We start from the raw sequence: 72,089 nt of genomic DNA, 5'->3' as shown, positions 1-72,089 counted from the left end.
GTGCAGGGGGCAGGGATTCAGGTTCCTGGACCATTGGGACCTCTTTAGGGGCAGGGGTGATCTGTATACAAAAAACGTGTGGAACTTGAATCACACGGGGACCAATATCCTGGCCGATAGGTTGGCTAAGGCTACTGGGGAGAATTTAAACTAGATAGGTTTGGGGGAGGGGAGCTAGAAGAGTTGACTAGGATCAAGGAACTAATTGATGGGGGGGGCGGAGGATGCAGGGGTAAGGGGAATTACAAAATTAATGGTAGAGGAGTGGGTGCAAGTGAATGAAGGCGGTAATTTAGATAAGGGAGTAGAGGGAGAGGGTGTTCGCGACTCATCAAAGCGGGTCCAGATAAAAGCTGGAATAAGGACACTTTGCCTGAATGCACGAAGCATTCGGAACAAGGTAAATGAGTTGATGGTGCAAATCAGCACAAGTGGGTACGATCTAGTGGCCATTACAGAAACGTGGCTGAAAGGTGACCAGGACTGGGAGATGAATATCCAGGGGTATCAGGCGTTTAGGAAGAATAGACAGGAAGGAAAAGGTGGTGGGGTCGCGCTATTAATAAGAGATAATATCAGGGTAGTACTGAGGGATGACATAGGCTCTGAGGAACAAAACGTGGAATCATTATGGGTAGAGATGAGGAATAGTAGAGGGAGAAAGACACTAGTAGGTGTGGTATATAGGCCCCCAAATAATAATGTTGAGGGAGGGAGGGCTATAAACAAGCAGATAAGGGATGCGTGTAAAAACGGAACGGCAATAATCATGGGGGACTTCAACATGCACATTGACTGGCAGACTCAAGTCGGTAAGGGTGGAATGGAGGAAGAGTTCTTAGAATGCTGTCGGGATAGTTTCCTTGAACAGCATGTTACGGAACTGACGAGGGAACGAGCTATTTTGGATCTGGTATTGTATAACGAGGTAGGTAGAATTAAGGATCTTATTGTGAAGGACCCTCTTGGGTCTAGTGACCACAATATGGTCGAATTTCTGATTCAGATGGAAGAGGAGAAAGTTTGGTCCCAAACCAGTGTCCTCTGTTTGAACAGAGGGAAATATGATAGGATGAGGGATGAATTGGCTAAGGTAGACTGGGAGAGCAGGCTGGCAGGTAGGATAGCTGAGGAACAGTGGAGGATTTTTAAGGAGATCCTTTTCAGTTCTCAGCAAAAATATATTCCAGCAAAAAACAAGGATTGTAAGAAAAGGGAGAACCAGCCGTGGATAACGAAGGAAATAAAGGAGAGTATTAAAATAAAAACAGCTGCGTACAGAGTGGCCAAAAATAGTGGAGAAACAAGTGATTGGGAAAAATTTAAGAAACAACAAAGAGAGACTAAGAAAGCGATAAAGAAAGGAAGGAAAGACTATGAAGCTAGGCTAGCAATTAATATAAAAAATGATAGTAAAAGTTTTTATAAATATATAAAAAGGAATAGAGTGGCTAGAGTGAATGTTGGACCCTTGGAGGACGAGAGGGGGGAGTTAATAGTGGGAAATGAGGATATGGCTGAGTCTTTAAATAAGTTTTTTGTGTCGGTCTTCACGGTGGAGGACACAAATAGTTTGCCAAATATTAACGATAGAGGGTTGGCAGCAGGAGAAATACTTAATACAATTAATGTTACCAGAGAGGCAGTGCTGGGTAGACTAATGGGACTGAAGGTGGACAAGTCCCCGGGTCCGGATGGAATGCATCCCAGGGTATTGAAAGAAATGTCAGAGGTAATAGTGGATGCGTTAGTGATTATTTATCAAAACTCGTTGCATTCTGGGGTAGTGCCGGTTGATTGGAAAATGACTAATGTTACGCCGCTGTTTAAAAAAGGAAGGAGACAAAAGGCGGGTAACTATAGGCCGGTCAGCTTAACGTCTGTAGTAGGGAAAATGCTGGAATCCATTATTAAAGAGGAGATAGCAGGGCATCTGGATAGAAATGGTTCGATCAATCAGACACAGCATGGATTCATGAGGGGAAAGTCGTGCTTGACGAACATGTTGGATTTTTATGAGGATGTGACTAGGGCGGTTGATGGAGGAGAACCGGTGGATGCGGTGTTTTTGGATTTCCAAAAGGCGTTTGATAAGGTGCCCCATAAAAGGCTGCTGAAGAAGATTAGAGCGCACGGAGTTGGGGGTAGTGTGTTAAAGTCGATTGGGGACTGGCTATCCGACAGGAAGCAAAGAGTCGGAATAAATGGGTGTTTTTCCGGTTGGAGGAAGGTAACTAGTGGCGTGCCGCAGGGATCGGTACTCGGGTCGCAACTATTTACCATTTATATAGATGATCTGGAGGAGGGGACGGAGTGTAGGGTAACGAAGTTTGCGGACGACACAAAGATAAGTGGAAAAGTGAATCGTGTGGAGGACGGAGAAGATCTGCAGAGAGATTTGGACAGGCTGAGTGAGTGGGCGAGGATATGGCAAATGGAGTATAACGTTGAGAAATGCGAGGTTATGCACTTTGGAGGAAATAATAACAAATGGGATTACTATCTCAATGGAAACAAATTAAAACATGCTACCGTGCAAAGGGACCTGGGGGTCCTTGTGCATGAGACGCAAAAGCCCAGTCTGCAGGTACAACAGGTGATCAAGAAGGCAAATGGGATGTTGGCCGATATCGCGAGGGGGATAGAATATAAAAGCAGGGATGTCTTGATGCACCTGTGCAGGGCATTGGTGAGGCCGCAGCTGGAATACTGTGTGCAGTATTGGTCCCCTTATATGAGGAAGGATATATTGGCATTGGAGGGAGTGCAGAGAAGGTTCACCAGGTTGATACCGGAGATGAGGGGTTTGGATTATGAGGAGAGGCTGAGGAGATTGGGTTTGTACTCGTTGGAGTTTAGAAGGATGAGGGGGGATCTTATGGAGACTTATAAGATAATGCGGGGGCTGGATAGGGTGGAGGCGGAGAGATTCTTTCCACTTAGTAAGGAAGTTAAAACTAGAGGACACAGCCTCAAAATAAAGGGAGGTCGGTTTCAGACAGAGTTGAGGAGGAACTTCTTCTCCCAGAGGGTGGTGAATCTCTGGAATTCTCTGCCCACTGAGGTGGTGGAGGCTACCTCGCTGAATATGTTTAAAGCGCGGATGGATGGATTCCTGATCGGTAAGGGAATTAAGGGTTATGGGGATCAGGCGGGTAAGTGGTACGGATCCACGTCAGATCAGCCATGATCTTATTGAATGGCGGGGCAGGCTCGAGGGGCTAGATGGCCTACTCCTGCTCCTATTTCTTATGTTCTTATGTAATTACACCCTTCCTGCAGTGTGATGACCAGAGCTGTACACAATACTCTTGCTCTGGTCTAATCAGCACTTTATACACTTCCTGTGACCTAAGGCTTTCTTCCTCAATATTTACCACACCACCATCTTTTCATTTCATCTACGAACTTATTGATCATACCTCACACATTCATGTTTCGATCTTCAATGTGCACTTCAAACAGCAACGGACCCTGTGGAACCCCACTGGACTCAGGCTTGCAATCACAAAAGCAACCTTCGATCATTACACTCTGCCCCCTGCCACTCAGCCAATTTTGAATGTAATTTACCAAATTGCCCTGGATCCTATCGGCTGTTAGTTTCTTGTTCACTCTCCCCTTTGGAATTAGTCAAAAGCTTCTCTGAAGTCCATGCAGGCGACATCGACTGCACTTCACTCATCCACTCAACCTGTCACGTCCTCAATACATTCCAGCAAATTGTTGGACGTGCTCTCCCCCTGACAAAGTCATGCTGACTATTGTTCATAAATCCTTACCTCTCGAAGTGGAGATTAATTCTGTCCCTCAGATAGTTTTCCGATCATTTCCTTACCACGGATATGGTGATGATGGTGTCTTGGGTGTGATCTTGGATGTCTCCAGGACATCTTGTAGGGTGGCAGTATGGCACAGTGGTTAGCATCGCTGCCTCACAGGGACCCTGGTTCAATCCCGGGGATTCCATCATCACGTGCAATGTTTATTTTTACTTTCAAACCAGCTCCATTCTCACATATTGCCTGTTGGGATTGCTCCTGTTACAAGAACGTGTGGTGTTTCTCTGGAAAGGATCCATTTTGAGTAAGTCCAGTTTCTCGCAGCTCTCCAGTGTCCATATTGAGCCTTGTAAATTCATTCTTAATCACAGCAGTCCCGTGTACATCATCAACCAATAACGTAATTGGTAAGGCCAGGGCACATCGTGCTGATGTTCCAGCTTGAGATCTGAAAGACTGATTTGATTTGATTTGATTTGATTTATTATGTTCACATGCATTACTATACGGTGAAAAATATTGTTCCTTGAGTGCTACACCGACAAAGCATACCGTGCTTGGAGATGGAGAGAGTGCAGAATGTCATGTCGCAATCATAGCTAGGGTGTAGAAAAAGATCATCTTGATGCGATGTAGGTCCATTCAAACTTCTGATGGCAGCAGAGAGAAACTGTTCTTGGGTTGGCAGCATGGTGGCACAATGGTTAGCACTGCTGTCTCACAGGGAGTTGAGTTCGATACCCGGCTTGGATCACTGTCTGTGCGGAATTTGTACATTCTTCATAGGTCTGCGTGGGTTTCCTCTGGATGATCTGGTTTCCACCAATCGTCCAAATATGTGCAGGTTAGGTTGATGGGCCATGCTAAATTGCCCATTAGGGTCCCGGGATATGTATGTTAGAGGAATTAGCAGGGTACATATGTGGGACGTAGGAGATAGGAAATGGGTGGTAAAGTTGTTGGTGCAGAGCCAATGGGCCGAATGGCCTTCTTCTGCCCTGTAATGTTTCTATGATTCTGTGAGTCAGTTGGTACATGTCCTCAGACATTTTCATATTTTTTTCCGACGGAACAAGTTGGAAGAGTTTAGCTCCGTGGTGCACGGGGTCCTTAATTAGTCTGGCTGCTTTTCCGAGGCTGTGGGCACTGTGAAGAGTTGGTGGTTTGAGTGATGGACTGGGTTCCATTCATGAAGCTTTGAAGATTCTTGCGGTCTTGAACAGAGCAGGAGCCATACCAAGCTGCGGTACAATCAGAAAAAATGTTTTCTATGGTGCATCTCTAAACGTTGGTCAGAATCATAGCTGACATGCCAATTGACCTTCGACCTCTAAGAAAGTGGAGGCGTTGGTAGGCGTTCTTAATTATATGATCGTCGTGGAGGGACCAGGACAGGTTGCTGGTGATCTGGACCCATGAAAACGTGATGCTCTCGACCATTTCAACTTCATCCCATTGATGTAGACAGGGGCAAGTACTCCATTCTGCTTCCTGAACTCGATGACTATCTCATTTGCTTTGTTGACATTGGGGAAGAGATTATTGTGGTCGCAGCAGTTCACCAGATTCTCTATCTCTTCCCTGTTCTCGGTCTCATTGTTGTTTGAGATCGGACCGACTGCAGTGGCGTCATCAGCAAACTTTGAAATCGAGTTGGAGGGGAATTTGGCCACACAGTCATCGGCTTATAAGGAACATAGTAAGGAGCTGAGGACACAGCCTTGTGGGGAACCACTGTTGAGGATGATTGTGGAGGATGTGTCGTTGACTGTCCTTATTTATTGCTGTCTGCTCGTCAGGAAGTTCAGGATCAAATTGCATGGGTAGGAGCCGAACCCCAGGACACCGATTTTGGAAATGAGTTTTGGAGGAATAATGGTGTTGAAGGCTGAGCTGTAGTCGATAAACAGAAGTCGGTGTTAAAGGGTTGACTGTAGGTCCAGGGAGATGGTGTCCATGGACTTGTTGTGGAGGTAGGAGAACTGCAGTGGATCCAGGCATTCTGGGAGGCTGGAATTGATTCATGACATGATTAACCTTTTGATGCATTTCATAATATTGAATGTCAGAGTCACCGGACGATAGTTATTAAGGCAGGCTGGTTGGCCTTTCTTCGGTACCGGCCTCGGGTTCAGTTTTTCTTACCTCGTGGATAGATTAGCAACTTTCCTACTGAGAGAGGACGCACTAATTTTCAGTGGTCCTGTAGGCCATAGTGGGAGAGCAGCAAACGCACTGGCACTATGGACGGCAGCTGTTCACTGAACCCTGAAGCTTTCTCCCACTGTTTAAAGCAAACCCTGGGACGTGTGTTCTCTGCCAATCGAGTGTGAGATTACTGATTCTTCCTGTCTTTTGCGAATGGTGGCCACAATGCTATGATCTCCTCTCCAGGGTACTGTCCTTTGTAAGTATAATAGAGTCGGTACTGTGGAGGCATCAGGATCTCCCTCTGCCAACTGTTAGTATTGTCCAGATGAAAGGGTGAAACCAGAAGTGTTTGGTACCAACTCTGCTGCAGGGGTTGTCGTCAAGCTGTCTGAAAGGCGACAGCTTACCACCTACAGGACTCCACTCCGGATTTTCTGACAGCGTTTACTCCCTCAGCCTTCTTAACCTCCAAATCCTCCACAAGGTAGAGGGGCTATTCACCTGTAGCTGAGTGAGGGTCAATGTTGTGGACTCACCGGAAAACTATGACTGAACTGTATACCATTGTGTCGCTACCATGGAGCAGCATGGTCACTCAGGGGCGAGCACTGTTGACTCTCAGCATCAGGGACCTCGGTTCTGTTCCAGGCTTGTATCACTGTCTGCGTGGAGTTTGGATCTTCTCCCCGTGTCTACATGGGTTTCTTCTGGATGCTCCACTTTCCTCTCACACTGCAAAAGACGTGCTGGATTTAAAAACAATAGATTGAATTCTTCTGTGTATGTGTACATTTTTAAAATTTTACCCCGTCCTCAGTCTAAATAGCAATTTCTTCCCCTGAGACATATCTAACTTTATTCTTTATTTCCCTTCCTGACAGTGAACATAATCACAATTGTGACACTGACGAGCAGAAACTGTGGCCTATCCAAATGTGTCACTCGTTACCTGGTGGCCATGTCAGTGGGGGATCTGCTGGTCGTTATCCTCGACCTGATATTGAGACAAATTCCCATTATTTATCGGGAACAGTTTTATTTCGTGCGCACGGTCCCCGTGTGTAACATCCACGCCGTCCTGCTTTATGCAGCCACTGACTGTTCTGTCTGGTTCACCGTCACTTTCACCTTTGATCGATTTGTGGCCATTTGCTGCCCCAAGCTGAAAAGTAAATATTGCAATGAGAATTCAGCGGCTGTGGTTCTGGGAACAGTGACGGTGCTGAGCTGTTGAAAGAACATTTTCTGGTATTTTATGTTCTTAAATGGATATTGGCTGAGGAACAACGCCTGGTTTTGTGCTGTCACAATGGATATTGTGGAATCTTCGGTCTGGGGAACAATTGAGTTCCTCCACTACATTCTAACCCCGTGTGTCCCATTCGTCCTGATTCTGCTGCTCAATGCTTTCACCGTCAGACACATTTTATTGAGCAGCAGAGCCCGCAGGAGACTCCGGGCTCACAGCAGTGGGGAAAATCCCAGCGACCCAGAGATGGAGAGTCGAAGGAAGTCCCTCATTTTACTATTTGTTATCTCAGCCAATTTCATCCTCTTATGGTCGACATTCTTGGTATATTCAATATGGGGTCGGATGTATGATTTGGGCTATCGGTCAGTAACATTAGGTCTTTTTGTTATGGAATTGGGCTTCATGCTGCAACTCACAAGTTGCTGCACAAACACTGCCATTTATGCTGTGACACAGACTCACTTCAGGCAGCAGCTTAGAAATCTACTGAAATATCCGCTTATTTCAATTCTTCCACTCAATAAACCCTGAGAGGAAACTACAACCACAAGAGCCCTGACTCTACCTATTGGACATTCAAACTACACATAACAATCAGCGTCACAGAGACATAAAAGAGTGACAGATAGCGAGAGAGAGAGAGAGAGAGAGAGCCGTGTTAGCAACAGTGAAAGTGATAGAAAGACAGAGATTGACAGAGAGAAAGACAGAAAGAAAGACAGAGAAAGACTTTCACAGCGCGAGAGAGACAGGGATAGAGAGTGGGGAAAATGGCGAGGGAGATATACAGGGAATGAGAAAGGGAGACAGAGAAAGACAGATTGGAGGTTGTAATACGAGAGGGAGAGGGAGACAAAGGGGAAACCGGAGACAAAAAGTGAGGCAGAGGGAAATAGCCAGAGAGAAACAGAGATATACAGACAGAGAGCGCGAACGAATGGGAAAGTGTGAGACTGAAAGAGTACAATGGACACAGCAAGAGCAAAAGACAGATCAAGGCAGAGAGAGAGATAGAGAGAGATAAGTGAAAGGGGGACAGGGACAGAGCGGCAGAAGGAGAGTGAGACTGAGAGGGGGCAGGAGCGACAGAGGAAGAGGGAAGAGAGAGGGAGACTGGGGGAGAGGCGGAGAGACAGAAAGAAACAGAGACATCGAGAGAGACAGAGGCACAGAGAGACACAGAGAAAGAGTGACAGAGAGAGAGACACACAGAAACACAGAAAGAGATAGAAATATATTTAATAACCTTGATGATAACAATCAGGTGGAGTTATTGGAATATGAGCTCCCTGATTGAGGCAGTTAATGCGTCCAATCCGGGAGCCCTGCAAACGTATATAATATGTTGTGTCTCGGTTACCAGAACTCAGGGTGTGCACACTCAGGGTGTGGATGTGATGGACAGCTGGTTTTATCATTAGACTATTAGGACAGAAACTCAGCTAATGTTCTGGGCACCAGGGTTCCAATCCCGTCACGGCAAAAGGTGGATTTTGAATAAATATATCTGGCGTTTAGAATCCGCTGGTGACCATCAAAACATTGTCGATTTTCGGAAAACCCTATCTCGCTCACCAATGTCCCAGGGAAAGAAATCTGTCGTCCTCGCGTGGTCAGGTTTAAAGGTGACTCCAGGGCCACAGCAATGTGGTTGACACTTAATTGCACTCTGAACATGGGCAACGAGGAGGCCAAGCCGCGAAGGCAGATGCCTTGAGCTGGCTACAATTAACAGACACTTGTCGTATCCCCAATGGAAGAGACGGTAATCATGAACTTTTTCAAAACACTCCCAGTGGCAGCCAATAATATTCGGCTGTGGACGCGAAATTACCCAGTCCTGAATAAACTGAAGCAGCTAGTGCTGATGGGGGAAACCAAAAGGCCGTTACCGCCTGAATTGCACCCATATTGGAGTGGCAGAGAGCAGCTGACTGTGGAAGATGACACACGCCTATGGGGTTCAAGAGTGTCATCCTGAGCCAGGTTCACCATCCTGAAGGCCGATGTGTCATGCCATTTAACCCCAACCTCCGGTGCGGGTTGATGACGTAGCTCGGGTTGGCATGCAGCCAAAGCTGTGACGTAGCCTGGTAACCGGATGTGACGATTCACCGGAATCGGATATGACGTATCCTGGCTGAACTTTATCATGGCCACCCAGAAGTGACAAACTGAAGATCCTCCAAATTGCGATGTTTGGTGGCCAGGTATGGATACAGACATTTGCTCCTGGGCCTGTGCTGGCAATATCAACAAGGACAGAACTATCACCAGTCATTAGTCTTCACAAATGGGAATGGCTGGGACGGTCGTAGACGTGGCTGCACATGGACAGTGCCGGACCGTTCATGGGGTCTATGTTCATGATTATGGTAGATGCTGATTCAAAATGGATGGCCGTACACAGGTTGAGTTAATCAAACACAAGGACAAGAGTGGAGAAAATTCACGCCTCTTCCTTGACACCCGGGATCCCGCAAGTGTTGGTTACTGAAAATGGACCACCCTTCATCAGTCAGGAATTTGTGCATTGCATGAAATTGAACAGAATTTGACACGTTAGGACAGTGTCTATATTACCCATCATCCAACGGCCTGGCAGAAATAGCGGCCAAACAGTAAAACAGTTTCAAAAAACCATCCCACAGCCTCCTTGGACACCAGCCATCCAGATTCATCTTCAATTACAGGACAACACCCTCCCCGCCCCCCCCAACCACGCCCCCCCCACCCCCCTTCAACAACTGCAATAACCCAAGCAGAGTGCTCATGGGAAGTTCACTACGCCCAAAGTTAAACCTGATTTTCCGAGGGCGGGAGTTGACATCCAATGCCATTCCCACCAAACGGGAGAGGGACTTAAAGGCAGTTGTTAGGTTATTAGTAAATAATTATGGCAGTGGATCCGCGTGGTTAGAAGGCACGTTCAAATCTGGAATAGGACCAGTTTCCTATCAAGTTCGCTTGGGAGACACCATTCGATGGGAATACTTCAATCATCTACAAGCAATTGAACCCCAAGTCATGCAGGAAAAATCAATTCCCAGCACACTTGGAACTTTGCAAAGAATTTCAGGCACTCCGGCTACTGCACTCCAGCTCCGCCAATGGGAACCTCGGAGTCTGAAATGGACACAGCAGGCTTCGCCTCTCGACCACATTGTCACCCGATAAAGGGAACTCGGGCCACAACGCTCATGACCGAAGAGGCGAGCTCCGGTCTGCTGAACCCCACTCACTTCCGAGGCTGAGCAGGAGGAACTGGACCCAGCATTGAAACTCCAAAAAAGTCTTCCAAGGCGGTCAGCCCTCGGCGGTTCCTCAGACCTGGAGGGGGAGGGGTGCAATGAGTTCAAACAGGGTCATAGTTGGACATACGCAAATATAAACTACCGAACTGAGGCCTGTGAAGTCTGCCCACTCAGGGAGCTCCACAGGCAGCTCCAAGCTGCAAAGAGTGAAGCACTGAGAGTTGGGGTAGGTGTGGGAGTTTAGGGAAGTGGATGGAGTGGTGTTGCTGTGTCTTGTTTCGTTTACTACCCGGTCCCTTACGACCAGGTCCAGTGCGGGCAGATGTCCCCCAGACATTACAGTTCAGAAAGTGATGTGAGCAGATGGGTTTATTGAGACTTTCAGAAGGCTTTCGACAAGGTCTCACAAAACTAACTACCATGTAACATGAAAAGGCATGGGATTGCAGGCAATGTTTTGAGATTGATAGAAAGCTAGTAAGCAGACAGAAAGCAAAGAGTTGGCAATAAATGGGCCTTTTTCTGATTGGAAACATAGAAAAACATAGAAAACCTACTGCACAAAACAGGCCCTTCGGCCCCACAATTGTGCCGAACATATCCCTACCTTCTCGGCCTACCATCCTATTAAGTCCCATGTACTCATCCAGGAGTCTCTTAAAAGACCCGATTGAGTTTGCCTCCACCACCACTGACGACAGCCGATTCCACTCGCCCACCACCCTCTGTGTGAAAAACGTCCCCCGAACATTTCCCCTGTACCTACCCCCCAGCACCTTAAACCTGTGTCCTCTCGTAGCAGCCATTTCCACCCTGGGAAAAAGTGTCAGAGTGTTCACCCGATCTATGCCTCGCAACAACTTATATACCTCTATTAGGTCTGCTCTCATCCTACGTCTCGCCAAGGAGAAAAGACCCAGCTCCCTCAGCCTATCCCCGTAAGGCATGCCACTCAATCCAGGCAACATCCTCGTAAATATCCCCTTTCAATCTTTTCCACATCCTTCCTGGAATGAGGCGACCAGAACTGAGCACAGCACTCCAAGTGGGGTCTGACGAGGGTCTTATGTAGCTGCATCATTATCCCCGGACTCCTAAACTCAATCCCTCGATTGATAAAGGCCAGCACACCATACGCCTTCTGAACCACCTCCTCCACCTGTGGGGCCGATTTTAGAGTTCTATGGACCCGGACCACAAGATCCTTGTGATCCTCTACAGTACTAAGAGTCTTTCCCTTTATATTGTACTCCTTCATCCCACTTAACCTGCCAAAATGGACCACTATGCATTTATCTGGTTGGAAGTCCATCTGGCACTTCTCCGCCCAGTCTTGCATCCTATCTATGTCCCTCTGTAACTTCTGACATCCCTCCAGACTATCCACAACCCCACCAACCTTCGTGTCGTCGGCAAACGTAACAACCCATCCCTCCGCTTCTTCATCCAGGTCATTTATGAAAATGACAAACAGCAAGGGTCCCAGAACCCTGGGGCACACCACTGGTGACCGACCTCCAACTAGAAAAAGACCCATCTTTACCCACTCTCTGCCCCCCTTGGGCGAGCCAAATCTCGATCCACAGGGCAGCAGCCCCTTGGATCCCATGCCCTCTCACTTTTTTCTGGAAGCCTTGCATGGGGGAGCTTATCGAACGCCTTGCTAAAATCCATATAAACCACATCTACCGCTTTCGCTTCGTCAGTGTGTTCTCGCACATTTTCGAAGAACTCCACCAGGCTCGTAAGGTACAATCTGCCTTTGACAAAGCAATGCTGAGTATTCTTGAGCATACTAAACCTCTCTAAATGCTAATAAATCTTGTCGCTCAGGATCTTCTCCATCAGCTTACCAACCACTGAGGTTAGAATCACCGGTCGGTAATTTCCTGGGCAATCCCTATTCCCCTTCTTGAAAATAGGAACCACATCCCCAATCCTCCAATCCTCCGGCACCTCTCCCATCTCCATCGACGACGCAAAGATGCTCTGCAATCTCTTCCCCCGCCTCCAACAGTAACCTGGGGTACATCCCATCCGTACCCGGCGATTTATCTAACTTGATGCCAGTCAAAGATTCCAGCACAACCTCTCTCTTAAAGTCCACATACTCCATCTTTTCAGTCAGTGTCTCGTGGGGTGCTGCAGGCATCTGTGCACGGACCCCAATTGTTCACATTGTATGTTAATTGTTCTGAAAATGGGACTAAATGTATTATCTCCAAATTTGCAGATGATAAAAGTAGTTGTTGTCATGGGGGACTTTAACTTTCCAAATATTGATTGGAACCTTTGTAGGTCAAGTAGTTCGGAGGGACAGTTTTTGTACAGTGTGTGCAGGAGGGTTTCCTAACACAATATGTGGATAGGCCGACAGGTGGTGAGGCCACATTGGATTTGGTACTGGGAAATAAACCGGGCCAAGTGTTAGATTTGGTTGTGGGGAAGCACTTTGGAGATAGTGACCACAATTCAGTGTCTTTTGTTTTGCAATGGAGAGGGATAGGGCCGTACGGCAGTGCAAGGTTTACAATTGGGGAAGAGGTAAATATGATGCGATTAGGCAAGACTGAGGGGGCATAAGATGGGAACAGAAACTGTCAGGGAAAGGCACTAATGAAAAGTGGAACTTTTTCAAGGAACAAATAGTGGGTGTCCTTGATAGGTATGCCCCTGCCAGGCAGGGAGGAAATGGCCGAGCGAGGGAACCATGGTTCACGAAAGAGGTGGAATGTCTTGTGAAAAGGAAGAGGGAAGCTTATGTAGGGATGAGGAAACAAGGTTCGGGTGGCTCGATTGAGGGTTACAAGTTAGCAAGGAATGAGCTGAAAAGGGGGCTTAGGAGAGCTAGGAGGGGACATGATATGTCCTTGGCGGGTCGGATCAAGGAAATCCCCAAGGCTTTTTGCTCTGATGTGAGGAATAAAAGAATGACCAGGGTGAGGTTCGGGCCGGTCAAGGACAGTGGTGGGAACTTGTGTATGGAGTCAGTAGAGATAGGCGAGGTGATGAATGAATACTTTTCTCCAGTGTTCACCAAGGAGAGGGGCCATGTTTTTGAGGAAGAGAAGGTGTTACAGGCTAATAGGCTGGAGGAAATAGATTTTCGGAGGGAGGATGTACTGGCAGTTTTGAATAAACTGAAGGTCGATAAGTCCCCTGGGCCTGATGAAATATACCCTAGGATTCTTTGGGTGGCAAGGGGTGAGATTGCAGAGCCTTTGGCTTTGATCTTTGGGTCCTCACTGTCCACGGGGATGGTGCCAGAGGACTGGAGAGTGGCGAATGTTGTTCCTCTGTTTAAGAAAGGGAATAGAAATGACCCTGGTAATTATAGACCGGTTAGTCTTTCTTCGGTGGTTGGTAAATTGATAGAAAAGGTCCTTAGGGATTGGATTTACGACCATTTAGAAATATGCGGATTAATCTGGGATAGTCAGCATGGATTCGTGAAGGGCAAGTCGTGCCTCACAAATTTGATTGAATTTTCTGAAGAGGTAACTAAGTGTGTTGATGAAGGTAGGGCAGTTGATGTCATATACATGGATTTTAGTAAGGCGTTTGATAAGGTCCCCCATGGTCGGCTTATGATGAAAGTAAGGAGGAGTGGGATAGAGGGAAAGTTGGCCGATTGGATAGGTAACTGGCTAACTGATCGAAGACAGAGGGTGGTCGTGGATGGAAAATTTTCCGGCTGGAGGCAGGTTGCTAGCGGAGTGCCACAGGGATCAGTGCTTGGTCCTCTGCTCTTTGTGATTTTTATTAATGACTTAGAGGAGGGGGCTGAAGGGTGGATCAGTAAATTTGCTGATGACACCAAGATTGGTGGAGTAGTGGATGAGGTGGAGTGCTGTTGTAGGCTGCAAAGAGACATAGATAGGATGCAAAGCTGGGCTGAAAAATGGCAGATGGAGTTCAACCCTGATAATGTGAGGTGATTCATTTTGGTTGGACAAATATGTGGATTACAGGGTCAAAGGTAGGGTTCTGAAGACTGTGGAGGAACAGGGAGTTCTTGGGGTCCATATCCACAGATCTCTAAAGATTGCCACTGAAGTGGATAGAGCTGTGAAGAAGGCCTATAGTGTGTTAGCTTTTATTAGCAGGGGGTTGGAGTTCAAGAGCCGTGGGGTTATGCTGCAACTGTACAGGACCTTGGTGAGACCAGATTTGGAATATTGTGTGCAGTTCTGGTCACCTCACTATAAGAAGGATGTGGAAGCGCTGGAAAGAGTGCAGAGGAGATTTACCAGGATGCTGCTTGGTTTGCAGGGTAGGTCTTATGAGGAAAGGTTGAGGGAGCTCGGGCTGTTCTCTCTGGAGCGGAGGAGGCTGACGGGAGACTTAATAGAGGTTTATAAAATGATGAAGGGGATAGATAGAGTAAACGTTCAAAGACTATTTCCTCGGGTGGATGGAGCTATTACAAGGGGGCATAACTATAGGGTTCGTGGTGGGAGATATAGGAAGGATATCAGAGGTAGGTTCTTTACGCAGAGAGAGGTTGGGGTGTGCAATGGACTGCCTGCATTGATAGTGGAGTCAGAGACTTTAGGAACATTTAAGCGGTTATTGGATAGGCACATGGAGCACCCCAGGATGATAGGAATTGGGATAGCTTGATCTTGATTTCAGATAAAGCTCGGCACAACATCGTGGGCCGAAGGGCCTGTTCTGTGCTGTACTGTTCTATGTTCTATGTTCTATAAAAGGTGGGTGAGTGTGAGCTGTGACAAACATGCAGGCAAGTTGCAGTGAGATTTCAACAGGCTCAATGTGTGGGCATTTGCAAAGTAGTTGCAGTATAATGTGGGTAAATGTGAGGTTATATATTTTGGCACCAATACCAGGAAGACAGTTTGATATTTGAATGGGTGTAAATTGAGAGAGGTGGATACTCAGCGGGACCTTGGTGTCCGCGTGCACCAGTAACTGAAAGTAAGCGCGCATGTACAACAGGCAGTACAAAAAGACCAATGGTATGCTGGCCTTCAGAGGTAGAAGATTTGCGTCCAGGAATAGGTATGTGTTGCTGCAGTTGCTGGATGAAAGTTTACCAAATAAATCTGTCGGACTTAAACCTGGTGTTGTTCAAACTCTTACAATGTTTACCCTTGTCCAACGCCGGCATCTCCACATCATCACTGCAGCTGTAAAGGAAATTGCTGAGTCCACACTTCGAGTAGTGCAGTTTTGGTGTCCATATCTGAGGAAGGATGTCCTTGCTATAGCGGGAGTACAGCGAATGTTTACCAGGCTGATTCCTGGGATGGCAATCTGTGATATGAAGAGAGACTAAGTCGTTAGGGCTTTGTTCATTGGAGTTTATTCGGGTGAAACATATAATATTGGAACAGGTTTAAACAGCGGAGATTCAGAAAGAATGTTCCCGATGCTCAGGAAGTTGAGGACAAGGGCTCATGGTTTGGGGATAAGCATCAAACTTTTAGAACAGAGATGAGGAGAAATTTCTCCACCCAGATAATCTTTGGACTTCACTCCCACAGAAAGTTGTTGAGGCCAAAACCTTTCGTGATTTCAGGAAGAAATTATATATTGCTCGTGGGGCTAAATTGATCACGGAATATGGGAGGAAGGGGTGATCAGGATATTGAAGTTGATGATCAGCTATGATCAAACTGAATGGCGGAGCAGGCTCGAAAGGCCGAATGGCCTACTCCTGCTTTTACCATATTTCAATGTTTCTGTAATTGTGAAGCGAGGTGAATCTGTACATGGTCTGAGTCCGAGCCTTCTGTAACTCTGAGCCTCTTCTGAGTCCGAACGATGCGTGAATCCGAACCGCTCCTCTGTCTGAACCTGAGTGGGTCTAAACCCGGTGCGGGCCCGAGCCTGGTGCGGGCCTGAGCCTGGTGCGGGCCTGAGCCTGGTGCGGGCCTGACCCTGGTATGGACCCTCTCGACACGAATGCCAGCATTCCATTTGCCTTTCTAACTGCCGACTGAACCTTCAGGTTAACCTTTAGAGAATGTTGAACAAGGACTCCCAAATTCCTTCGTGGATCTGATTTTTTTAAGTTATTCAACGTTTCGAAAATAGTCTCTGCCTCCATTCCTCCTTGCAAAGTGGAATAATCCCACACTTTTCCTCATTGTATTCCATCTGCCACTTCTTTGCCCACTCTCTAACCTGTCCAATTCCTTCTTCAGCCCACCCTCCCCCCGACTTCCTCAATATTCCCTGTCCTTCTGCGTATCTTTGTATCATGTGCCAACGAAGCAACAGTGCCTTCATTTCGTTCTTCCAAATCGGTAATGCATATTGTGAAAAGTTGTGTTCCCAGCACCGACCCCTGAGGCACACCACTAGTCACTGGCTGCCATCCTGAAAAAAGATCCCTTCATCCCCACTCTCTGCCTTCTGCCAGTCAGCCAATCCTCTATCCATGCCAGGATCTTGCCCTCAACACCATTGGCACTTAACTTATTTAACAGTCTCCTGTGCAGCGCCTTCTCAATGGCCTTTTGGAAATCGAAATAAATCAGGTCCATTGGTTCTCCCTATCTAACTTCCTTGTTACCTCCTCAAAGAACTCTAACAGATTCGTCAGACATGAGCTCCACTTGACAAAGCCGTCCTGACTCAGTCCCATTTTATCATGCACTTCTGCGATCTCATCTCTAAGAATGAACTCTAAAATCGGACAGACGTCAGGCTAACTGGCCTGTAATTTCATGTCTGCTGCCTCCCTCCCTTCTTAAACAGCAGTGTTATATTAGCTACATTCCGGTCCTCTGGTACCGTCCCTGTTTCCAGTGATTCCTGAAAGATCACCACCAATGCCTCCACAATTTCCTCAGCTATCTATTTTAGAACCCTGGGGTGTAGTCCATTTCTCCCATGCGATTTATCCACCTTCAGACCTTTCAGTTTCGCCAGAACCTTCTCCTTAGTGATGGCCACTTCACTGACCTGTGCCCCCCGACTCTGCTGGAGCTCTGGCATCCCACTGGTGTCTTCAACCGTGAAGATTGATGCAAAGTAACTATTCAGGTCCTCTGCCATTTCTTTGTTTCCTATTATTCCTTCTCCAGCCTCATTATCCAGTGGTCCAATGGCTATTTTTGCCTCTCTCTTACGTTTTTATATATTGAAAAAAAAACCTCTTCCCATCTTCTTTTATATTACAAGCTAGCTTGCACTCATATTTCATCTTCTCCCCCCTTATTGCTTTTTCAGTTGTCCTCTGCTCGCTTTTAAAGGTTTCCCAATCCTCTGACTTCCCAAAAATCCTTGCCACTTTGTGTGCTTTTTCTTTTGTGTTTATGCTGTCCTTGACTTCCTCGTCAGCCATGAATGCATCATCCTCCCTCTGGCATGTTTCCTCCTCACTGGGTTGAATTTCTGTTGTGCCTCCCGAATAACTCTCAAAAACTCCTGCCGTTGCTGTTCCACAGTCTTCCCTGCTGGACTCCCTTACCAAACAACTCTGGCCAGCTCCTCCCTCATGTCATTGTAGTTGCCTTTATTTAATTCGAACACCTTTACACCTGATTCCGGCTTCTTCCTCTCAAACTGCAGGGTAAATTCCATAATTTGTGGTCACTGCTCCATCACCTTAAACTCCCCAATCAATTGTGCCTCACTACACATCACCAAATCCAGAATTGTCTGTTCCCAAGTCCGCTCTGTCACAAGCTGCTTCAGAAATCCATCTCTTCGACATTCCACAAATTCCTTTTCTTGGGATCCACTACCGACCTGATTTTCCCAGTCCACCTGCATCTTGAAGTCCCACATGATTATTGTAACATTGCCTTTTGTATTGGCCTTTTCTATCTCCTGATTTATTTTCTGCCCCTCATTCTGTCACAATCCTCATCACTACCCTCACACTGTACTTTGCCCTTTACCTCCGCCAATCATTCCCGACGTTTACGTTTGAAGGCCAGTTTCCGATGTTCAAAGTCTCTCAATTTTTACTTCTCTCTTCCCCTTGTCTCCTTTTTTCCTTTTGCCTGCAATTCAGATCGTTTTAATTATTTTGCATGCTGTTCCTCCCTTTCCTTTCGCCTGTAATTCAAAGAGTTTCAATTATTTTTCATATTTCAGTCAGTTTCATTTGTAAATGAATTCCCGCCATTTCCAACGATTCTGATTGTGCTTCTGACAATTCCAAATGCGTTCGCCACAATTATCTTTCCTTTCCGTACTCTGTCAGGCAATGTCAACTGCAATGTATTTCCTAATTCCAAAATCTTTGCCTTACTCACTTTCTGTAAGGTAACTTGCTGACTTCCTCCAGCTGCAGAAATTTCTGAGCCTCTGAAAGAGCCATTAATCCAAACCGCACTCGCTATTTAAACTTGAATACAACATCTGAAAATAAAACACAAATCTGCGCACCACGCACTGTCTTTGAGTTCACTCATCCCAAATCAATCAAGAAATACAGATTTCAATCCCGGAGCCCCCAATTCTTATCAGTAAGGTTGGATACTTCCAGGTGTTCCATGAAGCTCGACTGACCTGTTACGCTTTACCTTGAATTTGGCTGGAAGGAGCACGAGAGGTTTCACTTCAGGTGTCAGTCACCTGACCCACGAGAAAATTTTATTCAAAACAAAGTTTAATTGAGATTATTGTTGACATGTATAGTAAGACAATTAGCAAGAACTTTTAACAATTACAAACAAGAAACACAACAACCACGATAATGTACAACTCCGAAGGAACTATCTCTCGTGTGTTCTAACCAAAGCCAACATCCAATCCACAAAACCCTCCAAATCACCACAATACAGTGGAGGTTAATGCCTACTTATTGCACGTGACCAGCCTCCTGGGTTGAATGCTCATAATCCCTTGAGAAGAAACGCTGAATAGGTTGTAATCGAATCTGCTTGTCAAAACACAGCTTTTTAAAAAGAGAAGGACAGGGAGAGGGAGAGAGAGATTGCTTCTTGGCTTGCTGCTAAACAGCTTCCCAAAACAAAACTAAATGACCAAAAGGAAAAATAAAACTATCACCTGATTGCCACAGCTTCACTCCACCTCCATATAAGCGGCATGATGTAAAATAATTCTTAAAGGTACACTCACATGACAACATTAACACTCACGCTTTCAACTGAACACTCCCCGTTACCGCAACACTCTCCCTCTCACATCAACACTATCCTGTCACTTCAACACACACCCTCATCACAACACCCCCCCCCCGCTCACCTCAATACTCCCCTCCCCTCTAACAATCTCTATCACACAGACATCACATCCTTTTTCCACAACGCTATCTGTCTCAACTCAACACTATCCATCTCACATCGAAATTCTCCCCCTCACATCCGAATTCACCACCTGCGATCCACATCTCCCTTATCTCAAAACCCACCCCTTCTGATGTCAGCGACCACTCTTTTCGAAACACACACCACTCTGCTTAATACTCCCCCTCATACATCAACACAGCCCTCTCACATGAACATTTCTCCTCTCAGCTCGAAATGCCGCCTTATATGAACACTGCCATGCTTCAATGGAACCATGTCCGTCTGATGTCAAAACTCCCCTTCTCACCTCAACACACCCACCCATCAAAAATACTTCCCCTCAACTCAGCACTCTCCACCACCTCAACACACTTTCCCAAACCTCAACACACATTCCCCTCACTGCAACGCAACCTCTCTCATCGCAACAGGCCAACGCTCATCTCAGCACACAACTTCTCAAATCTACATTCTCCCACTCAGGTCAACATCACCCCTCTCACCAGAACACCCCCTATCAGCTCAACACTCCCCCACTCAACACAACCCACCCCCTCCCAACGTAATATCCTTAAACCTCACATCAGTCCTCCCTGTTCACATCTACATTGCCCCACGCACCACAACTCTACCCATCTCATCTCCACACTCTCCATCCAGCTTTGCACTCTCACCTCAGATCCCCAAGAGCTAAATCTCCCGTCCCACAACACATGGGAGTTGGAGCGGGCGGGCACAGACCATGCAAAGATCCCATTAATTCTGGCGGGATGATCTGATTTTGGGGTGAGCGCGGAGGACAACTCGAGCCCTGCCTCAACTCAACATTCTCCCTTCTCATGTCAGCTCTCGCTTCTCATCTCAGCCCTCTGCCTCACCGCAGCTCCCACCATCTTACCTCAACTTTCCCTCTCTCAATTCAACAATCCACTCTCATCTCATCACTCTCCCTCTCACTTCTACACGCCCCTTTCCCTTCAACAATCTCCCTCTCTCACATCAAACAATTTCCTTTCATCTTTACATTCCCCCGTCAGGTCGACGGTCTCACTCTCAAATCCATACTCCCCCTCGAAGCTCAATAATCTCCGTCTCGCCTCAACACTCCCGTAATCACCCCAACACTGTCTATCTCTGATCCACTCTCCTCCTTCAGACCTCAAAAATCTAGCAACTCATCTCAACTGTCTCCTCACATCTCAACACTGACCCACTTCTCAGCATTTTTCACCCTCACCTAATCATTCCCATTTCACTCAACATATCCCCTCCTCATAATGCTCCCCCTCTCATCAACATTCTCCCTCCAACCTCAGCACAATTCCTGGCCTCAACAGCCCCCTTTCCCTCTCACCTCAACATCCCCCTTTCCCTCTCCCTCAGCATCTCTCTTTCCCTCTCACCTCAACACCCTCCTTTCCATCTCACCTCAACATCCCCCTTTCCATCCCACCTCAACATCCCCCTTTCCCTCTCACCTCAATATCCCCCTTTCCCTCTCACCTCAGCATCTCCCTTTCCCTCTCACATCGACATCCTTCTTTCCCTCTCACATGACGACTCCACCGCTGCACACCCCTCTCACACTCACACTCCAACCCCTACACACCTCCCCCTCTCGCAAACGATGCAGAGTGAAGGTACATGGGGACAATGAAAACATTTGTTAAGTAGTGAATAGCTCGTATCTGAAATGCAGTGTCTGATCATGAGCCGTAAGCACATTAAATCAAGAATTTCAAGAGGAAATGGGAAGCTGAAGGGTAACTATTTTCAGAATTACGAGATGAGAGACAAATCAAATGAGCCAAGATCTTATCAACTGGATGACCAGTCTCGAGGGGCTTAATGTTTTCCTACAGTGAGGTAGGCTTGTCCTCCACTCCCGCCCCCCCCCCCCTCCGCCCACCCCCACGACTGTACTTCCAAAAGAATGCTTGATGGATAAGTGCAGGGGCAGAGTCCTGTGTCTAATTGGTGCTGTATCTGACCTGAGAGAGATGCATAAACACAATGTAGAGTGAGGTGGCATCTGTATGCAATCGCTCATTCGACACAAACTCTCACCAGCTCCCAAACCTCAACACCAATCTTCTCATCACTACCTACTCAATTACATCACTAAATTCCTTTTATTATCAATAAATACCCAGGTGGATGCCTGACCTCAGTACTACTGCCATTACCCTCCAGGTACATCACCGACTTCATTTTTAATATCCACAGACAAACAAATGCAACACTCACCTCATTCTCACTGCTTAGTCCTTGGAACCTCCACATTACAACATCGATTAAGGACAACACAGCAAAAGTGTTACACAAACTGTCTCAAACACTTTTAAGAATTCCTTCAATGTTTCTGATTCTCGGCTCATATGAACAACATAAAGATTGAATTCAGGACTAAGTCTCTTCCTCACGAATACACTTGGTTTACCTAATTGCTGAAGAGAGCATCTATTTCAGGTCAAGCAGAGGTGGCAGTGTGGGAGCATGAATATCAGAATTTATGCTCCCACAAATAAATATCAGAATTATCTGTATCAATATCTGACTTCTCCATAACGCTTGCTACGTTGTTTTTGGCCAATTATTAGCAGTCGGTCCAAACTGAGATAGCTGATTCCAGCTCCGGAAAGAGGTCAGAAATTATGTGGAGGGAAAGGAGATCTTTGGATCATTTATTTGGATAGAAACAATGGAATATCCCCCATTAACAGCGACTTTGCATGTCAGCGTTAAACAAGAGGGCTTACATTCCCAGACCTGCTCAAAACTCTAACATCACTCAGTGACCGAAAGCATCATTCAGTTGCTGGGGATTGGTTTGCTGAATTCAGCGGAATATATATCTGTGGAAATCATAAAGCTGCATTTTGTGACCTTAGACAACTTAATGGAAAAAAATATTTCTAAAGCTGCTTCTTCTACTCACTGGAAGGAAAAGAAGGGCCACAAATACTGAGATCTCAAGGTGAAGAACATTAATTCCAGTCACTGAACGGCAGCATTAACTCTTTTAGAATCCAAATCTTTTTATACACGTTGACACGCATCTAATATCTTTATTTTAAATCTCGTCATGTACTTGTCATCACATGACAAAGGTTTAAGGTGTGTGGGGAAAAGTTTAGAGGAGATGCACGATGCACGTTTTTTACACAGAGGATGGTGAATGTCTGGAACGCGCTGCCCGGGGAGGTGGTGGGAGCAGGTACAATAGCGGCATTTAAGGAGCAACTAGACAAGTACATGGATAGGATGGGAATGAAAGGATAAGGACTCTGTGAGTGCATACGGTTTTAGTTTAGGCAGGTATCATGTTCGGTGCAGGCTTGGAGGGCCGAAGGGCCTGTTCCTGTGCTGTACTGTCCTTTGTTCTTTGAAGGCTGAGTTGTACTCAATAAATAGGAGTCTGGCACAGTTGTCCTTGTTACCTGGCTGTTCCAGGGTTGAGCGCAGGGCCAGGGAGATGGTGTCTGTTGTGGACTGGTTGTGGTGGTAGGCTAACCAGAATGGATCCAGGCAATCTGGGAGGCTAGAACTGATTTGTGCCATGAATAACCTTTCAAAACACTTCATAATGATTTTGAATTGATTTGGTTTGATTTGTTATTGTCACATACATTTGCATACAGTGAAAAGTATTGTTTCTTGCGCGCTGTACAGACAAAGCATACCGTTCATAGAGAAGGAAAGTGAGAGAGTGCAGAATGTAGTGTTACAGTCATAGCTAGGGTGTAGAGAAAGACCAACTTAATGCAAGTTCTTCAATTCAAAAGTCTGACGGCAGCAGGGAAGCAACTGATCTTGAGTCGGTTGGTACCTGAGCTCAGACTTATGTGTATTTTTCCTGAGGGAAGAAGGTGGAAGAGAGAATATCCGAGGTGCGTGGGGTCCTGAATTATGCTGGATGCTTTGCTGAGGCAGCGGGAAGTGTAGACAGAGTCAATGGATGAGAGGCTGGTTTGAGTGACGGATTGGGCTACATTCACGACATTTTGTAGTTCCTTGCGGCTTTGGGCAGAGCAGGAGCCATCGCAAGCTGTGATACAACCAGAAAGAATGCTACCTATGGTGCATCTGTAAACGTTGATGAGAGTCGTAGCTGACATTCCAAATTTCCTTCGTCTTCTGAAAACGTAGAGGCGTTGGTGGGGGTTTCTTAACTCTCGTGTTGGCATGGGGGGACCAGGACAGGTTGTTAGTGATCTGGACACCTAAAACATGAAGGTCTCGACCCTTTCGACTTTGATGGATGGATGTCAGAGCCAGTGGAAGATCGTCATTAAGGCACGCTGCTTGTTTTATCTTTGCTACTGGGATAATTGCCGTCTTCTTGAAGCAGATAGGGATCTCAGATTGTTGCAAAGAAAGTTTGAAGATGACGGTGAATACCCCCGCCAGCTGATCCACGCAGGGTGTGACTGTTCATCTGTGTCCGGCATCCGGGCCAGTCACTTTCCATGGGTTGACTTTCGAGTGCGCTGTTCTGACATCTGCAATGGCGATCTCAGATGCAGTTTGATCCGAGGCTTCTGGGGTGGAGAGCATGCTCTTACTGACCTCATGCTTAACACGGGCAGAGAACGCATTGAGCTTATTAGAAATGGGTGTGTTGAAGCCAGCGATTTTACTTGCCTTCATCTTGTAGCCTGCTATGTCTTGCAGACCTTGGCATAGTCGATGGGGGTCTGTGTGGCTAGCATGGGACACTAGCTTGGTCCGGTGTTGGCTTTTGGCATCTTTGATGGATCTGTGCAGATCGTATCTGGCTTTCTTGTATAGATGTGGAGATGCCGGCGTTGGACTGGTGTAAACACAGTAAGAAGTTTCACAACACCAGGTTAAAGTCGAACAGGTTTATTTGGTCGCAAATGCCACTAGATTAAGGCTAAAGGCCTGTTTCTGGGCTGTAATTCTCTATGCTTCAATGGTTCTATGGCAAGAACTTTAACAACAGTTCGTTAAAGTCCAACATGTTTTTTGGTAGCAAATGCCACGAGCTTTCGGAGCGCTGCCCCTTCGTCAGGTGATGTGGAGAAATGCTCACAAACAGGGCATACAGAGACACAAACTCAATTGACAGAATAATGCTTGGAATGCAGTCTGAGATTCTGCAAGTCCAGGCAAGCTGTGGGGTTACGGATAGTGTGACATGAACCCAAGATCCCGGTTGAAGCCGTCCTCATGTGTGCGGAACTTGGCTATCAGTTTCTCCTCAGTGACTCTGCACTGTCGTGTGTCGTGAAGGCCGCCTTGGACAACGCTGACACGAAGATCAGACGCTGAATGGCCGTGATGTTCGTGGCATTTGCTACCAAAAAACATGTTGGACTTTAACGAACTGTTGTTAAAGTTCTTGCCATAGAACCATGGAAGCATAGAGAATTACAGCCCAGAAACAGGCCTTTTGGACCTTCTTGTCTGTGCCGAAACATTTTTTGCCTATTTCCACTGACCTGCACTTGGACCATATCCCTCCACACCCCTCTCATCCACGAACGCATCCAGCTTTTTCTTAACTGGTAAAAGTTACCACTTTCTCATTTCCCACTTATTAATAGCATTTACCACTTTATCCGGCAGCTCATTCTACACTCCTACCACTCTCTGTGTGAAGAAGCCCCCCAAATATTCCCTTTGAACTTTTCTCCTTTCACCCTTAACCCATGCCCTCTGTTTTTTTTTCTCCCCTAGCCTCAGTGGAAAAAGCCTGCTTGCATTCACTCTATCTATACCTATCAAAATCTTATACACCTCTATTCAATCTCCTCTCATTCTTCTCCGCGCCAGGGAATCAAGTCCCAACCTATTCAATCTCTCTCTGTAACTCAGCTTCTATGTCCCGACAAAATCCTTGTGAACCTTCTCTGCACCCTTTCAACCTTATTTACATCCTACCTGTAACTAGGTGACCACAACTGTACACAATAATCAAAATTCTGCCTCACCAATGCCTTATATAACCTTACCAAAACACACCAACTTTCAAACTCGACACTCCGATTTATAAATGTACCAAAGGCACTCTTTCCGACCCTATCCACCTGTGACATCACTTTTAGGGAATTCTGTACCTGTATTCCCAGATCCCTCTGTTCAACTGCACTCTTCAGAGTCCGAACATTTACCGTGTACGTTCTATTTTGGTTTGTCCTTCCAAAGTGCAATATCTCACACTTGTCTGCGTTAAATTCCTTTTGCCATTTTTCAGCTCATTTTTCCAGTTGGTCCAAATCCCTCTGCAAGCTTTGAAAACCTTCCTCACTGTCCACTGCACCTCCAATCTTTGTATCGTTAGCAAATTTGCTGATCCAATTTACCACATTATCATCCAGATCATTGATATAGATGATAGACAACAATGGACACAACACCGATCCCTACGGCACACCACAAGTCAAAGACCTCCACTCAGAGAAGCAATCTTCCACAACCACTCTCTGGCTTCTTCCATTGAGCCAGTGTCTAATCCAATTTACTAAATCCCCATGTATACCCAGCGACTGAACATTTCTAACTAACCTCCCATGAGGGACCTTGTCAAAGGCCTTGCTGAAATCCAGGTAGACAACATCCACCGCCTTCCCTTCATCCACTTTCCTGGTAACCTCCTCGAAAAACTCTAATAGATTGGTCAAACATGACCTACCATGCACAAAGCCATGTTGACTCTCCCTAATAAGTCCCTGTCATCCAAATATTTGTAGATCCTATCCCTCATCACACCTTCCAATAACATGCCCACCACTGACGTCAACCTTACTGGCCTATAATTTCCTGCATTTCTTTTGAAAACCTTTTTAAACAACGGAACAACATGAGCCACCCTTCAATCATCCAGCACTTCCCCCGTGAATACTGACATTTTGAATATGTCTGCCAGGGCCCCTGCAAGTTCAACACTAGCTTCCCTCAAGGTCTGTTTGGGATACCCTGTCCGGTCCTGGGGATTTATCCACTCTGATTTGCCTCAAGACAGCAAGCACCTACTCCCCTTTAATCTGTAAAGGCTCCATGACCTCCCTACCTGTTTGCCCTATTTCCGTAGACTCCATGCCCGTTTCTTGTATAGGTCAGGGCCGCCTGACTTGAACGCCTCAGACCTGCACTTCAGTAAGTAGTGGACATCCCTGTTCATCAATGGTTTCTCGTTGGGAAACACACACAATATCTTCTTGGGCACACAGTCTTCTACACACTTCCAATGAAGTCAGTTACTGTCGTGACCTACTCGTTTAGGCTGGTCGCAGAGTTTTTGAATATTTACCAGTCCACGGACTCTAAGCAGTCACGTAGGAGTTCTTCCGATTCCTCCGACCAACACTGCACGACTTTATTTGATGGATCATCCCGCTTTAGCCTTTATGTGTAAGCCTATAGCAGGAGCATAGCCTTGTGGTCTGATTTGTCGAACTCTCTCTTACCCCAGTTGCGTCTTTCCTGATGCACACTCTCAAAGAACAAAGGGCAAAGAAATGGACAGCACAGGAATAGGCCCTTCGACGTTCCAAACCTGTGCTTATCATGATGCCCGATTTTAAAATAAAACATTCTGCGCTTACTCGATCCGTATCCCTCTTACCTCAAATAATGTATCAATCCAGATGCCTCTTAAATGTTGCTAATGTGCCTGATTCCACCAACTCCCCTGGCAGCGCATTCCAGGCACCCACCACTCTCAGTGTGAAAAATTGAAATTCTAAGGGCACATCGCCCTTAATATTTCCTCCTGCATTTGAAACCGCTCCCCCTTGTAATTGACACTTCCACCCTTCGAGAAAAGCCTCTGACTATGCACCCTGTCTGCGCCTCGCACAATTTTGTAGACCTCTATCAGTTCTCCCCTCAGCCTCCGTCTTTCCAGTGTAAACAATCCTGGTTCATTCAACCTCTCCTCATAGCCAGCGGAGCTGACTTCTTCCTAACTTAAGTTACTGTTATAAACACCATTCCTCTTACAATAACTGCTTCCCCCATCATCACGCCCTCACTCCCGCCCCATCTATCCTTCTCTCTTCCTCTTTTTCACTTTCACTCGCTCAGAGTCTTCCTCTCTCACTCTTATCCATTCAATTTCCGAGTCTCACACCCTTTCTAGATTCAAACCATCAAACAAAACGTCCATCTCTCTCGTGCTCATCTCTCTCCTTCCACATCAGAGCACGTTTCTGAACACTGTATCAGATGTGGGTCCAGTGTCACTTGGAGGCTGTGCATTGCTCGTCACAGTTAAGTCTGTTATTTTACTGCTCTAAGAGGCGATGTGATTGTATCTGCTGCAGGGCCTGAATTTTCTGAGATGTCCCATTCTTTCTGAATATTTTCTCAGTTTGAGGAGTTGCAGTAGATTTCAGGATAAAAAACAAATGTATTTGCAGACTAAATAGTTCCAAATTATTGATCAATAGAATTTTGCAATTTATGCTAAACTCTAACCCATTTAAATCACATCGCAGATGTCCACAGTTCAAAATCACACAGAGAGACAAGGTAACAATTGAAACTCAATTACTAAAATGTCACCGTCCAGTGACAAGTATCACTGAAACAATGTGAGATCTAGAGGTGGGACTGATGGTGTTTGAGTGGACAACATCTTCCCTGTTATTATTAGTTGATCAATGTTGTCAACAGAATCCAGTGTTTGGTAAGAGGTAAGTCAATACTAAAAATAAATATTTTCCATCACTGAACTCAATGTCGTAATCTGTTTATTCATATATTTTTAAAAAAACTTCAAACCAGGTTTCTGCCACAATGTCCCTAAGGTGAATATACAGTGCATAAATTAAAGGGGTGGGTTTGGGAACATATAACGTCAGATTTTAAGACAGAGAGACTGTCAGCACCTCAAAGAGGCACATCACCTCACACTGAAGATAATGATTCCAGTCGTTGTCGTTCAGAAAATATTCTACCCAATCATCGCGATTATTGGTGTTCCCGGTGAGTGACTAACCATTGAGGTTGTGCAAATCTGTGTGTGAATGGCTCGCTGATTTTAAGCTCTGACTGAAAATGCTCCATGCTGATCTCGTGGTCACTGTTATACAGACCCCAGGTGAACGATGTAATTTACTTAAATCAAATGGCTTGAAATATCTCTGTGTGTTTAATCCTTTTCATCAACTGAAAATGAGCCTCTGTCTGTTATTCACGGGCTCACTACTCAATGAAGTTAATGTATTGAGGAGTGAACTACTCAGTCTTATCTATTGTAAGATTGGACCTCAGTGAAGGTGATCTCTCTGAAATAACGTTGTGTGGGAGTAAGAATATAATGGAAATTTGAATGTGGGTCACCAACCAGAGTGGAATACCAGACACCAGTGAACAAGTATTGCAGGGTATATTTGTCAGTGTAAAATTGTACTGATTGTGGTTCTTTCACCTGAGTGGAATATCTGATCAAAGTCTCCTTTAATATCTGGCAATATCTGTCCATGTAGAATTGTATTGTGTTTAGGAAAAGAATTGGAATGAAAGAAGTTGTTTCAATTTTAAACATATTCTATTTGAATTTGGTGAGTGAGATGTCCATTATGTGGAGCTGTCTGAGTCTTTTATCTTTGGAATATGTTGAAAACAGGAAGAGTTTGGCTTTTAAATTCTTTTTTAAATCCAATTCAATCAAATCAAGTCCAATTCAGAGTCTCAACAAGTTGAGACACTCCCGATCCAAGCTGACAAGACGGGGCTCTGACCTCCTGTCTGGGGCTTGATCTACATGATCCAAGCTGATTGGAGTAGGCATTGCACTTCCTCCAAGGCTTGATCTCATTTGCATCTTCGCCAAAAGGCCGAGATGCCGCTTTTAAAAATTACTTCAAATGAAGCTAAAATGCAACCTTATGACTTCAACCAAGTACAGCATGTCGACACTACACTTGATCTGAGCCAAAAGGCCAAGAAGAGTTTGGCTTTGCTTTAATGATGTTTGGTGGTGATTGTGTGATATGAAATTTCTCCATACCTTGGCTTTGTATTGAAAAGAACCAGGTTTCAGCGAGTTCCTGATATTTAAACAAACCAATTAGAAACCAAGGAGTATTCTGTGATTGTCAAAGATTGTGTGATTTGTTCACATTTCCATTGATCTGGAAATGGATTCCAATGTTTTTTTTTCCGGATTGTTATGGTTATGTCTAAACTGTGTTGCTGCTTCACGCGATTTGTGAATCTGATCACCTGAAGCCCTAAACTCCTCGAAAGCATTCAGATACTTGAATTCTATAGACTGATTTGAAAACACATTGTTCTGATCAGAATGCAGAACCTGACACTGAGCTGTGGTGAAATTAATTTCCAATTTGAATACCCAATTTGCAAGTTTATAATTTATTAATAATGTGTTATTGTGTTGAGTTGTATTCTTCCACTCTGATCATTCTCATTCTCAGTTTGGATTGGTTTGTAAATTTTGAAATTATCACTTTGCTTCCTGATTCCATACTGCTTATATAAATGGTGAAGGACAGTGATCCCAGTGCTGATCCTTGTGGAAAACCACTCCCCCACCCCCCCCCCCCCTCCCAGCAATCAGAGAAAATCCCTTTCCTCCGGCTTCCTGTGTTGTGTCTTTGTAACCAGCTTCTCGTCATTCTGCTGCTGGTCCTCTAACTCCACTTGTCCTGAGATTACTGAAGTCTGTTATGTGTTAACTTACTGAAGGCATCTAGAAACACCATATCATTCCTGATAATTGCTAAAATTATTAAATGAAATCTGTCAAGAATGATCTTAATTTTGGAATATGTGCTGAATGTTCTTTATCACAGCCTCTGTTACTTTTTCAGTCTTTTGAAGTTAGTTCATTTATTGTTTTTATGTTGAGGTTGTGACTGGACAACTGCTCTTTGGATTTTTTTAAATTTTAATTTCTGTTTAAATTCAAGAAAAAACATAATCCTTCTATTGTTTACCATTCCAGTGGGTAACTTCTAATGATCAGATGCTTAAGAAGACAGGCATGACAATTTTCTTTATTAGCTGATGTATAGAAGACAGAAGCAGAGAGGTCATGATGGAGATGTGTGAAACGCTGTCATTTCAGAAATCGTGCTGGTCATCCTGCACAGTAAGATCCCACAATCACATTGCAATGTGGCAGCAGCCACATTTAAAACACAATCGTCGGTGTGAATTGGTGAAAAGCTAAAACACACCATCACAGATTCACCCTCAGTAACACAATCACTGTTTACAAAAACAACCTTTTGGGAGGAGGAAGTGATTGATTAAGGAAAGAAAAATAGAGTATGAAAGTAATCTACAGTAGAACATAACAACTGACTTGAAAATATGTCTATCGGTATGTAATGAGAAACAGATTGACAAACTAGGACATTTGCAGTCAGAAATGGGAGATCCCATAACGGGGAACAAAGTAATAGCCGAGGAATTAAATCGTACATTGCTTCGATCTTCAGAAAGGAAGACATAAATAGTGTACAAAAAGTACAGAGAGGAACACGTTTTAGAGAGAAGCTGAAGGAAATTTGAATTTGTAGAGAAATTGTTTTGGGGAAAATGATGGGATTGAAGGTGCATAAATCTCTCGGTCCTGATAATCTTAGAAACCCTACAGCACAGAAAGAGGCCATTCGGCCCATCGAGTCTGCACCGACCACAATCCCACCCAGGCCCTACCCCCATACCTCTGGATAATTACCCACTAATCCCTCTAACCTATGCATCCCAGGACATTAAGGGCAAATTTTTAGCATGGCCAATCAACCTAACCCGCACATCTTTGGACTGCGGGAGGAAACCGGAGCACCCGGAGGAAACCGGCACAGACACGAGGAGAATGTGTAAACTCCACACAGACAGTGACCCAAGCCGGGAATCGAACCCAGGTCCCTGCAGCTGTGAAGCAGCAGTGCTAACCACTGTGCTACCGTGCCGCCCACATCTTCATCCCAGAGTACTTAAGGAAGTGTTCCTGGGAATAGCAGATCCAATGATGGTTATTTTCCAATTTTATTGGATTCTGGGCTGGTTCCTACAGATTGGAGAGTAGCTCATGCAAAACCGGTATTCAGACACGACTGAAGAGAGAAGGAAGTGACTATGGACCAGTGAGCCTTAAGTCGGTGCTGGGGAAGTCGCAAAAGTCAAATTTCAAGGAATTCATAACTCGGCATTTGGAAGGCAGTGCCATAATCAGACAAAGTCAGCATGGATTTACAAAAGGGAAATCACGATTGGAATATCTTGGAATTGTTTGAGGTGGAACTAGTAGAGTTGACCGAGGGGAACCAGTGGGTGTGGTTTATTTAGTCTTCCAGAAGGGTTACTCAATGCATCATCATGGGGCGGCACGGTTGCACAGTGGTTATCACTGCTGCTTCACAGCTCCAGGGACCTGGGTTCGATTCCCGGCTTGGGTCTTTGTCTGTGTGGAGTTTGCACATTGTCTGCGTGGGTTTCCTCCGGGTGCTCCGGTTTCCTCCCACAGTCCAAAGATGTGCGGGTTAGGTTGATTGGCCATGCTAAAATTGCCCCTTAGTGTCCTGGGATGCGTGGGTTAGCGGGTAAACTATGTAGGGATATCCCCCATATCCCTACATAGTTTACCCGCTAACCCACGCATCCCAGGACACTAAGGGGCAATTTTAGCATGGCCAATCAACCTAACCCGCACATCTTTGGACTGTGGGCGTGGGTCGGATTGTGGTCGGTGCAGACTCGATGGGCCGAATGGCCTCTTTCTGTACTGTAGGGTTTCTATGATTTTTATGATTCTATGATCTCCAAATTTGCAGATGGTGCAAAGCTGGGAGGGAGGGTGAACTTTGAGGAGGATGCAGAGCATATTCAGCGTGATTTGGACAGGCTGACTGTGTGGCCGTATGCAGATAGCAGATGCAGTCTATTTTGAGGAAGTCGACTCTGGCAGGAATATTAGGAAGGCAAGTTATTATTGAATGGGTGTAAATTGAGGGACGTGGATTCTCATCTATACCTTGGTCTCCTCGTGCATCATTGACTACAGGGAACCAGGCAGGTACAGCAGGCAGTGATGGAGCCAAGTGGTCTGTAAGCTTTCATAGCGAGATGATTCCTATTTAGGGGTAGGGATGATTTGCTGCAATTTATAAAGGATTGGTGAGGCCACACCTGGAGAATTGTGTACAGTTTTGGTGTCCTGATCTGAGGAAGGATGTCCTTGCTATAGAGGAAGTACAGCGACGGTTTACCAGGCTGATTTCTGGGATGACAGGTCTTTCATATGAGGAGAGATTAGGTTGGTTAGGATTATATTCAATGGAAATTTGTAGAGTGAGAGGGAACCTCAGAGAAACGTATTAAATTCTAACATAATGAGGCAGGGTCGATTCAGAAAGAATGTTGCCAATGGTGGGGGAGTCGAGAACTAGGGGTCATAGTTTTAGGATGAGGGACAAACCTTTTGGAACTGAGTGAGGAGAAATTTATTCAGTCAGAGTGTGGTAAATGTGTGGAATTCACTGCCACCGAATGTTGTTAAGTCAAATTAAATCAGAATAGTGAGAGGGGAACTCATAGAAACTTATAAAATTTAAACACGATTAGACAGGGTCGATTCAGAAAGGATGTTACCAATGGTGGGGGAGTCCACAACTGGCTGTCTTAGTTTGTTGATAAGGGAAAACCTTTTTAGAACTGAGGGGAGGAGACATTTCTTCAGTCAGAGGGTGTGAATGTGTGGAATTCACAGGCGTTCTGTGATTTCAACAATAAATTAGATGCAGCTCGAGGGGGTGAAGGGATCAAAGATTTGGGGTAAGGAGGAATCAAGATATTACATTTGATGATCAGCCACAATAAAAATGAATGGTGGCAAAGGCTCCTACTCATGCTTCTAGTTTATATGCTTCAATGTCTGGGTGGCTCGGCTGGAATAAAACAGTGGAGGACCTTACCACGTACCCTATCCACGTAAACTTACCACGTACCCTTCCCCTCTCACTCCCCGAAGAATATTTATCTTCTCACCTCTCCCTTCCTCTCGGGCTTCTCTCTCTCTCCTTCTCCCTCTCTCTCTTTCTCTCTCTTGCACCCTCCTCTTTTTCTCTCTCTCCTTCACTGATAACACACTCTAACGAGAACGTTGGGTGAGAGAGTTGGAAAACCGAATATTGCATCCTGAGTGGATTGAATTGACGTGGCTGCTGCAGTTTTATTTAACGATTCATCGATTCATCTCATAAAATTAAACACAGCAACTGTATGGAATGACGCCAATGGAAAAGACATCCTGAGACCCCTGAGATTAGGCCTTGAATTGAGGGCCCAGTCACCGAGAATGCAATAAACCTTGTGGACAAAGAACAGGATTCTCCTCACCCCAGTGACACAGAACTATGCTTTCCAGCCTCAAAATATCCAACACACAGATGGAAGGGGCAAGAGGGAAAAGCGAACCACTGTTCTCCACCATCTGTCCCATCCGCACACTCCTCATATATCCCACACAATAAAACAAAAAGCAATGGGATTTTACTTTCCATTAATTTTAGGGTGCAACATTGAAGCAAATGGATGGAGAGAGAGAGGAAAAGTTGTGGTGACAGAGGCAGAGATATTGAACCCACTTCCCTACCCACTCCCCTCAAATAATAAATCCTCCAACTCTCACCACTCTATCTAAAAACGCAAGCGGGTCACAGGGATTGAGAACAAGCCTTATCAAGGCCAGGGGTTTGATTTTTATCACCTCCTCCCTCCCATGTGCTTTATCGTCACTGAGCTAATTTGCCTTTTAAGTTGTGTGGTTACAATTTGCAGTTCTGTATATGCTGCAGGCCATTGATGCACGGCAAGATCCCATGGGCAGCAATGTTTCCACACCGCCCAACCGAGTCGTCAAGTGGCTACAACCTCAATCGGGAAGACGCTGTTCATTTCCTCAGGATACATTTCAAAACAGGCTGTCTCAGGATTGGACTGTTTAAACATCACACTTTCTGGAAAGATGTGACAGGGACATCAGCAGTTACTGCACACAGAAAACCTCTACCCCCAAATCCTGTGCCGTTTTCCCTCCACCCCAACTCCACAACGTTCAACTATCTCTCCGCCTGTTTAACCTGATCCTCCCTTTTCTCTCTCGCTCCGTAACATCAGCCCTTCCTCAGTCTGTTTCCCCACTCACTCACTGCCTCTCTCACAAGCCACACAATGGAGATACAGAGACACAGATAGAGAGACAGTTTCATGAGAAAGAGGTTGATGCCCTTTTAACGAGCCATGTCAAATTCCCGCAGTGGAACACCTTGCTTTGTAATCAGTTAAATGTGTGTGGGAAGGTGTGAACTGTTCTTCATTAACATTTAATGGTTAACTAACAGAAATATTTGGCACTCACTTTAAGTGAACAATTAACAATTTCATTATTTAACCAACAGGGAACTTTAGTTAAGGAAGGAACATTGTGAATGAAGTAAGATGCTACTGGAATGCTGTTCAAATAAATACAAGGACCATTCATTAACAGAAAAAAAGAACAAAACATGGTCACTCGCAAAAATGTATACAATTTGGTTTTGTGGCTTTGGAAAACATTTGGTATTCGTCTTTGTATTCCGCTGCCTGCAAGATATTTCTGATTCAGGTCGATAGATGGAGAGGTCTATTAAGTGAAATTCAAAGCTGGAGGGAGCTGCTTTTTCCCTCTCTCGGCTATGAGAGGTGGGAGCCCTTCAGTTGAACTGCAGGCAGGCAGTTGATCCCCTGCTTTTATAACGGTGATGACCTATGAATTTTCCTGCACCAGGATTCATCTCATCTTGTCAAGAACATAAATTAACATTTGACAGCTTACAGATAGCTGAGTGTCTTCTTTGAACTGACAGGCTGAACTCAAAATTCAAAAGCCTGCAAAACATGTTACTGAGGCAACCTTGATGCTTGGTCTTTGCTACAAATCTTGCAGCCTTGGTGCTCTGTCTGTACCTGCATTTTAAGCCTCCAAGCATTGACACGAGTCCAAATTTAAAGGGACACAAAACCTTTTAAAGGGACCACACTTCACAAACACAGCTTCGCAACACCAGACATAGAGCGAGAGCTCCGACAAACACCACCACAGCAAACTGTATTCAAATAGAACCCTGTGCATTTCATTTCATGCTCACATTTATCTCTCTGCCTCAGACACATTTTTCATTCCACAATTTGACCCGCTTCTAGTAAAAGAACTTTCATTCCAGGTTATCCAGAATTATTTAGAGTGATCAGATTAATTTTTAATCTGACTTCACTGCTGTTAATTTAGAGATTTCTGATGCAACTTGTGCACAGGAAAATCCAAAGCACAGAGGCAGTTTGAAAATTCAGTTCAAAGTTTATGATTGTTTTCTGTGTGTGTGTTTCTTGTTTTAATGTACATACTGAGGCTGGAATATTGGTCACACAGTAAGATCCCGCAGGCAGCAATGTGAATGTCCGCTCAGTCCTCTGCAGAAAGTGTTCATGAACTCCCTCACTCCCATTTTGCAAGTTTAAGCATCTTTATATTCAAGGCCTTGGAACCTTCTTTGCAGTTCGTGAACTATTTTCAAAGAGGATGATCATTGTTCCAAGGCAGGCAAAAGGCCCATGACAGTGCATGCACAGCCAGATCCCACAGCAGCTATGTTGTGAAACTAATCGAATGAGACACAGACATTTCCCTGCCTCCATCCGCACACCTTCTGTGAGATCCTTCCTTCACTGCACCCAATAAAAAGCCCCACACACCAACGCTCTGTGTGTGTGCATTGTCCCAAGTCTGGAGAATTCCTTTCACTTCCCTGGAAAGATGAAACTCTCTCTTAACACTGAGACAACCTTTTAAAACAAGTTCTGCAGCAAGATCGCATAAGGTGCAGTTAGCAGTGTGGGGTGTCTTTTACACTGTTTAATGGAATGTACCCCTGAAAAGTGTGAGCTGGTACACTTTTGAAGGAGTAATTTGACAAGGAAGTACTCAGTGAATGTTCGGACCCCAGGAAGATCTATGGCAGAATGTGACCTTGGCGTATTTGACCACAGATTTTTGAAAGCAGAAGTGCATGTGAGTAAGGTGGTGAAAATGGCATTTGGGACACTTGCCTTTATCAATCGAGGGAATGTTAACAAAAGCAGGGAAGTAATGTTGGAATTGTATAGATCTTTGGTGTGGCCCCAGCTGGAGTACTGCGTGATGTTCTGGAGGGGGTGCAGAGGAGATTCACCAAGATGCTGCCTTGGATGGAAGATCTACGTTGTGAAAAGAGGTTGCGTTATATTAACGATATTGACGTTATAGCAAAGAAGACTGAGGGGCGATCTGATCGATGTGTACAAGATTATGAGGGACATGGACAGATTGGGTAAGGAGCAACTGTTCCCCTTATCTGAAGGGTCTATCACGAGGAGACACTGGTTCACGGTGAGGGCAAGGAGGTTTTGGGGGATGTGAGAAAATAATTTTTTACCCAGAGGATGGCGACAGTCTGGAATGTGCTGCCTGGGAGGGTGGTGGAGGCGAGTTGCCTCACATCCTTTAAAAGGATTCTGGATGAGCACTTGCCACATCATAACATTCAGGGCTCTGGACCAAGTGCTGGAAGTTGGGGTGAGATGGGATTTCAGGTGTTTCTAATGTGTTAGGGCAGACTGGACGGGCTGAAATGCCTCTTCTGCACTGTCTGATTCTAATATTCTATAACCTCTCATTCTTGGTTCTCCTCATTCTCTCTCACTCTTTCGTTCCCTCAATTTTTTCCATTCAGACAGAAAGATTGAAATGGAGAGAGAGAGTTCCACAGAGAGAATCTTCGAAACCTGAATTAAAATGCTAGCCCTGCTCCATCCTGCCCACCCCTGTCCCCTCTCAGTCTCTAGAAGCCGCTCAACTCCCTCTTTCAGTTTGGGAAGCGGCTGCTGATTCCTTCAGTACACTTTTTAAATCCTCTCAGACTGTCTGACAGGGTTTGAGTGGAGCTGCAGCTCGTGACTACACACTGGAGACCCTCACATCCTGTTTCTCTTTCTCAAATGCTCTCCCTCCATCACCACCTCTGCTTTGACTTTCCACTGCCCTCGGGCCTGCCTCTGTCTCTGTTCCACCCCTCCTTCTCTTTTCTCCTCCTGCCGCTATCGCTCGCTCTCATTGTAAAGATGGATGTTTTTATCTAGGGCCAGGTCTTTGCAACCACACTCACCACCTTTTACTCCATCCCTCCTTCTAACTTCCTATTTCTGTCCATATCTCTGCTTCTTTCCCTCTCTTTCATGTGCACTGTGTTGAAAGGAGCGATGCAATATTTCTGAGCCACACTGCCAATAACCACAAATCATATTACTGTAAGGGGGTGGGAAGAACCACCTTATCTGGGGGTCTCCAGTTAGGAATCATTGCACAGCTTCCTGTCTCTGGAGAATAGCCTCAGTCAGAGCCCTGAGATTCCTTATTTACAGAAATCAATCAATAGATCAATAAATCAATTAATTTATTAATTAATAACTACTGGGAGGCACATTTTAAAACGTCTACCATAGGAATGGACACAGCTTGTTCCCAATTTAAAGAGGGGAGTTTATCTTTTTCTGTTACTGAGGGGATATGTATCCAAACTTAGAATTCACATAACGCTGGGTGGAGGATTACACCAAGCGCGAGGTTGGGGGAATGAAATGTCTCTTCCCCCCGCCCGCCCCCCCCCCCCCGCCCCACTTTGTCCTCTCTGGATATGGTCACAGTGCTGCCCATGGGATTATGCTGTGCTTCAAAGCCCCACAAAGAAACCTGGAAAGGGAGAGGGAGAGATTCTGGAGGGAGGTGAACAGAAATGGGGAGAAAGCGAGATGTAGAGAGCAATGCTGGGGTAAGACAGAGAGATATGGGGAGAAACAGGAGGAGAGAGAGAACAATTGGAGAGCGATAGGGAGATATGGGGTAAAGCTATAATGTGAATGAAGAATGGAAATGCACTGGATAAGAGAGAAGTCCGGATAGAGGGGAATAAAGCTGGTCGTAGAGAAGAAGCGTTTAGGAAGAGATAGATAGGGAAGCAAAGGAGAAGGCATAGAGAGAGGGAGAGGAGAAAGGAAAAAAGAGACAGACAGAGGATATAATCTGGAAATTAGATGCAGAAAGGCTGCGGAGGGGAGTCAGAATGGGGAGGAAATTTGGAGAGGGGAAGTTAAATAGAAAAATCCTGAATTGAATTCCAACTCCATCAGCTGACCAGTCCAGAGACGTGTTAAATCCGGGGTGGGCTCTGATAATTGGGTGCAGGAAGGGATGGCAGATTCTATTGCCAATCTCTGGTATACCTCTGTCTAATTGGGAAACCATACCAGTCTGAAATAATCCTGTAAAACAGATCAGATGAGAAATCCAATCTCTCTGAAATATTTGAATGATCAGTATTTGCAGATTTGCTCCATCAAAGTGAGAGAAGTATAATTCACAGCTTCCTGTCCCCCAGTCCCTACTTAACCAGCGGTGTTATATTGGCGACTTTCCAATCTGCAATGTTAATCTCTAACACAACTCCTCCAACAACACCGCCACCCCGGGAACCCCATTGGATTGATGCCAAAATTCTCTCCTTACTGTCGGTTCACACATGGAGAACGTTTACTCACTAATTTCCTGGCTCTTGTCCCTTTTTCACTGACAGTTAATTTACTGGGAATTGTGATCCTGAGTCGGGGAAAGTGTGGCCTCTCCACCTGCACCACTCGCTACCTGGTGTCCATGGCAGCGGCGGATCTACTGTACATCATCATTCACCCCATTCTCAACAAAGTAATTGATTATTATGTTCCCCTGAATTTCCTGGACCACCCCTCTGTGTGTCGTGTTCACACTGTCCTGCGGGCTGGAGCCACAGACTGTTCTGTCTGGTTCACTGTCACTTTCTCCTTTGATCGATTTGTGGCCATTCGCTGCCAGAAACTGAAAACTAAATATTGCACTGGGAAAACTGCGGCTGTGGTTCTGGCAACAACCGGCATCCTGCTCTATGTGAAAAGCATCCCCCTGTACTTTACAATTCATTCTTACTGGATAGTCCAAACTGCCCAGTGGTTCTGTCTGACAAAGCCAAGCTACTGGACTGATCCTGGCTGGCATATATTTTCCTGGTTTGATCAGGTTTTAACCCCATTGCTCCCATTCGGTTTAATCCTGTTGATTAACGCTCTGACAGTCAGACACATTTTGGTGACCAGTCGAGTCCGGAAGGGACTGAGGGCTCAGAGTCAGGGAGAGAATCGCAGAGACCCCGAGATGGAGAGCAGAAGGAAGTCAATGATTTTACTCTTCAGCATATCCGGAGCTTTCATTCTCCTCTGGTCAGTGTATATTGCATTTTTTATCTATTCGAAAGTGAAAGGATTAACTTTCGCCACTGATCCTGAGTTCACGTTTCAAGAAGTCGGATATATGCTGCGGGATTTAAATTGCTGCATAAACACAATTATTTACACGGTGACTCAATCCAAGTTCAGGGAGCAGATCAGGATCGCGGTGAAATATCCGCTCACATCAATTATTCAATTAATGAAGAAACAAAACTGACTGACAGCCAATGGGAGACTGGGATCATTAACAAACCGCCTCAGCCAATCAGAGACCGGATGACCGCCTGAGCCAATCAGGGACTGGATTGCTCACTGAACATCTCAGCCAATCAGAGACAGGGATCACAACTGACAGCCTCAGCCAATCAGAGACCGGATTGCTAACTGACAGCCTCTGCCAATCAGAGACCGGGATCACTAACTGACAGCCTCAACCAATCAGAGACTGGATTGCTAACTGACAGCCTCAGCCAATCAGAGATTGGATTGCTAACTGACCGGCTCAGCCAATCAGAGACTGGTTTGCTAACTGACCACCTCAGCCAATCAGAGTCTGTGTGTGTGTGCGTGTGTGTGTGTGTCTGTCAGTGTCTGTGTGTGTGTGTCTGTCAGTGTCTGTGTGTCAGAGTGTGTGTGTCTGTCAGTGTCTATGCCTGTCAGTGTCTGTGTGTGTGTCTGTTAGTGTCTGAGTGTGTGTCTGTAAGAGTCTGTGTGTGTGTCTGTTAGTGTCTGAGTGTGTGTCTGTAAGAATCTATGTGTGTGTCTGTCAGTGTCTGAGTGTGTGTCTGTAAGAGTCTGTGTGTGTGTCTGTCAGTGTATGTGTGTGTGTCTGTCAGTGTCTATGTGTGTGTGTCTGTATGTGTGTCTGTCAGTGTTTGTGTGTGTGTGTCTGTCAGTGTCTGTGTGTGTGTCTGTCAGAGTCTGTGTGTGTCTGTCAGTGTCTTTGTGTGTGTATCTGTCAGTGTCTATGTGTGTGTCTGTCAGAGTCTGTGTGTGTCTGTCAGTGTCTTTGTGTGTGTATCTGTCAGTGTCTAAGTGTGTGTGTCTGTCAGTGTCTATGTGTGTGTGTCTGTCAGAGTCTGCATGTGTGTGTCTGTCAGACTCTGTGTGTGTGTGTGTCTGTCAGTGTCTGTGTGTGTCTGTCAGTGTCTGTGTGCGTGTGTCTGTCAGAGTCTGTGTGTGTGTCTGTCAGAGTCTGTGTGTGTCTGTCAGTGTCTTTGTGTGTGTATCTGTCAGTGTCTAAGTGTGTGTGTCTGTCAGTGTCTATGTGTGTGTGTCTGTCAGAGTCTGCATGTGTGTGTCTGTCAGACTCTGTGTGTGTGTGTGTCTGTCAGTGTCTGTGTGTGTCTGTCAGTGTCTGTGTGCGTGTGTCTGTCAGAGTCTGTGTGTGTGCGGCCGTCAGAGTCTGTGTGTGTGTCTGTCAGTGTCTGTGTGTGTGCGGCCGTCAGAGTCTGTGTGTGTGTCTGTCAGTGTCTGTGTGTGTTTCTGTCAGAGTCTGTGTGTGTGTCTGTCAGAGTCTGCGTGTGGGCGGCCGTCAGAGTCTGTGTGTGTGTCTGTCAGTATCTGTGTGTGTTTCTGTCAGAGGCTGTGTGTGTGTCTGTCAGTGTCTGTGTGTGTGCCTATTAGTGTCTGTGTGTGTGTGTCTGTCAGTGTCCATGTGTGTTTCTGTCAGAGTCTGTGTGTGTGTGTCTGTCAGAGTCGGTGTGTGTGTGTCTGTAAGAGTCTGTGTGTGTGTCTGTCAGTGTCTGTGTGTGTGTCTGACAGAGTCTGTGTGTGTGTGTCTGTCAGAGTCTGTGTGTGTGTGTCTGTCAGAGTCTGTCTGTGTGTCTGTCAGTCTCTGTGTGTGTGTGTCTGACAGTGTCTGTTTGTGTGTGTCTGTCAGAGACTTTGTGTGTGTGTCTGTCTGAGTCTGTGTGTGTGTGTGTGTGTCTGTCAGTGTTTGTATGTGTGTCTGTCAGAGTCTGTGTGTATGTGTGTGTGTCTGTCAGAGTCTGTGCGTGTGTCTGCCAGTGTCTATGTGTGTGTGTCTGTCAGTATCTGTGTGTGTGTGTCTGTCAGAGACTGTGTGTGTGTCTGTCAGAGTCTGCGTGTGTGTGTGTCTGTGTGTGTGTGTGTCTGTCAGTGTCTGTCTGTGTGTCTGTCAATGTCTCTGTCTATCTGTCTGTCAGTATCTATGTGTGTGTGTGTGCGTGTCTTTCAGTATCTATGTGTGTGTCGGTGCCTGTCAATGTCTGTGTCTATGTGTGTGTCAGTGTGCATCCCTGTGTGTTTAGGGGTCAGTGTGTGTATCTGTGTTTGTATCAGTGTGTGTGTGTGTGTGTGTACCTGTATGTGTGAGTGTCAATTTGTTTGCATATCAGCGTGTATCTGTGTGTGTCTATCAGTGTGTATCTGTGTTTGTGTCTATCAGTGTGTAACTCTGTGTGTGTCTATTAGTGTGTATCAGATTTTGTGTGTCTTTCAGTGTGTATCTGTACAAAGAAGAATAGTACAGCACAGAAAAGAGGCTCTTCAGCCCTCCAAGCCTGTGCCGCTCCTTGGTCCAACTAGACCATTCGTTTGTATCCTTCCATTCCCAGACTGCTCATGTGACTATCCAGGTAAGTCTTAAACGATGCCAGCGTGTCTGCCTCCACCACCCTACTTGGCAGCGCATTCCAGGCCCCCACCACTCTCTGTGTAAAAAACGTCCCTCTGATATCTGAGTTATACCTCGCCCCTCTCACCTTGAACTCGTGATCGTCGCCTCCGACCTGGGAAAAAGCTTCCCACTGTTCACCCTATCTATCCCCTTCATAATCTTGTACACCTCTATTCGGTCTCCCCTCATTCTCCGTCTTTCCAGGGAGAACAACCCCAGTTTACCCAATCTCTCCTCATAGCTAAGACCCTCCTTACCAGGCAGCATCCTGGTAATCCTTCTCTGCACTCTCTCTAAAGCCTCCACGTCCTTCTGGTAGTGTGGCGACCAGAACTGGACACAGGACTCCAAATGTGGCCTAAGCAGCGTTCGATACAGCTGCAACAGCAGACTCCAGCTTTTATACTCTATACCCCGTCCTATAAAGGCAAGCATACCATATGCCTTCTTCACCACCTTCTCCACCTGTGCTGCCACCTTCAAGGATTTGTGGACTTGCAAACCTAGGTCCCTCTGTGTTTCTATACTCTTGATGGCTCTGCCATTTATTGTATAACTCCCCCCTACATTAGTTCTTCCAAAATGCATCACTTCGCATTTATCCAGATTAAGTTCCATCTGCCATTTCTCCGCCCAATTTCCAGCCTATCTATATCCTGCTGTATTGTCCGACAAAGCTCATCGCTATCTGCAAGTCCAGCCATCTTCGTGTCATCCGCAAACGTGCTGATAACACCAGTTACACCTTCTTCCAAATCATTTATATATATCACAAATAGCAGAGATCCCAGTCCAGAGCCCTGCGGAACACCACGGGTATTTGTGCATATCAGTGCATATCAGTTTTTGTGTGTCCATCAGTGTCTAACAGTGTGTATATCCGTGTGTACGTATGTGTGTGTGCATCAGTGTGTATCTGTGTGCATATCAGTGTGCACCTGTCTGTGTGTGTGTGTCTGTATCTTTGAGTACAATCTATATGTGTGTGTGTGGGTATGTGAGTGTCTGTGCACGTTTGTGTGCATTGTCCCAAATTTGGAGATTTCCCTCCAGTCCTCTGAGGGGTTAAGCTCCCTCTTGAAGCTGAGCCGAGCCCTTTTAAAAACAGGGCAGCATGTGGAAGGAGGGAAAAGAGCTGACCTTCGAGTCCAGATGACGCTTTGTCAAAGCTTTGAGCTTTGAGCTTTAACAAAGGGTCATCTGGACTCGAAACGTCACCTCTTTTCTCTCCTAACAGATGCTTCCAGACCTGCTGAAATTTTCAAGCGGTTTCTTTTTTGGTTTCAGATTCCAGCATCTGCCGTAATTTGTTTTTATCCTTTTAAAAACATGATCCATTAACGCACAGAGATATCACGGAGACTGAGACACGCAGAGTGAGAGAGACAGAGAGAGAGGGAAAGATAGAGAGAGACACATAGAGGGACACGCAGAGAGAGGAACAGAGAGAGAGAGAGAGAGGAACACACAGAGAGAGGCAGACAGAAAGAGACAGACAGAGAGAGTGAGAGTGAGAGCGAGACAGAATGAGACAGCGAGACAGAGTGAGAGAGAGATCGAGACAGAGATTCAGAGTGAGAGAGCAAGGCAGAAACAGCGAAATCCACCCCCACTCCCTCCGAGGAATTACAGTGACAAAAGCCTGAACTTCGAAAACTGAATTGTAAAGGCCTCTGTGCATTGCATTTAATAATTAGATTCATTGCTCTGCCTCTCACCCCAGTTATTTTGGATACACAGCAAACTAATAGACCGTGTGATATTAGAAAATTAATTTTCTCTTTGTCATACACCAGAGGGTTAATATATTTGTGACGAATTGCAAAGCTTGGCTATTTGAACCGCAGGTCTTCAAACTCCAGCACCCCCACCCTCCCCCACCACCTCGATCGGGCAATAAAGCGACAACAACACATGTGAGAGTGGCCTGTGGAACAGGCCTCAGTCCATCATCCTACTCTGGAGAAAAGCTCTGGGCCAAGGGTTCTGAGTCACATTGCAGTCTTGAAAAGTAAAATTCCTGGGAAGAAGAAACAGAGAAAAATAATTAATTAAATGCAAGAAAACATTGCAATTAACCAGCCAGCTCATCACCAATGGGGGGGAATCACACAGACCCTGCTCATCGCTAATGGCGGAATCATACAGACCTCGCTCATCGTCAATGGGGGGAATCACACAGACCCTTTTCATCAACAATCGGGGGAATCACACAGACCTGGCTCATCACCAATGGTGGGAATCACACATACCCAGCTCATCAACAATGGGGGGAATCACACATAGCCAGCTCATCGTCAATGGGGGGAATCACCCAGACACGGCTCATCAACAATGGGGGGAGTCACACAGACCTGGCTCATCATCAATGGGGGGTTTCACACAGACACGGCTCATCACCAGTGGGGGGGATCACACAGACTCAGCCCATCGCCAATGGGGGAATCACACAGAATCAGCCCATCGCCAATGGGGAGAATCACACAGATCCAGCTCATCAGCAATGGAGGGAATCACACAGACCCAGCTCATCATCAATGGGGGGAATCACACAGACCCGGCTCATCGCCAATGGGGGGAATCACACAGACACAGCTCATCACCAATGAGGGAATCGCACAGACGCAGCCCATCGCCAATGGGGGAATCACACAGAATCAGCCCATCGCCAATGGGGAGAATCACACAGACCCGGCCCATCGCCAATGGGTGGAATCACACAGACCCAGCTCATCGCCAATGGGGGTATCACACCGATCCAGCTCATCGTCAATGGGGGGAAACACACAGACCCGGCTCATCACCAAAGGGGGGAATCACACAGACCCGGCTCATCACCAAAGAAGGGAAATCACACAGACTCAGCTGATCGGCAATAGGGGCAATCATACAGACCCAGCTCATCACCAATGGGGGGAATCACACAAAGCAGGCTCGTCGGCAATGGGGGGAATCACACATACCCGGCTCATCGGCAATGGGGGGAATCACACAGATCCGGCTCATCGGCAATGGGGGGAATCACACAGAGCCGGCTCATCGGCAATGGAGGGAATCACACAGACCCGGCTCATCGCCATTGGGGGGAATCACACAGACCCGGCTCATTGGCAATGGGGGGAAATCACACAGACCTGGCTCATTGGAAATGGGCTGGCCAGCGATCGAGCTGGCCGAGAAACTGCAGGCTGACAGATCAGGGCCACTGCACCTGCGCAGAGTTCTGGAACTGTCAGACTCCTGCATGAATAGGCCCTACCCACCGAGCTTTTAATGACATTCACTGTTGTAGCCTCTGCATTGCACAGACTGTGGGAGATTCGAGTCTGACCTTTCAGTGAAAAAAACAACGTGAGTTACACCTGTTTCCCAGTCAATTCTACACTCCGACTTGTTTTGGCAGAAGCGTCCCCTGGGACTTGTATCAGCCAGAGAGTCAACGTCGTTTCTCAAAGGTAGGGGAGTCTAAAACTAGAGGCATAGGATAAGATGCGAGGGGAGAGATACAAAAATATCCAGAGAGGCATTTGTTTTCACACAGAGGGTGATGAGTGTCTGGAACAAGCTGCCAGAGGCAATAGCAGAGGTGGGTACAATTTTGTCTATTAAAAAGCAGTTAGAGAGTTACATAGGTAAGATGGGTATAGCGGGATATGGGCCAAACATGGGCAATTGGGACTAGCTGAGTGGTTAAAAACAGGGTGGCAAGTTGGGCCGAAGGGCCTGTTTCTATGCTGTAAACCTCAATGACTCTCTGACTAACTTTCATAAATATGCGATCTGGAATGTCTCATTACTGAGCAGTCCAGCGACCGCTGTGTACAAATCGTGCTATTTAAATATAATTTATCAAAGAACATTTATAACTTAACTCCATGTCTTTACAGCACCTACTCCAGACCCTTACCACAGAGGCAATGTTTATAATTCGATGTTTTATTATTTTGAATCATGTAAATGCAAAGGAGCAGAATTTTAACAGAAGACCATTCTTTGTGAAGATTTTGAAAACAATTTGTATTCGACAAAAGTTAATTTCACTCCCAAAGGGACTCATTATGGCCAAAATGTTGCATCTGTTACATCAATAGGTCACTTTGTCACAGGTCAACCAATGAGGGTGGAATTATTCGATTTATTATTGTAACAAGTATTAGTATACAGTGAAAAGTATTGTTTCTTGCACGCTTCACAGACAAAGCATCTCGTTCATAGAGAAGGAATGGAGAGGATGCAGAATGTAGTGTTACAGTCATAGCTAGGGTGTCGAGACAGATCCAACTTATTATGAGGTAGGTCCATTCAAATGTCTGACAGCAGCAGGGAAGAAGCTGTTCTTGAGTTGGTTGGTATGTGACTGCAGACTTATGTATCTTTTCCCCGACGGAAGAAGGTGGAAGAGAGAATGTCCGGGGTGCGTGGGGGTCCTTAATTATGTTGGCTGCTTTTCCGAGGCAGCGGGAATTGTAGACAGAGTCAATGGATGGGAGGCTGGTTTGGTGATAGACTGGGTTTCGTTCATGACCTTTTCTAGTTTCTTGCGTTCCTGGGCAGAGCAGGAGCCCCATACCAAGCTGTGGTACAAACAGAAAGAATGCTTTCTATGGTGCATCTGTAAAAGTTGGTGAGAGTCGTAGCTGACATGCCAAATTTCCTTAGCCTCCTGAGAAAATGAAGGCCCTGGTCGACTTTCTTAAATATTTTATCAGCATGGGGGGAGAGGTGGCAGGACAGGTTGTTGGTGATCTGGACACCTCGAAACCTGTAGTTTTTGACTATTTCCACTTCATTCCCATTGATGTAGACAGGGACATGTGCCTCCAAGACACTTCCTGAAGTCGATGACAATCTCCTTCGTTTTGTTGACATTGAGGGAGAGATTATTGTTGCTGCACCAGTTCACCAGATTCTCCATCTCATTCCTGTATTCTGTCTTGTCACTGTTTGAGATCCCAGCCACTACCATGGTGTGAGCAGCAAACCTGACAAGTAAGTTGGAGGCGAATTTGGCCGCACAGTCATAACTGTATAAGGAGTGTAATAAGGGGCTGACGACACAGCCTTGTGGGGCACCGGTGTTGAGGATGATCGTGGAGGAGGTGCTGTTGCCTATCCTTACTGATTGCTGTGTATGGGTTAGGAAGTCTCGGATCCAGTTGCAGAGGGAGGAGACGAGCCCCAGGCCATGGGGTTTGGAGATGAAATATTATCAATGTATAAATTAGATCCCTTTACTACACCAGATCGCCATTCATTGATGTTTACGTAATTTTACAATTGAAACGTGGAGAATCAAAGTTGCCGATTAAATTAAATTCTCATGGTTTTGCGAATGTGATCTTAATTTCGGGAGGAAATACTTGAACTATATTTATAGAATCATCAAATCTTAACGTGCAAAAGGAGACCATTCGGTCCATCGTGTCTGCACCGCCCAAAATCCCATCCAGGCCCTATCCCCATCACCCCATGCATTTACCCTAGCTGGTCCAGCTGACAGTAAGGTGCAATTTACTATGGCCAATCCACCAAAGCCGTACATCTTTGCAGTGTGGGAGGAAGCCGGAGCACCCGGAGGAAACCCACGCAGGCATGGGGAGAAGGTGCAGACTCCACACAGGCAGTGACCTGAGGATATGAGTCGAACTCAGGTCCCTGGGGCTGTGAGGCAGTAGTGCTAACCACTGTGTCACCGTGCCACAGATCAAATATTGAACCTTGAAAAACAGGTAAATGTAGAGCATGTGCAGATTTGCGAATCATGGCGCCCCCCGCCGCCCTCACCCGCCCCCCGCAGGTCAGCGTTCCTATCCTTTGGTTGCATTGACAGACACAATAATGATGTTCAGTCTATTTTTCGCAGAGATCAGTCTGGTGAAGTAATGTTTCTCACGCAGAAGGAACAAATCACCAATGATAAAGTCAAACAGATGTTGGTGGAGAAACGTTAGGTTACTAACAAACAGAATACACAAAAGTGCAATAATTTGCATTGAGATGTCGGATTGACCATCTGAGCAACGCGTCGACAACTTCATCTTTTGTTCCACAGGATATGGCAGGAGAAACAACTCTGATAAATATTTCAATTCAGATCATTCGTTATCCTGCAATGGATATGTTGAATATAGAATCATAGAATCCTGACAGTGCAGAAGGAGGCCATTCGGCCCTTCGAAACTGCTCCGAACACAATCCCCACCCAGGCCCTAGCCCCACATATTTACCACATAAATCCCTCTTACCTACGCATCCCGGGATACTGTGACTCAATTTAGCACGGCTAATGTGCCTAACAACATTTATTTCGGGCTGTGGGAGGAAACCGCAGCACCCAGGAAAAAACCCGCACAGACACAGGAGAACATGCAAACTCCAACAGACAGTGACCCAATTCGGGATTCGAACCCAGGTCCCTGGCGTCGTGAGGCAGCAGTGCTAACCAGTGTGCCACCGTGCCGCTCTCATAATCTCATAAACAGACATCAGCTTGAGAAGTGACAGCCCACATTTTATTTTGCGACAGCATCTTACAAATCGCTACGAAAGAAAATAACACTCCACATCTATAAACATCCACTCCCTCCACCACCGACGCTCAGTAGCAGCAGTGTGTACTATCTACAAGATGCACTGCAGCAATTCACCAAAGATCCTTAGACAGCACCTTTCAAACCAACAACCACTTCTCTCTCGAAGGACAAGGGCAGCAGATATCTGCAAACACCACCAACTGCAATTTCCCCTCCAAGCCACTCACCGTCCTGACTTGGAAACATATCGCTTTTCCTTCACAGTCGCTGGGTTAAATTCCTGGAATTCCCTCCTTAATAGCATTGTGGGTCAACCCACAGCCCGTGGACTGCAGAGATTCAAGAAGGCAGCTCACCACCACCATTTTTTTATTCATTCGTTGGACATGGTTGTGACTGGCTGGGTCAGCATTTTTTACCCATCCCTAGTCACCCGAGAACTGAGTGTCTCGCTCGGCCATTTCCGAAGGCAATTGAGAGTCAACCACAATTCTAAAGCTCATGTAGTCCAGACCAGGGAAGGTCAGCAGATTTCCTTCCCTAAAGGACATTAGTGCACCAGATGGGTTTTTTCCAACAATCAACAATGGTTTCATCGATATCAGTAAATTATTATTTCCAGATATATATTTCATTGAATTCAAATTCCACCATCTGCCATGACGGGATTCGAACCAGGGTTCCCAGAACATTGGCTGAGTTTCTGGATTAATGGTCGAGCGATATTACCACTGGGCAGTCGCCTCCCCTCCAAAATAAGGAATAATATTGCACATGGAAGATGTGTTGATGCCTATCTTAGCTGTTGAATAATTGGGGAACATTTCAAATCCATGTAGCATAATTGATCAATAACTTCAAATTCAGTGTAAACAACATGTTGAAACTGGTCCCTAAAGATGTAAGTCAGACAAAGATTTGTGAGGACCATAATTTCCAGTTCTATTGTATAACGATTGTATTAATATGGATTTTGAATTGGGTGTAATCAATAATGCTCATAAAAATGTTCATCTATCACAGGACGCAATCACTGTGGATACTCTCACCATCACCACCCCTACTATTATGTTAAATATTTAATATATTGAAGATTCATCAACATTGTTAATTTGATTTGATTTATTATTCCCACATGTATTGTGATACAGTGAAAAGTATTTTTTCTTGTGCTCTATAGAGACAAAGCATACCATTCAAAGAGAAGGAAAGGAGAGAGTGTAGAATGTCGTGTTACAGGCATCGCTAGGGTGCAGAGAAAGATCAACTTAATGCGAGGTAGGTCCATTCAAAAGTCTGATGGCAGCAGGGAAGAAGCTGTTCTTGAGTCGGTTGGTACGTGACCTCCGAATTTTGTGTCTTTTTCCTGATGGACGAAGATGGAAGAGTGCATGCCCGGGGTGTGCGGGGTCCTTCATTATTCTGGCTGCTTTTCTGATGCATGGGAGATATGGACAGAGTCAATGGATGGGAGACTGGTTTGAATGATGGACTGGGCTTCGTTCGCGACCCTTTGACATTTCTTGCAGTCTTGGCCAGAGCAGGAGCCATACAAAGCTGTGATACAGCCAGAAAGAATGCTTTCTATGGTGCATCTGGAAAAGTTGGTGAGAGTCGTAACTAACATGCCAAATTTCCTTAGCCTGCTGAGAAAGTAGTGGTGTTGGTGGGCTTCCTTAACTATTGGCGAAAAGGGACCAGGACAGGTTGTTGGTGATCTGGACAGCTAGAAACTTGAAGCTCTCAACAATTTCTACTTCACTCCCGTTGATGTAGACAGGGGCATGTCCTCCACTATGCTTCCTGAAATCGATTTGATTTGATTAATTAGTGTCATATGTATTAGTATGCAGAGAATAGTATTGTTTCTTCCACGCTTTACAGTCAAAGCATACCGCATATAGAGATGGAAATGAGAGAATGCAGAATGTAGTTTTACAGTCATAGCTAGGATGTAGAGAAAGAACAATAATTACCTCCTTTGTTGTAGTGACATTAAGGGAGAGATTATTGTCGCCGCATCAGTTCACCAGATTCTCTACCTCTTTCCTGTACTCTGTCTCATCATTGTTTGAGATCCGAACCACTACAGTGGTGTCATCAGCAAACTTGAAAATCGAGTTGGAAGGGAATTTGGCCATAAAGTCAAAAGTGCATAATGAGTAGAGTAGGTATTGTAGGTACTCCTCATGAGTACATGAGGACAACTAGAGCAGGAGTTATACCAGGCTGTGATACAACCAGAAAGGATGCTTTCTCTGGTGACAATGATGACAAGCGATGACATCACAAATTGTAGCAGCCATTGAAGAAATAATCATCCAGGATCCTTGGCGCAATGTTGATTAAGCATGAAGAATAAATAATTGATGATAAATGTTCTACTTACAATTCCTCGCCAATGTCTGTTCTCAACTCTGAACACCACCAGTTATCGATGCAGTGAAGGCAATGGAGGTTATGTGGAAAGATAGACTGTAATCAATGAATAGAGATGAGAGACAAGAAGGGAAAGAAACATTGAGAAAGATTTTGCCCAGAGCGAGGGGGAAATGATTCAAATTGCAGTTTTTGGAGAGGGATGCTTGGTATTTCAAACAGGGGCAGAGATGAGGGGGGTCGATTCCCGTGTTGTCCATTCTATTATGCGATGATACATCTGCGAAATGGGGAAATGTGGGGTCCCATTCTCCCATCGCGACCGACAGCTTTTCAGGGAGATACGCGTCGTCAGCCTTTTTTGCGGGATTTGCGCAGGCGCCAGGAATGCATGCGCGTCTCCCAGAGCCGGAGAACAGTCAGAGTCCAGATCATACTTGAAACCTCTGGGAAGACAGGTAAGTCATTTGAATCTTTTTCTAATATAGTTTAAACATCTTTTGCACTAACGGGAACTTGCCTGGCCCAAGAGAATCTTCAACCCCGCCAGGGGTGCTTTATTCCGGCGGGGTTCAGACTAGCTCCCCACGTTCGGGGAACTAGCGGGAAACCCTGCTGGAAAGAAGGGGGGCAATCGTGACCCCCCCCCCCCCCCAGGTGTTGGGCGTTGTGAGGGTGGTGTCCGCTGGACATCGGCACCCTGGCAGTGTCAGCCTGTGACCCCTGGCACTGCTCGATAGGCAAGGTGCCAATGCCCAGGGGGCACCACGGCACTGCCCAACGGGCATCGGGCAGTTCCAAGGGGGGAGCCTATTGTGCGTGGGGCCTCGGGGCGATTGGAGGGGGCGGGGGTCCTGCTGCCACTCTGCAGACAGGATGGGTCTGGCGGAGGGAGGGAGGGCAGCGATTGGGGCAGCCCAGGGGGGGGGGGATGTGGTCTGCCTTCGGGAAGCGTCTGAGGGGGTGGGTCTGGGTGCGTGAGGGGGTTAGGTGGATCACCACTGTTGGGCGAGTGGGCTGGACATCGGGGCACTCCAGGGCAGCGGGGTCAGGGCCGGCCCGGAATTTGCTGTGGAGGCCAAAACTGCACACAGTACTCAAGGTGTGGCCTCTCCAAGGCCCTGTGTAACTGATCTTCAATGCACTTTTTTACCTGATTGTGAGACTCGCGTCAAGACAGCAGAATTTAAGAATGCAAGAAAATGAGGATTAATTATCCTGTCTGTGGTGTATAATCAAATGCATCGGGATCGATGAATGCCACTTCATCCATCTGTGCAGGCCCTATCTCTCCAATGACACCTTCACAGTATCACCGAATACTACAGTGCAAAAGAGTCTGCACCGAAGCATGAAGGGCCCTGACCTGCCCACCTAATCCCATTTTCCAGCAGTTGGCTCAAAGCCCTGAATATTATGACATGCCAAGAACTCATCCTGGTGCTTTTTAAAGGATGTGACGCATCCCGCCCCCACCACCTACCCAGAGAGTGCATTCCAGACCATCACCCTCTGAGTAAAAAGTTTTTCCTCAAATCCACAACCCTCACTTTTAACTTGTGTCCCCTCATAACTGACCATTCAACTAAGGGGAACAGCTGATCCCTATCCACCCTGTCCATGTCCCTCATAATCTTGAATTCCTCGATCAGGTTGCCCCTCAGTCTTCTCTGCTCCAGAGAAAACAACCCAAGCCTATCCAACCTCTCTTTGTAACTTAAATGTTCCATCCCAGGCAGCATCCTGGTGAATCTCCTCTGCACCCCCTCCAGTGCAATCACATCCTTCTTATAATGTGGTGACCAGAACTGCACACAGTACTCCAGCTGTGGCCTCACCGAAGTTTCTATACAACTCTCTGCTTTTGTAATCTATACCCCGATTGATAAAGGCGAGTGTGCCTTTTTCGCCATCTGATTAACCTGCCTTTCTGTCTTCAGAGATCTGTGGGCAAACATGCCAAGGTCCTTTTGTTCACATTGTTGAGATAATAAGTGCACATCCCGCGGACACTAAGGGGCAATTTAGCATGGCCAATGCACCAAACCTGCACAACTTTGGACTTTGGGAGGAAACTGAAGCACCCGGAGGAAACCCACGCAAACACGAGGAGACTGTACAAACTTCACACACACAGTTACCCAAGGCCGGAATCGAACCCAGATCTCTGGAGCTGTGAGGCAGCAGTGCTAACCACTGGGGCACCATGCCACCCATATGTTTCTATGCACCATACCCCTGCCAACTTATACAGCCTCTTAGGTCGGCCAATTGATAGCCAAGATTGAATTTGAAGAAATACTGTTTGTAATGCGGGTGGTCACCTGCAGTGTTAAATATTTGGGAATCTTTCAAGAACTTGCAGAATATTTGGTGGATAAGTGGGAAAGTAGCAATTTGCAAATCGCAATTAATTTACTTCCTACAGTTTCCAAGACAGTCGAAAATTCATAAATTACTTTAAGCTCCCGTTACATTGTGTAATTGATACAATATTGTGGATTTTCAATTGTATATCTGCAGCAAATTAAAACACAATCTTCTTGTTTCACATTAGGTAGATACTATGGAGGCTTTCGGAATCCCTATCCTGACGGTAATGGGATTTTTATTTATTTAATTGACTTCTTCACAGAGAGGCGCAGACCTGGGTTTCATTCCAGCCTCGGGTCAGTGTCTATGTGGAGCCTGCACATTCTCCCCGTGTCTGCGTGGGTTTCCTCCGGGTGCTCCGGTTTCCTCCATCAGTCTGAAAGATGTGCTGGTTGGGGCATTAAATCGGACAGGCGCCAGAGTGTGGCGACTCGGGGAATTTCACAGTAAATCCATTGCAGTGTTAATGTGAGCCTTTACTTGCGACTGTCAAATTAACTTTAACTTTCACCCAACGGAAGGATGCAATTACAATATTGTACATTATTACCTTTGCCAATAATGCTCCATCTATCAGCAAGATTAAAAATTATTTAATCCATTTCACCTGAACGTTCTTTCCTCGTTACTAGGAAACCGAACTACATAAATCCGGTCGATTCAAGGATACTGCTATCAGCTGAAAAGTTTCACTGCTAAGGGGCGTCAAGTTTATTGGCAACGCCCAGTCTCATTATGAGCATGTGAAACTGTACCAACCTTGTTAACCATGAGCGAAATCACTCCCGTACCTTCCAAAATCTTGATTAACCTTCAACTGCCTGACGCAAGTTGATAAGTAGAACTGCTCTCTCGATAATCCTTTGCCTCAAAGTTATTTAGTCAATATATTACTATCTATTTCCCATCATGCTGAGCAGTTAGATCATCCATTGGCCAAGGTTTGCGAAAAACAATGAGAATACAGTTTAATTTCAGAATGCTTGGTTAATTGTGGTTACAGTAAAATGTCTGACAACACCAGGTTAAACTCCAACAGGTTTATTTGGTAGCAAATACCATAAGCTGCTCCTTCGTCAGGTGGAGTGGAAATGTGCTCTCAAATAGTGCACAGAGACTCACATCAAGTTACAGAATACTGATTAGAATGCGAATCCCTAAAGCCAGCCAGGTCTTAAAGTTACAGACAATGTGGATGGAGGGAGCATTAAACACAGGATAAAGAGATGTGTATTGTCTCCAGACAGATCAGCGAGTGAGATTCTGCAAGCCCAGGAGGCAAGCTGTGGGGGTGACTGATAACGTGACATAAATCCAACATCCCGGCTTAGGCCGCCCTCATGTGTGTGGAACTTTGCTATCAGTTTCTGCTCAGCGACTCTGCGCTGTCGTGTGTCGTGAAGGCCGCCTTGGAGAACGCTTACCTGCAGGTCCAAGGCTGAATGCCCGTGACTGCTGAAGTGCTCCCCCACAGGAAGAGAACAGTCTTGCCTGGTGATTGTCGAGCGGTGTTCGTTCATCCGTTGTCGTAGCGTCTGCATGTTTTCCCAAATGTACCATGCCTCGGGACATCCTTTCCTGCAGCGTATCAGGTAGACAATGTTGGCCGAGTTGCAAGAGTAGGTACCGTGTACCTGGTAGATGGTGTTCTCACGTGAGGTGATGGCATCCGTGTCGATGATCCGGCACGTCTTGCAGAGGTTGCTGTGGCAGGGTTGTGTGGTGTCGTGGTCACTGTTCTCCTGAAGGCTGGGTGGTATGCTGCGGACAATGGTCTGTTTGAGGTTGCGTGATTGTTTGAAGGCTAGAAGTGGGGGTGTGGGGATGGCCTTGGCGAGATGTTCGTCTTCATCAATGACATGTTGAAGGCTCCGGAGGAGATGCTGTCGCTTCTCCGCTCCGGGGAAGTACTGGACGACGAAGGGTACTCTGTCCACCGTGTCCCGTTATTGTCTTCTGTGGAGGTCGGTGCGGTTTTTCGCTGTGGCGCGTCGGACGTGCCGGATCATCGACACGGGTGCCATCATCTCACGTGAGAACACCATCTACCAGGAACACGGTACCCACTCTTGCAACTCGGCCAACATTGTCTACCTGATACGCTGCAGGAAAGGATGTCCCGAGGCATGGTACATTGGGGAAACGATGCAGACGCTACGACAACGGATGAATGAACACCGCTCGACAATCACCAGGCAAGACTGTTCTTTTCCTGTGGGGGAGAACGTCAGCAGTCGTGGGCATTCAGCCTTGGACCTTCAGGTTAGCGTTCTCCTTGGCGGCCTTCACGACACACGACAGCGCAGAGTCGCTGAGCAGAAACTGATAGCCAAGTTCCGCACACATGAGGACGGCCTAAACCAGGATGTTGGATTTACGTCACGTTATCAGTAACCCCCACAGCTTGCCTCCTGGGCTTGTAGAATCTCACTCGCTGTTCTGTCTGGAGACAATACACATCTCTTTAACCGGTGTTTAATGCTCCCTCCACCCACATTGTATTTACCTTTAAGACCTGGCTTGCTTTAGGGATTCGCATTCTAATCAGTATTCTGTAACTTGATGTTGTGTCTCTGTGCACTGTTTGAGAGCACATTTCCACTCCATCTGATGAAGGAGCAGGTCTCCGAAAGCTTATGGTTTTTTCCACCAAATAAACCTGTTGGACTTTAACCTGGTGTTGTGAGACTTCTTACTGTGTTCCCCCCAGTCCAGCGCCGGCATTTCCACATCATAATTGTGGTTGTACAGACAACACCTTTGCATATTGTATTAGACACATGGACAATCCTTATTCTATCAGCATCTTCTAATCTTTACCCGAACCTAATCTACTTATCACAGTAAATTTAAAATGAGGGTCTTTATATTATACGTTTTCTATTACCCTCCATCAGTCATTGTCTCTGCGGAGTTTGCACGTTCTCCCCCGTGTCTGCGTGGGTTTCCTCTGGGTGCTCCAGTTTCCTCCTAAAGTCTGCAAGACGTGCTGGTTCGGTGGATTGTCCATGCTAACGTACTCCTTAGTGTCAGGGGGACTAGCAGGGTAAGTACGTGGGGTTATGAGGCTAGGACCTGGATGGGATTGTCGGCGCAGACTCGATGTGCGTAATGGTCTCCTCTGCACTGTAGGATTTCTATGATTCTATGATTTATGACCGGGACAGGAAAAGTTGGTGAAGCTGAGAAAAACCAACGGAATCTTCGGCTTAAGAGAAATCAGCGTCACAGATGATGTGATCTTCCTCATATAGTTCTTCATATTAGTCATGTCCATCCAGAGTATTGTGTTGAATATTGGATGCCGTCGGTTCTCCAGGAGCTTGGAGACGATGCCAAACAGAAATATCACAGCGAATTAATGGGGCTGAAAGAGGTTAGAGGGAAAAAGAGCCAAAGATACACAATAAACCGTATATTGTTTGGCTTAGATCAGGGAGTACTTACTGAAGCCATAGGGATAAATGAATTAGGAGCAGAAGTCGGCACATTCAGCCCTTCGAGCCTGCTCCGCCATTCAATCAGATCATGGCTGATCTCTCCCTGGTCTCAAATCCACCTCCCCACCTGTTATCCCTTTTTTATTGGAAATACCTCTGTCGCCTTCTTGAAACAATCTGACAAGTAGAACTGCTCTGTCGATAATCCTTTGCCTCAAAGTTATTTAGTCTATATATTACTGGCTATTTCCCATCATGCTGAGCAGTTAAATCATCCACTGGCCAAGGTTTGCGAAAAACATTGAGAATACAGTTTAATTTCAGAATGCTTGGTTAATTATAGTTATACAGACACACCTTTGCATATTGTATTAGACACATGTCAATCCTTATTCTATCAGCATCTTGTAATCTTTACCCTAAGCTAATCTACTTATTACAGTAAATTTAAAATGAGGGGCTTTATACTGTACGTTTTCTATTACCTTCCTTCAGTCACTATCTCTGTGGAGTTTGCACGTTCTCCCCCGTGTCTGCGTGGGTTTCCTCCGAGTGCTCCAGTTTCCTCCTACAGTCTGCAAGACGTGCTGGTTCGGTGGATTGTCCATGCTAACGTGCTCCTTAGTGTCAGGGGGACTAGAAGGGTAAGTACGTGGGGCTATGAGGCTAGGACCTGGATGGGATTTTCGGCGCAGACTCAATGTGCGGAATGGTCTCCTCTGCACTGTAGGGTTTCTATGATTCTATGATTTATGACCGGGACAGGAAAAGTTGGTGAAGCTGAGAAAAATCAACAGGACCTTCGGCTTAATAGAAATCAGCGTCACAGATGATGTGATCTTCCTCATATAGTTCTTCATATTAGTCAAGTCCATCCAGAGTATTGTGTTGAATATTGGATGCCGTCGGTTCTCCAGGAGCTTGGAGACGATGCCAAACAGAAATATCACAGCGAATTAATGGGGCTGAAAGAGGTTAGAGGGAAAAAGAGCCAAAGATACACAATAAACCGTATATTATTTGGCTTAGATCAAAGAGTACTTACTGAAGACATAGGGATAAATGAATTAGGAGCAAAAGTCGGCACATTCAGCCCTTCGAGCCTGCTCCGCCATTCAATCAGATCATGGCTGATCTCTCCCTGGTCTCAAATCCACCTGCCCACCTGTTCTCCATATCCCCTTATCCCTTTTTTTATTAGAAATACCTCTATCGCCTTCTTGAAACCATTCAATGATTCTGACTCCACCGCGCTATGGGGCAGCGAGTTCCACAAATTCATCACCCTCTGCGAGAAGTAGTACATCCTCATCTCATTTTTAAATCTACCGCCTCTAAACCGACCCCTGTGACCTCTTGTTCGAGATAGCCCCATAAGAGGAAACATTTGGTCTACGTTTATTTTATCAATCCCTTTTAAACTTTTATCTACCTCGATCAGATCCCCTCCCATCCTTCTGAACTCCAGTGAGTACAAGCCCAAACTGTTTAATCTCTCCTCATGCGTCAACCCTTTCATCCCAGGAATCAATCTGGTGAACCTCCTCTGAACTGCCTCCAATGCCACCACATCCGTCCTCAAATAAGGAGACTAAAACGGGACACAATACTCCAGATGTGGTCTCACCAATACCTTAATCAATTACAACACTTCCCTACTTTTATACTTCAGTCCCTTTGCAATAAATGCCAACATCCCATTTGCCTTTTTTATTACAGGCCGCACTTTCATACCGATTTTCTGCGATTCATGAAATATAATCATCACAGAATCATAGAATCCGACAGAGCAGAAGGAGGCCATTCAGCCCGTTAACTCTGCACCGAGCACAATCCCACCCAAGTTCTATTCCCATAACCCCACATAGTTCTCCTGCTCATCCCCCGACACTAGGGAAATTTAGCATGGCAAATCAACCTCGCCCGCACATCTTTGGACTAGTTTATAAGAGTTAACATAGATTAAAGTTTTAAAGTTTAAGATTTATTTATTAGTGCCACAGGTGGGCTCACAGTTACATTGGCAAAAATTGCTGACAACATAAAAATAGATGGGAAAGCAGTCGGTGATGAGGAGATAAAACGTTTAAAAATGGATATTGACAGTGCAGGGGAATGGGCCAAAATCTGGCAGATGGAGTTTAATGTGGATAAATGTGAGGTTATCCATTCTGGGCGGAAAAATAAGAGGGCAAATTATTATTTAAATGGGAAACAGATTCAAAAAGCATCTGTGCAGCGGGATCTGGGTGCCCTTGTGCATGAGTCTCAGCAAGTGGGTATGTCGGTGCAGAATTTTATAAGGAAGGCAAATGGAATCTTGGCATTTATTGCAAAGGGTCTGGAGTATAATAGTGGAGAGGTGTTGTTAGAATTGTATCAGACATTGGTGATACCACACTTGGGAGTATTGTGTTCAGTTTTGGTCACCTTCTTTGAGGAAGGATGTGGCGGTACTGGAGGCGGTTCACAAGTGGTTCACTGGATTGATTCCAGGATTGAAGGGACTGCCATATGAGGAGCAGTTGAGTTGCTTCGGCTGGTACTCGCTGGAGTACAGAAGAATGAGGGGGGATTTGATTGAGGTATACAAAATATACAACAGGGTGGATGAAGTAAAAGTTAACCAAATGTACCCCCTTCCAGAACAGTCGAGGACAAAAGGTCATAGTTGTAGAGTAAAAAGGGGGAGGTTCAAGACAGAGATAAGGAGCAGCTACTTCTCACAGGGGGTTGAGAATCTATGGAACTCACTGCCCCAGAGTGCAGTGGATGCAGAATCAACCAATTCAAGAAAGAGATAGATAAATATTTGATCAATCGTGGGATAAAGTGCTTTGGGGAAAAGACAGGGAAGAGGAATTCGGGTGAGATGGAGATCAGCCATGATCATATCGCGTGGCGGAGCAGGCTCGAAGGGCTGAATTGCCGTCTCTCACTCCTACTTGCAATGTTGACTGTTCCTATTAAGATTATGCACTCCAACTTTATTGACAATTATGAACCATAACTGTTCCAAAAGGAAGTTATTTTCAGAATGAATTCGAAGTCAGCTGATCTTTTGGGAAATGTGCAAATAAGGAGAAGCCATAGCTAGTGCGTGTGTAGAATTTCAGAAAATGTGCACTTAACATTCTCACTGTAGATTGGAACCAATGTAGGGTATGGAATCAATGGAGGTCTGATTTACCAATTGGAACCAAAGTTGATGAATTGATATTGTTTTGTTGGAGAATGCTTGGCCATGAAGTGTGAACGTGGTACATGTTGGTAATTATCCCAAGTTTCCCCCGGCCGTCTCCGGATTTAGATTGTCAGGCTATCACGTGTGAAGTTGAGGTTAAAATGTCACATATAGATTTACTTGTTTGATAACCACGCTTAATTTTCAAAACTGAATGTTGAATCAGAAAGTGCCAACAGTGCAAAAGGAGGCCATTTGGCCCATCAAACCTGCACGGACACCCAGACCCCATCTCCATATCCCCACATATTTATCCCGCAAGTGCCCCAAACATTAAGTAGCAATTTAGCACGGCCAATCCCCCTAATCTGGCGGCACGGTGGCACAGTGGTTAGCGCTGCTGCCTCACAGTGGCAGGGATCTGACACCGATTCCCGGCTCAGGTCACTCACTGTCTGTGTGGAATTTGCACATTCTTTCCGTGCCTGCGTGGGTCTCTTCTGGGTGCTCCGGTTTCCTCCCATAGTCCAAAGGTGCGTTTTAGGTGGGTTAGCCATCCAAATTGTCACTAGGTGTCAGGGGGACTAGCCAGGGTAAATGTGTGGGCCTACAGGCATTGGAGTTGGCTGGGATTGTGGTCGGTGCAGACCTGATGGGCTGAATGGCCTCCATCTGCACTTTCGGAATTCTACGATTCTATGCGCCTGCATATCTTTGGAGTGTGGGAGGAGACTGGAGCACCCGAAGTAAACCCACGCAGATGCGGGGAGAATGTGCAGTTAGCCGAGGCCAGAATCGAACCCAGGCACCCGGCGCTGTGAGGCAGCAGTGCAAAACACTGCGCCACCCTGATGCCCCGTTTGCAAAGTTGTGATTAATGAAGTGCTAAATGAATGCACACATTTTGAAAAATGTTTTTTGAATTAACCATTCTGCCCTTGCTCTGTTGACAGGTGCATTGTGCCACCATGATACCGATCGTCACTGCAGTGAAACAAGCTACTGTAGAACATGTGTACCCTACCCATACCATTATAACTAAAAACGCCACCTTCCATTAATTGGGCCATTTACCATTTGGTGCAGACAGAGAATATATGTATTTAGTTAAACAAAAGAAAAGTTGCGTAGTTGAAGCCAGCAGGGAGATACTGGCAGGAAAAATGGGTTGTGTTTAATTGTGCAAGATATTACGGGAAAAAGTTGAAAGAATGTTCAAGCATTGGCAGACTAAATACTCAGGGGCGGCACGGTGGCACTGCCGTTTGGCACTGCTGCCTCACAGCGCCAGGAATCTTGTCTTGGGTCACTGTCTGAGCGGAGTCTGCACGTTGTCCAGTGTCTGCGTGGGCTTCCTTCGGGTGTTCTGGTTTCCTCCCACAGTCCGAAAGGTGAATTGGCCACGCTAATTTCTCCTTCAGTGTACCAGAACAGGCGCGCCGGAGTGTGGCGACTAGGGGATTTTCACAGTAACTTCATTGCAGTGTTCATGTAAGCCTACTTGTGGCACTAATAATTAAGTTGAGGTAGAACCACAAAACCAAGTTTACTCATTCATTTCCTGATTTTCATGTGATTCCTTCTTCCAAATCTGAAATTTGCCGAAGTAATTGTTGTTTCTGCTCGCAACCTGCTTCAATAATTTATCCAACGCCAATTCAGTCTTCCAATGGAATTCCCGCACTGTTGAATCAGTCACCTCCTGGAGAATGGATGGTCATGTCTCACCACCAGTGGTCATTGTGAACTAAGTTGTGTTGGGCACAAGAACCGCATATGGCATCACCCCGACTGAGAAATAAAATCACGTCTGCCCGACATTTAGTGTCCTCGTGTAATCTGCCAGTAAAGAAATGTTCATTAAAAGAGGAAAACTTTCCTCTCAGAATCCTGAATGAATTCAAAGACTCGACTCTGGAATTTGCCAATCATTTTCAGGAGCATAATTGCATGTTTATTTGTGTTAAAGTCATAGTATGCCAGCATGTTATACTTAGGGAGGCTGCAAAGAAACATCATGAGAATGTTTTTTGTAGTATTTGGGCATTCCATAAGTAAATTCAAGACGACATTCTACAGCCTGGTTTTAGCTGATGCCAATTTGCTCTCCTCTGAAAGGTGCTGGCTCTCAAGATTGCCATGTGTATGATCTAAATAACTTCCCAGCTGTTGAGGAATCATGAGTATTGTCTTGTATTGTTGATGTATTTAGTCGATGGAAAGAGGCTTTTCCAACGGCAAATAATAAAGCCTCGACAGTACTGAAGTTGTTATTGACAGAAATAATACCGAGATTCGGGATACCCCAACACGTCAGGTCAGACAATGGCCCCCATTTCGTAGTGAAAATTAATAAGGAATTATGCGATGCCTTACACATTCAGCAACAGTTCCACTGTGCTTACCACCCCCAGGCAGCAGGGATAGTGGAAAGAGCCAATGGGACCCTTAAAGCTAAATTCGCCAAGCTAACATCTGAAACCGATCTAAACTGGTTGAAAATCTTACCCTTACCACATGAGGATAACACCCCACTCTACCACTGGACAATCGGCTGTAGAGATAGTTTACAGTCAACCAAGCAGAACGCCTTGAGATGCGAATACAAGTCCGCCCACCCAGATAGACGAACACATTATGGCTGATGAAATGCAGAAGTACTTCCGACAGCTAACATAGTCTTTAAAGTTTCTTTATTCGCAGGTGCAGTGTGCCGTTCGATCAACTCCATGGACACTGGATCAAGACTCCGACCCACAGGACAACTTCCCGGGACTGCAGATAGCCGACTTCGTCCTGATCCGGAATTGGGATCGACCCAAACTTGGTCCTCGGTGGAAAGGCCCATTCCAAGTTCTCCTCCAGACTCCAACTGCAATCAAGGTCAAAGGACATTCTCGCTGGATCTATATCCACGACGTCAAGCCTTGGAAGCCGATACTACTGACAAACCATGAGGCTTATTCTCATCATCTTCATCCTTCCGGCTATTTTGCTGGCACCAGGACAGTCAGATCAACGGGAAGCAAGCCGGGAAAATGAACTATTGATGACTATCTCACGTGAATACCTTTTTGTCTTTGTCTTATGAGTGTGCTTTAACATATAATGCAAGTGCGTGCTGGGTCTGCACAAACATACCACCACAGTCTACAAGTGGGATCCCCATGGACGCTATTCCTTTCAATACCCTGGAAATGATAGAGTAGATTTTGTATCAAAACGAGTCATGACCGAAGCTCAACGGTATTGAATGATAGTCTTCCCATCCCATGGGACCGCAATAGCGGCTCGAGAACTAATTAATATGGCAGGACTCTTGAGAAAATAGCAAATGAAACTGATGATGCTTTGGAGGAAGTCAGCACTGCCATTGCAGAAGTGTCAGCTGAGGTCGTGGCTATACGAACGGTAGCCCTTCAAATTCGGATGGCTTTGGATAATTAGTTGGGTGAAACTGGAGGCACCTGCGCTCCAGTAGGCTCCGAATGCTGCACGCGTATTCCTGATGCCTCCGATAACGTTACCAACCTACTTGAACATATCAGACAGGCAGGAGAAAACCTTCAGGAGGAAGGGAAGCTCTATCATGATTATCATCCGCTCAAGTGGTGGTCCTTTAGCAGTCTCTTTGGGGACTGGGGATGAATGATACTGCATGCGGGCATCGTTATTTTGGTGGTTTGCTTACTGTTAATCTTGCTGAAATGCGTGTGTCAATGTATAACTCACACCAGATTCCAAGCCCCCCTATAACTGAGTTATCATGAAATGAAAAAAGGAGGGAATGAGATATTAAAGTGGTTAATATCGGAGGCAGACCCTGGGGGTCTCTCAAAAAATTGCAGACTTAAAGCAGGCTTTGCAACATGGGATGAAGCAAGCATGCTTATTTTCTGCTCAAAAATTGAGGTTAATCCCTCACTTCTTGCAAAACGATGTAGATATGACCTCAACTTGCTGAATGCGGTCAACTACCCGATCTCTGCGAGCGGTTGAGTTATGAATCCTTTCTGTGTAACATAAGGAACAAGCAGACCACAGGTCCAGATGGCCAAACCTGGTCTATTTCGATAAGGAGGAACTAAAATGATTAATTATGAACCCATGGTAACTTGTTTTGAAAGAAAAGTGATGGGAAGTTAATTATTGCTGACCAATGAGAAAGGACCTAATTGGTCATCTTAAAGCAGCGTTATTCGATCCAAATTAGGCATTCATGTACCGTGTCAAAAGAGTAGAAAAAGGGTGCCATCTCTAACTAAGCGCGCACTCTTGGTAGACTGCGTTCTAACGACTGTCCGCCTGCTTACCAGTAAGTGTATAAATTGCCTTTGCTTTGAACTACAGTTGGTGTCTGCGTTTTGCTTCAAGAATGTAACATGTCTCCTCGAAATGAACTGAATAATGGGAGAGGGGGGAATGCTGATGGGAGAGGGGGGAATGCTGATGGGAGAGGGAGGAATGCTGACGGGAGAGAGGGGAATGCTGATGGGGGAGGGGAAATGCTGATTGGGGAGGGGGGAATGCTGATGGGAGAGGGGGGAAATGCCGATGGGAGAGGGGGGAATGCTGATGGGAGAGGGGGGAATGCTGATGGGAGAGGGGGATTGCTGATCGGAAGGAGAGGGAAATGCTGATGGGAAGGAGAGGGGGTATCGATGGGAGGGGGAGGTGAATGCTGAGGGAGCTGTGCTCAGGTTAGCGGCGATTGTGTTGAGATGAGTGTGGGGGTGTTGAGGTGACAGTGGGAGAGATGAGAGTGGAACTGTTGAGGTGAGCGGGGAGTTTGTTGATGTGAGGAGGGGAGTGTGTTGGAGTGATGGGGGAGTGTGGAGGTGAGAGGGGGCGCGTGTGGATGTGAGAGGAGGAGTTTTGGGGTGAGAGGGGAATGTCCCGGTGAGTGGCGAATGTTGATGGGGATGAGCTCTGGTTAGCGGCGAGTGTGTTGAGATGAGTGACAGTGGGGGAGTTTAGAGTGGGAGTGTTGAGCTGAGGGGTGAGTGCTGAGTTGAGGGCAATGTTTAGGTGAGAGGTGAAGATTCGACATTGGAGTTGTCCAGTGCAGGTGAGAGTGGATGAGATTTACGGTGAGAGTTGTTCTTGTTGAGAACAGAGTTGGTGAATGTTGAGGTGATACGTGGTGAGTGTTGATGTGAGGGGTGGGTATTGAGGGTGGACGGAGTGGATGAAGGTGAGAGGGAAATTTTGAGGTGTGAGTGGGAAGGGTTTTGGTAAGATGGTGTGTGTTATGGAGAGTGGCAGAGCGTTGAGGAAAAAGTGGGTGGGCGGATATATGACAAAATGTTTTTATGTGAGTTGGGGACAGCTTTGTTCAGATTGTTAATGTTGAGATGACAGGCGGAACTTTGAGTTCAGGCGGGATTGTTGAGGTGACAGTCAGAGAATGTGAAGGTGGGAGGTGGAGCGAGTTCAGGTGAGAGGGGAAGCGCTGAGGTTGGAGGGGGAGAGTGCTGAGCAGAAAGTAGGAGTGCTGACTTGAATGTAGATTGTTCTAGGGGTTGGAACGGGGGTTGTTGAGGCCAGGGAGTATGTTGAGGTTGGCGGGAGAATGTTGATGTGAGAGGGGGAGCATTATGAGGAGAAGGATATCTTGAGTGGAGTGGGAATGATGAGGTGAGGGTGGAAAATGTTGAGGAGTGGGTCAGTGTTGAGATGTGAGGGGACAGTTGGGATGAGAGGCGAGATTGTTGAGGTGTGAAGGAGGAGAGTGGATCAGAGACAGACAGTGTTGAGGTGATTATGGGAGTGTTGAGGCGAGATGGAGATTTCTGAGATTCGAGGGGGAGTGTGGATTTGAGAGTGAGACCGTTGACCAGACGGGGGAACGTTAAGATGAGAGGAAATTGTTGATGTGAGAGAGAGAGAGTTTGTCGAGGTGAAAGGGGCGTGTGGAAGTGAGAGGGAGAGGGATGAGATGAGGAGGGTTGTTGAGGTGAGATGAGGAAAGATGAGGTCAGATGGCGGGAGCTGAGGTGAGGCAGAGTGCTGAGATGAGAAAAGAGTTCTGACATGAGAAGGGAGAATGTTGTGGTGAGACAGGGTGTGATTTGGCCTCCGCGCTCACCCCAAAATCAGATAATCCCGCCAGAAGTAATGGGATCTTTACATGGTCTGTGTCAGTCCACCCCGACACCCATGCGGTGTGGGACAGGAGATTTAGCTCTTGGGGATCTTGAGGTGAGAGTGTGAAGCTGGGTGGGGAGTGTCGAGATGAGATGGGTAGTGTTGTGATACATGGGGTAATGTAGTGGTGAGCAGGGAGGATTGATGTGAGGAGGGGATATGTTAAGGTGGGAGGGGGTGGATTATGTTGATTGGGGGAGTGTTGAGCTAAGAGGGTATGTTTTGGTGAGAGGGGTGATGTTGACCTCAGTGGGGAGAACATCGATGTGAGAAATTGAGTGTTAAGGTGAGAATTGGTCTGTTGCGATGAGAGGGGATGTGTTGAGGTGCGGGGATGTGTGTTGAGGATTGGGAAGTTTGTTGCAGTGGTGGAGAATGCTGCGTTGAGGGGAAGTGTTTTTGAGGGGTGAGAATGTTGAGGTCAGCAGGGGAGATTTGACATGAGAGTGACATATTTTCATTGAGGCACAGCAATGTTAAGATAAGGGGGCATGGCGAGCTGAGAGGAGGAATGTTCATGTGAGAGGGCTGTGTTGATGTGTGAGGGGAATATTAAGGAGAGCGGGAATTGTTTTGATAGGAGTGGTCGCTGAGATCAGAAGGGGTGGGTTTTGTTATAAGGGAGGTGTGGATCACAGGCGGTGAATTTGGGTGTGAGGGGGATAATTTCGATGTGAGACGGATAGTGTTGAGGTCAGACAGAGAATGTTGAGTAGAAAGGGTGTCATGTCTGTGTGATAGGGGTTGCGTAGAGAGGAGAAGGGGAGTCTTGAGGTGTGCTGGAGTCTGTTGAGATGAGGGTCTGTGTTGAAGTGACAGGATAGTGTTGATGTGACAGGGAGAGTGTTGTGGTAATGGGGAGTGCTGAGTTGAGAGCATGAGTGTTAATGTTGTCATGTGATTTTTAAAAAAAATCATGCAGCTTAAATGGAGGCGGGGCTAAGCTGATTTTTTTTCCCTTTGGTCTTATAGTTTTGTTTTGGGAAGCAGTTTAGCAGCAAGCTAAGAAGCAGTCTCTCTCACTCCCTCTCCCTGTTCATCTCCATTTTAAAAGCTGTGTTTTGCCAAATAGATTGGATTACAACCTCTTCTCAGTTTCTTCTCAAGGGACTTTGAGCATTCAACCCAGGTGGCTGGATACCTGTAATAGCTAGGCACGAAACTATACTGTATTGGGGTGATTTGGAGGGTTTTGTGGATTAGATGTTGGCTTTGGTTGGAACACACTGGAGATATTTTCTTCAGAGTTATACATTATCGTGGTTGTTGTGTTTCTTGTTTGCAATTGTTAAATGTTCTTGCTAATTGTCCTACAAGACATGTCAACAATATTCTTAATTGAACTTTGTTTTGAATAAAAGCACTTTGTGCGTCAGTTCACTCACCTGAAGTGAAATGTGAGGTCATCCATTATGGAAGGAATAACAGCAAAGTGGACTATCATTTAAATGGTTACAAATTGCAGCATGCTGCTGTGCAGAGGGACTTGGGTGTCCTTGTGCAGGATTCTCAAGGATTTGACTTGCAGGTGCAGCAGGTAATTAAGAAGGCAAATGGAATTTTGTCATTCGTTGCTGGAGGGACGGAGTTTAAAAACAGCGATGTTATGTTGCAGCTGTTTCAGGGGCTGGTGAGGCCACACCTGGAGTACTGTGTACAGTTTTGGTCTCTTTACTTGAGAAAGGATATAGTGGAACTGGAGGCGTTGCAGAGGAGATTCACTGGGTTGATTCCGGAGTTGAGAGGGTTGGCTTATGAGGAGAGACTGACTAGACTGGGGCTATACGTATTGTGATTCAGAAGAATATGGGGAGATCTTATAGAAACATAAAATTATGAAGGGAATAGATAAGATAGAAGCAGGGAAGTTGTTTCCACTGGCGGGTGCAACTAGAACTAGGGGGCATAGCCTCAAAATAAGGGGAAGCAGATTTAGGACTGAGTTGAGGAGGAACTTCTTGAGGAGGGTTGTGAATCTGTGGAATTCCCTGCCCAGTGAAGCAGTTGAGGCGACCCCATTGAATGTTTTTAAGGCAAGGATCGATAATTTTTTGAACAGTAAACGAATTAAGGGTTATGGTGAGCGGGTGGGTAAGTGGAGCTGAGTCCACGAAAAGATCAGCCATGACCTTATTGAATGGCGGAGGAGGCTCGAGGGGCAAGATGGCCTACTCCTGTTCCTAGTTCTCATGTTCGTTTGAAACCTCTCATGCTCCTTCTCGCCAAATTCATGGTAAAGCGTGACAGGTCACTCGAGTTTCATGGAATATCTGGAAGTATCCAACCTGGCTGATAACAATTAGAGGCTCCGGGATTGAAATTTGTATTTCTTGATTGATTTGGGATTAGTGAACTCAAAGACAGTGAGTGGTGCGCAGATTTGTGTCTTCTTTTCAGGTGTTGTATTCAAGTTTAATTAGGGCGTGTGGTTTGGACGAATGGCTCTTTCAGAGGCTCAGAAGTTTCTGCGGTGGAGGAAGTCACGTAAGTTACCTTCCAGAAAGTGCCGAAGCAAAGGTTTTGGAATTGGCAAATACATTGCAGTTGACATTGCCTGACAGAATGCGGAAAGGAGAGATAATTGTGGCGATAGCACAGCATTTGGAATTGTCAGAAGCACAGTCAGAAACGTTGGAAATGGCGAGAATTCAGTTACAAATGAATCTGACTGAATATGAAAAATAAGTAAAACTCTGAATTGCAGGGAAAAGAAAAGGAAAGGGAGGAACAGCAAGCAAAAGAATTAAAACGATCTGAATTGCAGGAAAAAGGAAAGAAGGAGGCAAGGGAAAGGCAGAAGGAAAAATAGACAGACTTTGATCATCGGAAACTGGTCTTCAAAAGTAAACGTCGGGTACGATTGGTGGAGTAAAGGGTAAAGTACAGTCTGAGGGTAGGGATGAGGATAGTGAGAGGATGAGGGGCAGAAAATAAATCAGGAGATCAAAAAAGCATGTGAAAAAGGCAATGCTACAAGAATCATGGTGTGAATTCAATACGCAGGTGGACTGGGAAAATCGGGTCAGCAGTGGATCCCAAGAAAAGGAATTTGTGCAATGTCTAAGAGATTTTGTTTTGGAGCAGCTTGTGACAGAGCCCACGAGGGGACATGCAATTCTGGATTTGGTGATGTGTAATGAGTCAGAATTGATTAGGGAACTTAAGATGAAGGAACCCTTCGGGAGCAGTGACCACAATATGATGGAGTCTGGAGAAGGAATAATAGGAAACAAAGAAATGGCAGAGGAACTGAATAGTTACTTTGCATCAGTCTTCACGGTGGAAGACACCAGTGGAAATCCAGAGCTCCAAGAGAGTCAGGAGGCACAGGTGAATGAAGTGGCCATCACTAAGGAGAAAGTGCTGGGGAAACTGAAAGGTCTGAAGGTGGATAAATCACCTGGACCAGAAGGCTACATTCCGGGGTTCTAAAAGATAAAGCGGAGGAAATTGTGGAGGCATTGGTGGTGACTTTTCAGGAATCACTGCAGGCAGGAATGGTACCAGAGGACTGAAAAGTAGCTGATGGAACACTGCTGTTCAAGAAGGGAGGGAGGCAGCAGACGGAAAATTATAGTCCGATTAGCCTGACTCCGGTCATTGGCAAGATTTTAGAGTCCATTATTAAAGATGAGATTGCAGAGAACTTGCAAGTGCATGATAAAGTAGGACTGAGTCACCACGGCTTTCTCAAGGGGAGCGCATGTCTGACAAATCTGTTCGAGTTCTTTGAGGAGGTAACAAGGAAGTTAGGTAAAGGAGAATCAGTGGACGTGATTTATTTCGATTTCCAGCATAGGAGACAGTTAAACAAGTAAAGTGCCAATGATGTTGAGGGTAAGATCCTTCCATGGATAGTGGATTGGCTGACTGGCAGAAGGCAGAGAGTGGGGATGAAGGAGTCTTTTTTCAGGACGGCAGCCAGTGACTTCTGGTGTGCCTCAGGGTTCGGTGCTGGGACCACATCCTTTCACAATATACAATAACGATTTGGAAGAACGAGATGAAGGCGAAGTTTGCAGATGATACAAAGATACGTAGACGGACAGGGAGTACTGAGGAAGCGGGGGCGGGGGTGGGGGGTGCTGCGGAAGGACTTGGACTGGTTAGGAGTGGCCAAAGAGGTGGCAGATGGATTACAATGAGGAAAGGTGTGAGGTTATGCAGTTTGGAAGGGATAATGGAGGCATAGACTATTTTCTAAATGGGGAAATGCTTAGAAAATCAGAAGCACAAAGGAATTTGGGAGTCCTTGTTGAAGATTCTCTTAAGGCTAACGTGCAGGTTCAGTCGGCAGGTTGGAAGGCAAATGGAATGCGAGCATTCATGTCGAGAGAGCTAGAATACAAGAGCAGGGATGTACTTCTGAGGCTGTATCAGTTTCTGGTCAGACACCATTTGGAGTATTGTGAGCAGTTTTAGGCCACAGATCTAAGGAAGGATGTGCTGGCATTGGAAAGGGTCCAGAGGAGATTTACAAGAATGATCCCTGGAATGAAGAGCTTGTCGTTGAGGACTCTGGGTCTATACTTGTTGGAGTTTAGAAGGATGAGGGGGACCTTATTGAAACTTACAGGATGCTGTGAGGCCTGGATAGAGTGGACGTGGTGAGGATGTCTCCGCTAGTCGGAAAAGCTAGAACTCGAGGGCACAACCTCAGGCTAAAGGGACAATCCTTTAAAGCAGAGATGAGGAGGAATTTCCTCAGCCAGAGAGCAGTGAATCCGTGGACCTCCTTGCCCGCAGAAGACTGTCGAGGCCAGGTCAATGAGCGTCTTTGAGACAGAGATAGATAGGTTCTTGATTAATAACGGGATCAGAGGTTATCGGGAAAAGGCAGGAGAATGATGATGAGAAAAATATCAGCCATGATTGAATGGCAGTGCAGACTGAGTGGCCTAATTCTGCTCATATGTCTTATGGTACGGGGAATAAAGGATACAGGTGGACATAGGGAGCATTTGGAATATGTTCAGAGTGCAGGGAATTTGGGGTAGTGCTTTGGAAACAGGTTTGGGTGGTGAGGAATGGGGGCTAGGCTGTTTGTGAGAGGGATGGGGGAATGATCTCCCCGGTTTGCAATCCTCCCCGGGTTTACACATACCTGTCTTCAAAGTATCATCAGCTGTGCAGCCTCATCTGGTTCACAACATTTCCAGGTTCATATCCGCATCAAAATCGCTCAATCAACATGTCCAACCAATCAACAGGTTCAGGCCCTCACCAGATTCAGGTCCGCATCAGGTTCAGTCCCGCACCAGGTTCAGGCCCGCACCAGGTTCACAATCATTGAAACATTGAAATATAGGAAAAGCAGGAGCAGGCCATTCGGCCCTTCGAGTCTGCTCCGACATTCATTTTGATCATGGCTGATCATGAACTTCAATAT

General features: G+C 46.0%; 1 non-coding gene across 1 annotated transcript; it reads right to left on the bottom strand.

Annotated features, from left to right (window-relative positions):
- Nucleotides 1–29,408: 29,408 nt before the first annotated feature.
- On the bottom strand, nt 29,409–29,598 carry LOC144486044 (U2 spliceosomal RNA). The gene has a single exon (XR_013496214.1). It is a non-coding gene; the product is annotated as a U2 spliceosomal RNA (small nuclear RNA).
- Between the last annotated feature and the right edge of the window lie 42,491 nt (nt 29,599–72,089).

This window comes from Mustelus asterias, unplaced genomic scaffold, assembly GCF_964213995.1.
Source record: "Mustelus asterias unplaced genomic scaffold, sMusAst1.hap1.1 HAP1_SCAFFOLD_277, whole genome shotgun sequence".
NCBI lineage: Eukaryota > Metazoa > Chordata > Chondrichthyes > Carcharhiniformes > Triakidae > Mustelus > Mustelus asterias.
This window is presented reverse-complemented; position numbering and strand designations above follow the sequence as displayed.